The sequence below is a fragment of the Coregonus clupeaformis genome, chromosome 7, assembly GCF_020615455.1.
Source record: "Coregonus clupeaformis isolate EN_2021a chromosome 7, ASM2061545v1, whole genome shotgun sequence".
NCBI classification, from domain to species: domain Eukaryota; kingdom Metazoa; phylum Chordata; class Actinopteri; order Salmoniformes; family Salmonidae; genus Coregonus; species Coregonus clupeaformis.
Window position 1 is genome coordinate 67732807 of NC_059198.1, and position 72089 is coordinate 67804895.

Genomic DNA, 72089 nt, shown 5'->3' on the forward strand with positions numbered 1-72089 from the left:
TTTATCATTTCATTGAGGATACCATCAACACCACAGGACTTTTTGGGTTGGAGGGTTTGTATTTTGTCCTGTAGTTCATTCAATGTAATTGGAGAATCCAGTGGGTTCTGGTAGTCTTTAATAGTTGATTCTAAGATTTGCATTTGATCATGTATATTTTTTTGCTGTTTGTTCTCTGTTATAGGGCCAAAAAGATTGGAGAAGTGGTTTACCCATACATCTCCGTTTTGGATAGATAGCTCTTCATGTTGTTGTTTGTTTAGTGTTTTCCAATTTTCCCAGAAGTGGTTAGAGTCTATGGATTCTTCAATTACATTGAGCTGATTTCTGACATGCTGTTCCTTCTTTTTCCTTAGTGTATTTCTGTATTGTTTTAGTGATTCACCATAGTGAAGGCGTAGGCTCAGGTTTTCCGGGTCTCTATGTTTTTGGTTGGATAGGTTTCTCAATTTCTTTCTTAGGTTTTTGCATTCTTCATCAAACCATTTATCACTGTTATTACTTTTCTTTGGTTTTCTGTTAGAGATTTTTAGATTTGATAGGGAAGCTGAGAGGTCAAATATACTGTTTAGGTTTTCTACTGCCAAGTTTACACCTTCACTATTACAGTGGAACGTTTTGTCCAGGAAGTTGTCTAGAATGGATTGAATTTGTTGTTTCCTAATTGTTTTTTGGTAGGTTTCAACACTACTTTCCTTCCATCTATAGCATTTCTTAATATTATTCAGTTCTTTTGGCTTTGATGCCTCATGATTGAGTATTGCTCTGTTCAAGTAGACTGTGATTTTGCTGTGGTCTGATAGGGGTGTCAGTGGGCTGACTGTGAACGCTCTGAGAGACTCTGGGTTGAGGTCAGTGATAAAGTAGTCTACAGTACTACTGACTTTGAGATGAGCTATAGGTGTACCTACCATAGGAGTCCCCTCGAAGCCTACCATTGACTATGTACATACCCAGTGTGCGACAGAGCTGCAGGAGTCGTGACCCATTTTTGTTGGTTACGTTGTCGTAGTTGTGCCTAGGGGGGCATATGGGGGAGGGAATGCTGTCACCTCCAGGTAGGTGTTTGTCCCCCTGTGTGCTGAGGGTGTCAGGTTCTTGTCCAGTTCTGGCATTTAGGTCGCCACAGACTAGTACATGTCCCTGGGTCTGGAAATGATTGATTTCCCCCTCCAGGATGGAGAAACTGTCTTCATTAAAGTATGGGGATTCTAGTGGGGGGATATAGGTAGCACACAGGAGGACATTTTTCTCAGTTGAGATAATTTCCTTTTGAATTTCTAACCAAATGTAAAATGTTCCTGTTTTGATTAATTTAATAGAGTGAGTTAGGTCTGCTCTATACCAAATTAGCATACCCCCTGAGTCCCTTCCCTGTTTCACACCTGGTAGTTTGGTGGATGGGACTACCAGCTCTCTGTAACCTAGAGGGCAACCAGTGGGTCCGTCTCCTCTATACCATGTTTCTTGTAGGATGACAATGTCTGTATTTCCGATTTCTTTGGTGAAGTCCAGATTCCTGCTCTTTAGGCCAAAGGCAGATGACCTCAGGCCTTGGATATTCCAGGATGAAATAGTGAAGGCTTTGTGTTCCATAAAGTGTCTAATGTTGTTGGTTGTGTGGTTTGGCCTCAGGCCAGTAATTGTGAGCAGAGCCTGCTGAGCATCTGGTACATGCCATTGGCTTGGGCTAGTGTAAGAGTTGGTGTTGGGCCTGTTTGCCTGCTCACGGCCTGGGCGTATGTGTGACTTTCATGTTGAGGCCCTCTTTGTGGGAGTGGGGGGGCTTGGGGTGGGTAGGAGGGGCATAGGTCTGATCTGAGGGGGCCTAAATGGGGTGTGGGCATGGTTGACTTGGGGGGAGTTAATTGGTTGGGGTGGGGGGTGTAGATGTGGTTGATGGTGCTTTGGTCTGGATGTAGGTCCTCTCTGCGGGGTCCTCTATGTGTAGGTCCTGGGGGGGGTCCCGCAGGTCTGGGAGAGTGTCTCGCTGGTCTGGGCGGGGTGTCTGTTGATCTGTTGCTCCTGTGTGAGGTGTTGGGTCTGCGGTTGAGGGCGATATCCTTTAGGGTCCGGGCGAAGGTGGGCACTGCTGCCTTGTATAGGTGGACCTGGTCATAAAGGCTGTTCACGTCCAGGGTGGAGTGGTGGGCCAGGAAGACATTTGGTTTTGATGCACAGTCACGGGAAATACTTTTACCCGCTGTATGGTAGCAGGGTGGAAGTCTTTTCGTGGTAACAGGGTTGAGATAACCACTTGTGCGTTGGGGAAAGTAGAAGAAGCTTTTTCTATCACGCCCTTGAGTGATGTGGCCACCCTTTCCTGCTGTGTTCTCAGGTCGTTTGTGCCTGTGTGTATTATTATGTGGCTGGGTGATCCTAGTCGGTCCTTAGACAGAAGGTCTAGGGCGCGCTGGGTATTTGGACACCAGAGTTTAGACACTGTGTGTTTTGGAAAAAGTGTATTTTCTTGTATGTATTTCCCGTTTGAGTCCATAAGGAGTACAATCTGTGGCTTGTGTATGTCCTCAGTGGGTGTGGGGGGGTCGTCATGAGGGCTATCAGGGTGTCTGACGGGGGGTTGCTCAGAGGGGTTGGGGTCCCCAGGGCTTGGGGTTCTTCATTTGTTTGTCTGGGTGTGATGTCGAGGCTATGGTCAGGGTCTAGGGTGTACTGTTCTGCTGCGGTGTCGAGACTTTGGACAGGATCTGAGGTGGGCTGTTCTCTAATGGGTTGTTCAATGTCACCCGTCATCGTTCTCACCTTCTCCTCCAGCACTCTGATCCTCTCCTCTAGTGCTCTGTTCTTCTCCTGCTCCTGCTCTTTCTCCTGTTGATGTTGTCTCACCACAGTCCAGAGTGCAGACATGTCTCTCTCTACCTGCAGCTCTCCAGGTCTAGTTAAGGGGGTGTTGTTGTGCTGGACTGTTGTCTGGGTCTGTGCTGACTGGAGTGTGTTCACCTGCTGTTCCAGCTCCACCTGCCTTACCTCCAGCTGGGTGAATTTATCTTTCATTTCAATGAGGGAGTAGTACTCTGTGCTGGGAAGTTGAGTTTCTGCTTCTCTCTCTCTCTCTCTCTCTCTCTCTCTCTCTCTCTCTCTCTCTCTCTCTCTCTCTCTCTCTCTCTCTCTCTCTCTCTCTCTCTCTCTCTCTCTCTCTCTCTCTCTCTCTCTCTCTCTCTCTCTCTCTCTCTCTCTCTCTCTCTCTCTCTCTCTCTCTCCCACACACACACACACACCAGCCAGGGCACTCAAGATCCTCTGCGAAATTTGACGTCCGTCCAGGTAAGCAGGACGTCGGGAGATGAATGGCCGCTAGGGGCAACGGTGGGCACTATTACCATCAAGTAGGCTTGGGTATTGATAGAGTGTTGTGGACAGGGATGGCACATGGGCGTAAGCCATGAGCTTCATCTCCGAGGGTTGTGAGTTCAATCCCAGTCATTATTTATTATTTTGTTTTAACCATCCCAAACCTTAACCCTTACCTTAACCATTCGGAATTCATTCCTAAACCTTCGAAATGTGTTTATGGACAAACGTTGGATTCTGCAGTGAGACTGTTAGAGCTTGACACACACTCCCACTCCCACTCCCACTTCTGATGCCCCTCAATTATGTTGTCTTTAATAATAGATGAGTGTAGGGTGATTGTTTGGGCCTCTCACCAACACAGAGAGGGGGCAGAGATGTCACTGAAACCATATCCTACTGTACATGAAACAAAATGGTCTTCAAATTCACTCCACTTGTTTCATAGCTGAAAAGGTTTGCGGATGTTTGTGTGTCTGCTTGTGCACATGTCTGAATCCCGGTTCTCTTGGCAGGGTTTCAGACAGCAGACTGACTCTCCTGTGAAGCTCTGCTCCTCTTACCTGTCTCACACAGACACACACACAAACACACACATCCCCCCACACCCTCCTTCCCCACCAGTGAGTTTGAAGACCATTCTGTCTGGAGATGACAGGAAAGTCTGACGCACCTTCACATACGCCACGGCTGCCGTACCACGCTCACCACGCCATGTTGCAGACGCCAACACCTGTTAGCACTGTTTGTGTGTCTTCTAAGACTCACTCAGCCGGAGTGTGTGTGTCTTCCCAGACTCAGCGTGTGTGTTTTTAGGTTGAACACACTGTGCTTTCTGGTGAGTGTCTCATGTCACTGGTAGCTTGTGCCCTGTGACTGTAGGGAAAGCACTGATCTGTGAAACCTAGATGAATTTCACACGCTCAACTGACTCTGTAATTCAATCAGACAGACTGCTCAGACACAAGGGTGAACATCTGTGTGGGGCCATCACAGGCTTCACAGGCAGGGCACTCCGGCGTCATCATGGCCCTCACAGTATGTCTTAGACTGTTTACTCATACCTCTCACCTTTCACGCTTACGCTTAAACCCTTCCACTCCTTCCCTCTCACACATAGGCCTTGAGAGTGAAAGTAAGAGATATTGTGGACACTATCAAATTACCCCCTTCTCCAGTTTTTATCAGTCCCTACTGCACCTCCAAATTACATTTGTTTGGACTAGGCAGAGATGAGAGTAGAGGAGGCAAGGAGAGAGGAGTGGAGAGAAGGGGAGTGGCAGTGGCCATCTCCATCTCCCTCTCAGCGGGTGGGTGGAGAGGAGACGAATAGTCCACTGATAACAACCCTGATGCAATCAGTCATGAGAGGCTAGGCCTACAGGAGTGGAGACGCTGATAGGCCTTCTGTAGAGAGGAGACAGACTGGGGGATGGGCTCTTTTGGCCTCCCCTGGCCCCATAGTGAACTATGCTACATTTCCTCTTTCCTGGCTGTGGTGCTGATTGGCCAGTGTATGACTAGTATGTGATTGTATTGATTGAATCATATCCTCATCAGCACTGAGAACTTTTGAGTAAGTAGCAGGGCTCAGGAGTGGTCAGCTGATGGGGCTTTATCAATACAAGTAATCTTTGTCTGTCAATGGTTCTGGCCCATCAACAGCTCAATAAATAGAGGAAGGAGGGAACCGGATTGAGACAAAGGATAGAGGATGGAGACTGGTTATTACTAGATTGAGGATTCTCATCAGTAGAGTGACAAGTGATTGGCTTCAAAATCTTCAATAAGAACATTTGACCCTTGGACAAAAAAGTTAAAAGTATTGGACTCTATAGACTCAATGTGTACAAATAGGGCCTATATGTTTTCTCTTAACTTAAAGTATGTGTTAACTGTGAAGGGAAAGCTAGCTTAACCACTACAGAAATGTACTTGCTCCACTCTCCAGAGGTATATGGTCCCTGTGCAGTTTTAGGAGCCTTTGAACACACATGGCAGAGATGTTAAACAAGTACAGCCATGACGGGGTGTATGTGTGTGTGTTATGGTAGAAATATTTAACTCAAAAGTATCTAAAAAAAAACTGAGCTTGTGAATTAAAGCGTAACAAAGCTGAGCTGGTCCATGGAGCAACTGCTTGCCCTGACCCGGAGCTCTCCTTTTATACAGAAACAAATGCATAGTCATTCTTATACAACCTACACAGTTAATCCATTATATGTACATGATTAACATGCTTCGGTGTCACATGTTATTTACTTACAAGGGCTACGTGCGCTTCTCTAAATGGGGCCTCTGTCACTTATCTCATTATATTGGTGGCGTGATTCAAGAAATTATATACATATGTACGTTAAAGAACAATCATACTCTGTATTGACTATATTCACTATCCAGGCATGCATCTGGAGTACCAAGTATCAATCATGTTCATTCTGTTTTACCCTTATCATTTCATAACACATTATAAAACATATCAATTAATACTTAAACATGGTTTACACATGTCATGTCCATAACATACATTTAAGCCTTTCCCAACAGCCATCCTCCCAGGACCCTGAGCCACTATGGTTTTTCCTTGTGACTATGTGCATGGGGCTGTTACGGATACAGGTATCCTGTGTCTTTTTGTGTTTTTCCTCTCCTTCTGCCCTAATCACAGGTGTCCTGTATGTTCCTGATTTGTGGTCGTTGGGGTGTCTGCTGATTGCTAAGGTGGACCAATCAGTGAACATTCCTCTGCATTGCACCACCTGTTTCTGGTTTTTCAATCACACATCCCATTGTTTAAAAGCCGGTCAGTTGTGTTTGTTGTGAGAGACTATTTCCGTATGTGAGTATGGATACTGTGGTGTCCTGTGTTTTGTTTACTCACTAAGTTGCTGGTTCCTCTGTTTGGTAACTTTGTTAGACTACTTTTCGTATGTGACCATGGATACTGTGGTGTCCTGTGTTTTGTGTACTCACTCATTTGCTGGTTACTCTGTTTGGTAACTTTGTGTGTTTCTGGGAAAAGGGGAATTTAAGAAAGTTGCCCTTGGGCGTACATTACCCGTAGGAAGAAAACTGTCTAGAAACCCTAGTAAGACCTGAGCGGACCACCCACTGTACTTTTGTATGATTAGCAGTAGCTTAGCGGTTCTTGAGGCAGGCAAGATCAGTTTAGGGGTTTTTACACTATTGTTTCATTTCTTGGGTCCTGCTCAGCCCTTTTTCCCAAACCTTTACCGTGTGTTCAGCAATAAACCTTTTATGTTTGACGGTAGTTTATGGTTGTTGTGTAGTTTTTGTTCTCACTGTTCCATGTCACGCTTATAATTTGCATGAATTATGTTACGGGTCTCATGTCCATCCACCCTAGACGTTTAAAGCCACGGGGTTCGTAACAGTGGCTATGTGTGTCAGGTCATAAGCAAAAACAAGTGATAACACTAGTTCCATTGTTACTCCAATCTCCACACAGTCGCAACGAGAAGTTTTATCTCAGTCACGTCATTGACATACCCAGAGGGAACCATTCTTATCAGAAGCACAGCATTTGCACTAAAGAAATGTCTCTGTTCTGTTTTAACCCTTTAATTGGTTCTTAATCCATAAGCATTTAAGGCATATAGGCGTTTCATTCTACAACATATGTACTAGAAAATCATCCATAGTGGAAAGGACTTTGGTTCTCACCCTGTAAAATGGGCCTATGGAAAAGGTTAAGCACTGTAACTAAAACCTGAAGCAATACATGACCTGGTAATGTTGCTGATTCATGGGCTGTTTTAACAGAGTGTCACAAGGGCACCTGAACTCCCATGTTGCAGTCTGTCAGTAGCACATTTGAAGGGTCATCTGTAACCTGAGGGAGGGAGAGAGTGAGAGAGTAAAAGAGAGTTGGAGAGCGAGAGAGATACTGTGTGTGTTAGGGGAGCCCAAACCACATTAGTTATTACTGTCTAAGCCAAAGGTTTTTGAACTGTGGCTCATGGTCGAAGAGGCTATCATTTATTGTCTTGGCCTAACTCTCTCCCGACACTTACAGTAGACCTACTCTCAGGCAATTGTTGTTTGGTTCTATTCTTATTGTTTACTCAGACGTCTCATTGAAAAGGTCGCTCCCATTGGATATGCAACGAAAACATCCATCAACTGGTCCCTATAGTTTTTAAACTGGATCGTATCAGATGTCTATTAAACAGACAGACGGGTTGACCCCCACAATGTACCAATGTTCCAGCTTAACACGTCTGTAAGTTGTCACGTTCGTTCATCGACGGGTCAGACCAAGGCGCAGCGTGATATGCGTACATGTTTATTTGACTATTAAACACAACGACAAAACAAGAAACGAACGAAACGTGAAGTCCAAGGTAGAACACAAAACATACCTACACGGAACAAGATCCCACAACCCACTAGTGCCAATAGGCTGCCTAAGTATGGTCCCCAATCAGAGACAACGAGCGACAGGAACAGGCACGGGCCGTGCCGGACTGGACACACGCACCACTGGCTTGGTGCGGGGAGCAGGAACAGGCCGGGCCGGGCTGGCGACGCGCACCACTGGCTTGGTGCGAGGGGCAGGAACAGGCCGGACCGGGCTGGCGATGCGCACCACTGGCTTGGTGCGAGGGACAGGAACAGGCCGGATCGGGCTGGCGATGCGCACCACTGGCTTGGTGCGAGGGATAGGAACAGGCCGGAACGGGCTGGCGACGCGCACCACTGGCTTGGTACGAGGGACAAGAACAGGCCGGACCGGGCTGGCGACGCGCACCACTGGCTTAGTGCGGGGAGCAGGAACGGGCCGGACCGGACTGGCAACACGCACCACTTGATTGGTGCGAGGAGCGGGACTGGGTTCCTTTATTAACCCCCGCTCCTTCTGCTGCCTAGCCAGCTCCTCTCGCCGTGCCTCTACACTTTCCTTCTCCCTTTTAGCCTCCTGTAGCCTTGTCATCCACCCCGTGTGCCCGGTTGCCGTCGTTTCACCTCTCCTGCCTGAGCATCTACCTTCGCCCATGGCCCTTTCCCCGCAAATATCTCCTCCCATGACCACCATTTGCCCACCTGTGACATGTCTATTCGCTCTTCCTGGGCACGCTGCTTGGTCCTCGTTTGGTGGGATCTTCTGTCACGTTAGTTCATCGATGGGTCAGACCAAGGCGCAGCGTGATATGCGTACATGTTTATTTGACTATTAAACACAACGACAAAACAAGAAATGACCGAAACGTGAAGTCCAAGGTAGAACACAAAACATACCTACACGGAACAAGATCCCACAACCCACTAGTGCCAATAGGCTGCCTAAGTATGGTCCCCAATCAGAGACAACGAGCGACAGCTGCCTCTGATTGGGAACCACATCGGCCAACATAGATCTAGACATACTAGAACTACAACATAGAAATACACAACATAGAAACTACACACCCTGACTCAACATATACGAGTCCCCTGAGTCAGGGCGTGACAGTAAGTATACAGCGTCAGTTTGGCATAGAGGAAAGAGCGGAGTTGGGACATCCAGCTTTCTTAAGTCACTGCCTCAGCCGCTTGTTGCCATAGCATAAACATCCCCCGGACACAAAATAGTAGCTAACAAGATGGAGGTTATTTTTCATACATGCATTTCGCATTAGTGTCTAGTTTGCATCAACTACCTTCACTAAAACCACTGCAAAGGTTTTGCCTGATTTCAAATTATGTGTTCTGGCATGTGCCTTGTGATTTGTTGGAAGAGTTGTCTGTCTGAAGAGAACCTTCCCCGGAAGTTACCAAAATAATCAGTAATTAATCCCAGACCTAGTGTTGTTGCTGCCCTAGTTCTGGGATTACTAATTCAACACTGTCATCCTGCTGTCATCATTTGGACATATTGCTCTTAAGTTTATTTAAAAAAAGTAAAATAAAGACAAATAGTTATCCATCCCCTTTTGTTTCCCCACTTTTCATCTTTCATGTTGAGAAGACGTGGTGAAGATGCTCTGTCCAGTAAATTAGTTGTAATGATCCACATTCACAGCCAACACATTAACTACCACACACATAGATATTCTTGATCCTTTATCCTCACACACATGCTCTTTCCTCTCTCTCGCTCTGTCTCATTGACTATGCTGGGCCTGGCTGGGGTGATGGGTGATAGAGAGAGCCACACACAGCTCTGCCCTGCTCTACCCTGGCTGGCTGACTGATAGAGTCCATTGATTCTGGCCTGTAGATAGACACCCCTGGTATCTCCCATGTGACAATGGTTATTTTCACCGCTCTTAATCGTCAAGCCTTGACTAATTGAATTAATCAACCGGCTCTCTGCAGTCAGCTATTGTTGCCTCAGCTATTTACAGGTCTATTTAGAGAGCTACAACAGAGAGGGAAATGTCACATTAGTGTAAATGACATTATGCATTACTAATGTGTGTGTGCATGTGTGTGTGTGCGCGTGTGTTTGTGTGCGTAATGACATTATACAGTACAATACTAGAGTGTGTTGGTGTGTTTGTCTTTTAGGCTCGATCAGCCAGAGTGTGTGTGTGTCTTTTCAGACTCAGGGGGTGCTGTGTTTAATGCATACTTACAGCGTTGAATGATTACAGTTGGGACTATTTTGTCTGTGCTAATAGGACCAGAGGAAAAGGCCCAGAGCGAGCAGATTTTGCTTTATGGGTGGATGATGACAATTAAATTAATCATAGCATGCTTACGCTTTAGTGGGGGGTGTATGTGTGTGTGTGTGTGTGTGCGTATGTGTGTGTCTTCACACAGCCTGTAGGAGAAAACACCCTCAGGGAGATAGCTTTTGTTCCAATGAAAATGCAATCATACATCAACTTGGTTATTTCAAGCTCTCCCCATGGCCCACTTAAGAAAATATAAAGGCCCGGGACACCAGATACAGTGAGATTTTCAGTTCTGGGAATTAATTTTACTCCTTGTTATTCTAGTGACTAATAACTTTTTAACATGTCATACAATACGCTTTTCTTTCATTCTCATTAGCTAAACTGCTGAGTTCTTGAATTACATGCTGAAATTCAGTCTAATTAAATCTCCATCCAGACACACACACACACACACACACATCAAGTGTTCTGTGTTCCGTGGGGTTCTCTGACCCCTGTCAAAGCTCCCAGCTTAAATTAGACTACCATGATGCCATTGTGCCGGGGACCTCACCTGGCGACGCTTGGCATGGCAACAGTCCGGGGGTCTGGGGCGACGAGAGTGTGAAATAACCTAACCGCAGTTGACTGGTGTTTTCCTACACACCAAAAACAAAACCCTTCAACTGGGCCCCCAGGAGCCTCTCCAATAGCCTTGTATTAGAGAGAGGCTGCTGGCAGACGGTGTGTGTGTGTGTGTGTTGTGTGTGTGTGTGTGAGAGAGGCGGCTGATGGAGTTACAGTACTATTGACAAACTCTTACAGGCCGTTTTCCCTTACAGGCCTTTCAGTAAGACACTTCCTCAGAGTGGGACGGCAGGAAGGGATTTAAGGGGGCATTAAGGCCCAGGGTGTGGTCTGTGTGGGGTTCAGTAAAGTTCAAAAGTGCTTGTTGGAGGAGGGATGGTGCATGTTGTGCGTGTGGGCATCTGTGCATGTGTGTGAGGGGTGGAGGTAAAGGAACACCTCTCATTTGACTAGGGTGCTGAACCTCTGTGTGTGTGTGTCTCATGTCCGCTCTGTGCTATGCACCACTGAGTGGCCACAGAGGAAACAAATGCTTGTACCACTCAGGAGGAAGAAAGGGAGGGAAGAAAGGGAAGTGTGGAGGACATATGAGCCGCTTGTCAGGCTCAATTAGCAGTAAATATGTGGACTGTGGTCTTTGAAATATAGCCCAACTCTCACAAGGCCTGTCTGTGGAGAATGTAAGGAAGACGCTAAATGTATACTAATCATGTTTTTACAGGTTAGTCTAGCTCCCGTTACTGAATCACTATGCTGTGTCCCAATAACACAGTATCTCCTTCCTTCTGAAGTGTGAATTAGTTTGCTACTCTATTTCACTATCTAAAAACATTGGATTGGTGTAGGCATGTGCTGGAGGGAGTGTCCATATACTAGTAGTTTCCTTTCAAATCCATTAAGGAAGTGAACAAGTGCACACTTCGGGAGAAAGGAGAGATTATTGGGACGTAACCTGGCTGTACAGTGGTCCAAAGAACAAACAGTATTATACACTGAGTGTTCAAAACATTAGCAACACCTTCCTAATATTGAGTTGCACCCCTTTTGCCCTCAGAACAGCCTCAATTTGTCGGGGCATGGACTACAAGGTGTTGAAAGCGTTCAACAGGGATGCTGGCCCATGTTGACTCCAATGCTTCCCACAACTTTGTCAAGTTGGCTGGATGTCCTTTGGGTGGTGGACCATTCTTGATACAGATGGGAAACTGTTGAGCGTGAAAACCCAGCAGCGTTAAAAATCGTTCTTTATCCTGTCTCCTCCCTCTTCATCTACACTGATTGAAGTGGATTTAACAGGTGACATCAATAAGGGATCACAGCTTTCACCTGGATTCACCTGGTCAGTCTATGTCATGGAAAGAGCAGGTGTTCCTAATGTTTTTTTTACATTCAGTGTATATCCCTATCTGTTTAGTTGGATTTGGACAAGTATTATAGCATAGCTTTTCTCAGCTGTTATTATGATTAGTGGAACCCTATATTCTGCTGTTTAAGTCATGAATGTTGGAGTGATTATCATCTAACAACACAGGACATATAAAAGAGATTTGCCACTCAGCTAGCTTATTTTTTTTAAATCAAGATGAAATTCAGTAGATATTTTGCCTTTTAGTCAACATATTTTGTGGTGTGTGAGGTGTGTACTGAAGTAGAGAACCCAGCCCCTTATTAGCCACTTGCTTGGACCTCAGTGTGTGTATGTGTGTGTTTGTGTGAGCCCACTGAAACTAGCAACGCTTATTGAAGTTGTTACAAGGTTTTAAAAACAATTCTAATAAATGCAACAGTTGGACCATGGATAAAGATACTCCAAACTTTTTGAATTTTTATAATCCATCAGATATTGACTGAAATATAGCACATAAAACATTTTACTGGCACGGACAAATAATATATGGAATTCAGGGATTCTGGTGGGAATTCAGGTATTCAATGTATTGTAAATGTTCACCTTTTTTTTCTTAGAATGCACTCATATATACATTTTCTTATTGTATTAGGCATACTTTTATATATTTAGTCTTAAAAAAAGAAAATGATGTGCCTAATTTGCATAGTACACTGGGTGTATTTGTGTATATGAATAAATTAACACCAAGCACTTGCACTGTCTACCCTACCTGCGCTGTCTAGACTGCCTCATTAATTACTCTTGTTGTCTCTTTCTGTTGTGTCAATAGCAGGATACCCTCGGATAAAAAATCAACACGCTTGGCTCTAGATTAAATCTATCTAAACATACTTTACGTTGTTTGTGAGATCAGACATAATATCATTATAATCCGAGTGTTCATTAATACTTTTTTCAATTCCTCAAAAAATGAACACCCATCAAAATAAAGTTATTTCTTCTCTTTCCTTTGATGTAAGTGTCGAGACGGTGCATTAAATCCCAGAAAAAGCTTTAGCGTTCTTATAGATTCAACGGAAAGACTATGTATTCCATTGAGCCCAATTCAGCCATTACCGTGGTGTGTTTGACAGGTCATTACAAACATTTCCACGGTCGTAACGTTAACGGGAAAAACGACAGGTACAAGCAAGAGTATGAAAGAGTCGCAGGAGTAAAATGAAAGCAATCAATTCAGCGAGATTTAAGTGACAAGTGGATTTTGCACCCCTCAAACACAGGAAATAGATGGCTGAAAAAGGCAGATCCTCAGGTGGGCGGGGCATGCGCACTGCTAATGCAACTCAGTCATTGCCACTAAACCAGTGGCGTGGAGGGGTTGGGATGAAAGGAGGAGAGGTGGGGAAGTCATTTGTGAGAGAGAGAGAGAGAGAGAGAGAGAGAGAGTGTCTGGATGGATGGATGGAGATTAAATAAGACTGAACTGCAGCATGTAATTCAAGAACTCAGCAGTCTAACTAATGAGAATGAAAGAAAATTTTGATAAAAGTAATTGAATGTGTCATTGAACCAATTGCACTTTATGGCAGCAAAACAAGATTGCAGCCAATGGGACAAAACCCTACTGAAACCCTGCATGCAGAGGTCTGTAAGATTCTCCTACATTTCCAGAGGAACACTATGAACAATGCATGCAAGGCAGAATTAGGCCAGTATCCATTAATAATAAAAACCAAAAAAAGAGCAATTGAATTTTGGAAACATCCAAAATACATATCATTACCAAGCCCTGCAATACCAAGAGCTGAGCAAAGAAAAGAGTCCCCTCATCCAGCTGGCACAACAAAAGACAGACTGTGTATTCAGACTGTTTTAAATCTCTTCACTTAATAACACCAGTTTTTTTCAACATAGCCTCATCTATGATTTAGGCATTGTTCCTAATCTGTGTTTATGTAAATGAGTAGCGGTAGCATCTGAGCGATAGCTTTAGCTTGTTTACTCTAGTGATGAGAGAGCAGAGTTGTGTGTGTCTGTCTGGGTATTTGAGTCAATGTTCCTGTTATGAACCCTGTGGCTTTAAAAGTAGGGGGATGGAAAAGAGACCCGTAACATAATTCATGCAAATTAGAATCATGACATGGAAACAGTGAGAACAAAAAATACACCGACAACCGTAAACTACCGTCAAACATAAGATGTTTATTTTGAACACACGGTAAAGGTTTGGGAAAAAGGGCTGAGCAGGACCCAAGAAATGAAACAATGTAAAAAAAAACTAAACTGATCTTGCCTGCCTCAAGAACCGCTAAGCTACTGCTAATCATACAAAAAAATTACAGTGTGTGGTCCGCTCAGGTCTAAATAGTGTTTTTAGACAATTTTCTTCCTACGGGTAATGTATGCCCAAGGGCAACTTGCTTAAATCCCCCTTTTCCCAGAAACACACAACAAAGTTACCAAACAGAGTAACCAGCAAATGAGTGAGTACACAAAACACAGGACACCACAGTATCCATACTCACATACGGAAATAGTCTCTTCCAAAAAACACAACTGACTGGCTTTAAAAACAATGGGAGGTGTAAGTGAAAAACCAGAAACAGGTGGTGCAATACAGAGGAATGTCCACTGATTGGTCCACCTCAGCAATCAGCAGCCAAACGGATGTCGGACAGGTGGGACACCCCAACGACCACCAATCAGGAACATAAAGGACACCTGTGATTAGGGCAGAAGGAGAGGAAAAACACAAAAACACACACAGGATACCTGTATCCGTAACAGTTCCATTCATGCACATCAGCCCCCCTGTGCTGTGTGTGTGTGTGTGTGTATATATATATACACTGCTCAAAAAAATAAAGGGAACACTTAAACAACACAATGTAACTCCAAGTCAATCACACTTCTGTGAAATCAAACTGTCCACTTACGAAGCAACACTGATTGACAATAAATTTCACATGCTGTTGTGCAAATGGAATAGACAACAGGTGGAAATGATAGGCAATTAGCAAGACACCCCCAATAAAGGACTGGTTTTGCAGGTGGTGACCACAGACCACTTCTCAGTTCCTATGCTTCCTGGCTGATGTTTTGGTCACTTTTGAATGCTGCCGGTGCTTTCACTCTAGTGGTAGCATGAGACGGAGTCTACAATCCACACAAGTGGCTCAGGTAGTGCAGCTCATCCAGGATGGCACATCAATGCGTGCTGTGGCAAGAAGGTTTGCTGTGTCTGTCAGCGTAGTGTCCAGAGCATGGAGACAGGAGACAGGCCAGTACATCAGGAGACGTGGAGGAGGCCGTAGGAGGGCAACAAGCCAGCAGCAGGACTGCTACCTCCGCCTTTGTGCAAGGAGGAGCAGGAGGAGCACTGCCAGAGCCCTGCAATATGACCTCCAGCAGGCCACAAATGTGCATGTGTCTGCTCAAACGGAGACAGGCCAGTACATCAGGAGATGTGGAGGAGGCCGTAGGAGGGCAACAACCCAGCAGCAGGACTGCTACCTCCGCCTTTGTGCAAGGAGGAGCAGGAGGAGCACTGCCAGAGCCCTGCAATATGACCTCCAGCAGGCCACAAATGTGCATGTATCTGCTCAAACGGTCAGAAACAGACTCCATGAGGGTGGTATGAGGGCCCGACGTCCACAGGTGGGGGTTGTGCTTACAGCCCATCACCGTGCAGGACGTTTGGCATTTGCCAGAGAACACCAAGATTGGCAAATTCGCCACTGGCGCCCTGTGCTCTTCACAGATGAAAGCAGGTTCACGCTGAGCACATGTGACAGACGTGACAGAGTCTGGAGACGCCGTGGAGAACGTTCTGCTGCCTGCAACATCCTCCAGCATGACCGGTTTGGCGGTGGGTCAGTCATGGTGTGGTGTGGCATTTCTTTGGGGGGCTGCACAGCCCTCCATGTGCTCGCCAGAGGTAGCCTGACTGCCATTAGGTACCGAGATGAGATCCTCAGACCCCTTGTGAGACCATATGCTGGTGCGGTTGGCCCTGGGTTCCTCCTAATGCAAGACAATGCTAGACCTCATGTGGCTAAAGTGTGTCAGCAGTTCCTGCAAGAGGAAGGCATTGATGCTATGGACTGGCCCGCCCGTTCCCCAGACCTGAATCCAATTGAGCACATCTGGTACATCATGTCTCGCTCCATCCACCAACGCCACGTTGCACCACAGACTGTCCAGGAGTTGGCGGATGCTTTAGTCCAGGTCTGGGAGGAGATCCCTCAGGAGACCATCCGCCACCTCATCAGGAGCATGCCCAGGCGTTGTAGGGAGGTCATAGAGGCACGTGGAGGCCACACACACTACTGAGCCTCATTTTGACTTGTTTTAAGGACATTACATCAAAGTTGGATCAGCCTGTAGTTTGCTTTCCACTTTAATTTTGAGGGTGACTCCAAATCCAGACCTCCATGGGTTGATAAATTTGATTTCCATTGATAATTTTTGTGTGATTTTGTTGTCAGCACATTCAACTATGTAAAGAAAAAAGTATTTAATAAGATTATTTCATTCATTCAGATCTAGGATGTGTTATTTTAGTGTTCCCTTATTTTTTTTTGATCAGTGTATGTGTCTTTGTGTGTGTGTGTGTACATACTGTATGTGTGTATGTGTGCGTAATGCCTGGGCCCAGCTGGGTCCCCCCTGCTTGCTCCTCACCTGACAGATAGACAGACAGACAGACAGAAAAAAAGAACAGCATTGCTCTGCCTGCATTAACACCGCACCTTGAGCGTGTCCCCAGCTTTGTGTGTGTGTGTGTAAAATTAAGAACTGCCAAGATAGCCCCCTATTCCCCCCGCCCCCAAATCTAGTTGTCGTTGGCCTAGGAGGCCTTCATTTCAGAATGCACGCACAAACACACACACGCATGCAGGACACACACACACATAACACACACACAGGGAATATGGTGCCATTTTGGACACGATATCTCAGACACCACTGGCACGAGTTTTAAGACATTTTGGTGAATGATGCATCTTGCCATAGAGATCCGGCATTTACAAAATTACACTGATTTGCCCAAGGGGGGAGCTGCATCATTCGTGGGGGACAACATGTTTACTGTTGCCTTGTTTACCTTGTTATGGGGCGGCAGGTAGTCTAGCTCTGGGCCCGTAACCGAAAGGTTTCTGGTTCGAATCCCTGAGTCAACTAGATGAAAAACTATCTGTGCCCTTGAGCAAAAATCTGCCGATGTGCCCTTGAGCAAGGCACTTAACCCTAATTACTCCTATGTCGCTCTGGATAAGAGTGTCTGCTAAATGACTAAAATGTAAATGTAATGTACGCCATGTCCAGAACCAATCTCCATCTGGCAAATTGATGGATGGAGTGAAAAGAGAGACAGTGAAACTCTAACCGGAGGAAGGAGTTAACCTACAGTCCTTGCCACCCTCCACTACACATCAGGCCAAACTCTGGAGCACCTAGCCAGGCAGGCATCAGTCACTCAACCTGAGCTGGATCTCATTCACCTTCATGATTTATAATATAATAATATATGCCATTTAGCAGATGCTTTTATCCAAATTGACTTTCAGTCATGAGTATGGCTGGTCCCGGGAATCGAACCCACTACCCTGGCGTTACAAGCACCATGCTCTACCAACTGAGCTAAAAGGACCACATTTACTCACCACCAGACCAATTCTTCACCCTGAGTGGCTTTGTCACTGTAAAAATACCTAAACTAGGTTGTGCCTTGGGCATGTCTATTGTAGCTACAGTACCAGCCCCCTCCCTCCCTCTCTTCCAAACATATACTGTAACTGGAGGCAGAATCTGACCTCGGTTCTCCCCCTCCCGCATCCTTCAGTGGAGCGGTCCATCTGCCCCTCCCCTCTCCCTCTCATCTCCAGGTCTGTTGGTCTGTGCTGGCTGGTCGCTGAGAGGAAGTGGCTGATGGAAGTGACAGTGACGCTAGGCTTATTGCCTATTCAAACACACAATTCCTCTGCCTCACTCCCTGATCCCATAATGGGGGCCAATATCATATCCAGCTGGGCTTGCCAGCCACATGCAGCAATAGGAACACACACACAGACACACAGACACACACAGTTGTCTGTTATTATGGCTCTGTTAAACTATTTCTGGTTCCAGAGAACAATCTGTGCTTATGCTTTTTGTAACTGGTTCAAGACATGGAGTGATTCCACTAGCATTATACAAATCTACCTTTTCTCTCCCGAAGTCTAGCCTATCTCACTAGTCTAGCTTCTCTATGCCAAGGGGTGAAGGTAGGCATCATTCCAGTAGTGCAAACCTGGCCTACACCACTGAAAACGTTATTGGACTTCTGAGATGTGTGGCACTGCTAGTTGGTTGGATGGTTGGGTGATATAAAGACACTTTTCAGACCATAAAAGCATTGTGATTATTTTACGATATAATCATATTTTTTTCTAATAAGCAGTGAGGGGAGGAGAGGAGGAACATTATTTCAAAATGAGCTCTGCTCCTCTATGGAGGTTATACCACCTCACCATGGAACGCAAACCAGATAGGTCCCATTATAGCTGTAATGTATGTGTGTGTGTGAGTGTGTGTGTGTGTGTGTGTGTGTGTGTGTGTGTGTGTGTGTGTGTGTGTGTGTGTGAGTGTGTATGTGTGTGTGCACGTGCGTGCGTGCGTGTGTGTGTGTCATGATTGTGTCTGTCTATGGACTGCAGCCTGCCAAGGAGTGATGACGGCATGGCATTCTAGTGATCTGGTGCTTGGTAGTGTGTAAAAGGTGTGTTTGTGCGTTTAAACAAATTGTTTTGCTTGTCATACCTGTATTTGATGTCATAACACAATTGTTAATCATCTTAAATGATGACGTGATTGACAACGCTTACAACAGCGCTTACTGCTTGTGTCATCTTAAATTGTTGTGGTGAAGTATTTCCATTGTCATTTACATTACACTCTATTGTTGTAATTCAGTGCTGTGAAAGATTGAGCTGTCACGTGTTAGTTCGAAGATTGGCACCTTAATCCTTCTGCAAAGCAATGAAAGCATTGAAATGGCCTGAGGGGGAAACCAAGCAGTGTCACTTGCTTTTGGCACACTTTTGCACACTTCTACACACATGACTGACTGTTATAAATACATATGGGGTTTATATCCTGTATATTATGGCCCAGGAAGGCAAATAAAATATGTCTCTGTTCTGTTTACTCTCTTTTTAAGTTTCTTATTAACATCCTCACCATGGTAACTGTAAAATTATTGCCTCATCCTAAGTATACTGAAATCCGAACATAGGTCTCGCTCTCTTTCTCTGTTTTTTCGTTTTTGTTTTTGTCTGGAGGGGTTGGGTAAATGAACGTCGCGGGCATGGTGAAATGAAAACCGTCTTCTGTAGCTGGCACTATCTATTGTGCCGCTCTATCTTTCTCTCTCACACATGCAAATGCCTGAGCCCTCAAGACACATTCAAGCCCCATTACGTAATTAGCATAATTTCCAATTCTACATGTTAATTTGTTTTTGTTTTGAAATGTTTATCTGGAATTATACATCCACAGGAATATAGCAATTACAGCGTATGAAAGAAGAGGCATCTCCTTGCAGGATGTGAGGATCCTCTAGTACGTCTTACGCTTCTGGGCAAAACGTAGTTATTCTTAATTTTTTATGTTCTCTCAACTGAGTTTGCTTTGTAAACAAACCATATGTTCAGTTCAATCCACTTATTGAGAAGCGTAGAGGCTCATGCTTTATTGTATGATCACCTATGTCTGACCCTCTGTACTGTATTTGTGTTCTGTGTGCTATATAAATGGCCTACAAATACCCTTCCTCAAGTGGGGTTTTCAGTTTTCAGGCCACTTAACTACCACTCATCTGGCTACAGGAACATTTCCTCTTCCTCTCCATTCTGTTCTGTTTTGTTTCTCAGTTGTATGCTAAGTTCTATCACAATGCAGTTCCCACCTCTGATCCAGGGTTGCCTAGAAACACACATTTGTTCCCTTCTGGAAGGGTTGAAGGAGGGAAGGAGGGGTGGGGGAGAAGAAAAGAGAGGTAGGAATGAGAGGGGATTGCTGGAGCATTGTGTACATACCCCTCATCTCTTTGTGCTGAAGAGATCAAGTGAGAGAGAAGGAAAGCGAGATGGAGAGAAAATACATTAGTCATGTCTTTAATTGATTAGCAGCTCTCTGCAGTTCTGGGATCCCTCTCTCTTTCCCTATTCATTCTCCCCTCTCATCCCTCTCTCTCTCTCTCCCACTTCACCCTCTCTGTCCCACTGTTTTTGATGTCTCCCCTCCCTCCAACACAGCTCATTAGAATATTTCAAGGGCCTTTGACCTACTTATTTGCTGTAATTTAAATTATTGATGGAAGTATCAAGCATTTTTGTAGCAGTGCTAACCCCAACGGGGAGAGAGAGCAGCAAGCCCAGCTTAGCATCTGTGGATGGAGGGAGGTAGAAGGAGGAAGAGAGGTAGGGAGAGATGGAGAGAGAGAGACTGTCCATGACATCTCTCTGTTACTCTCTGTTACTAATCACAAACCTTTATTTTCCTTAATCTCTCTCTCTCTCTCTCTCTCTCTCTCTCTCTCTCTCTCTCTCTCTCTCTCTCTCTCTCTCTCTCTCTCTCTCTCTCTCTCTCTCTCTCTCTCTCTCTCTCTCTCTCTCTCTCTCTCTCTCTCTCTCTCTCTCTCTCTCTCTCTCTCTCTCTCTCTCAATTCAATTTAAGGGCTTTATTGGCATGGGAAACGTATGTTAACATTGCCAAAGCAAGTGAAGTAGATAGTACTCTCTCTATCTCTCTCTCTCTCTCTGGTCTTGGCTTACGGCCTCACTGCAGATGTTTGCATCAGACCCTTCACCCCCTTCACTCATTACAACCTGCACCTTACCTTGGAAATAATGGCCGACGCAGCGGGTCGAGGTGTAGCCAAGTCCCTTTGCGGAATTCATTTTTCCAAGGTAATGTAAAGAACGGAGGCGTTTATAAGCAAATTCATACTTATTCAGCTTTTGGTTGCTAGAGACGCGACCCAGTCATTTGTTCGATTAGTTCAATATTTTCGGACTCGACCCAGTCATTCATTCTTTATGTTCCACTGCCATGCTCAGTTCTTATCCCTTGCTTGCTGCTAGCTAGCCAACTAGCTATGGCTACACAGTTTATTCCGTTGCATTTGTCTAAGCTGTTTATCCCGCTTATACCACAGTTGCCAAAGAAAACAATACTAAGCTAACACAGTCACGACCTCTGCAGCCAGAACAATAGCAAAGTAGCTGTTTTCTATTTACATTCACTTGGATACATCCATAACAATGAGCTGATAATGCCCTATTTTGCCTGGCATAGCTAGAAAAGTTTGCCTTCTTATCAGGACACTCGTCAACACTGACTGTTAATTACGAGGAGATCGCATTGCATATCAAACAGGAGAAATTCATGTTCATCACTCACCACGTTACGTCATCAGATGCTCCCAAAAAATATGTCTCTGCAAAAAGAAATCAATGCTAGCTAGCTACGTTTTTTAAACTGTAGTGTTATCTCGGTCCCGCTTTAAATGACGTGCAGCTTATAAAGGCTTCATAAAGCCTTCATAAACATTACATAAATGTGTTACAAATCATCTATAACTGTATGTCATGCTTTATAAAGGGATCATAAATGTGGCATAACTGTGTGACATAACCACCAATGTCAAACGTGACCTAACCCACTATGTCAAATATGACATAAACCTGTGCTTTATAAAGGGTAGCATTAGCACCGCTTAATAAAGGCCTTATAAATCATATTAAATTGAGGCTTCACAAAGCATTTATAACCGTGTCATGCATCTTGGTAGAGCATTGCAACGCCAGGATATTGGGTTCGATTCCCGGGACCACCCGTACGTTAAAATGTATTAAAGCATGACTTTAAGTGGCTTTGGATAAAGTGTCTGCTAAATTTTGTATATTATATTTCACTAAAACATTTATAGGATGGCCCAACCTCTTTCCCTCTTGGGTGCATACACCGGGACATCCCAATGTGCATCATGCAGTGAGCCAGCAGAAGGTCATGTTGGATTCAGGCAGCCGCTTTGGACTAGCCATAAATCAAAGCTCACTTCTAAATGATAAAGAGGTAACTTAAAAGAGCCCAATCCCGGAGGCACAAGTTATACCACAGTGGGGTCAAGTTGTAGCACTAGGGAGAGGGTATCAGAGTCCAGGGTTGGATTCTCTTTTCTTTTGTTTGAGCCTCTGAGTTGCCTCATTGATCCTCAAAGAGGCTTGTGACTTGGAATACTTGGTGTTGCCATGCCAAGCAGTCTGCTGCCTTTTCTATATCCAGACAAATGTGTTAATTATGGTAGTCATATTAGATTCCCAACATAGTTGAATTGCACAAAAATAGTATTGATTACAGGTCATAATATCAGTACACAAATCTGAAAGACGTCTCTCATAAAATATTTATATATACAGGTGTGGGGGGTGGTAACGGTAATGTAATTACAAGAGTAGGGGCTGAACAAATAAAATCCACAGAGGAACTTTTGACTGAAAAAAATGACCGATTTCAGTGTCTGAGCCATCTCGTTTTCCTTAGAACCGATTAGATTACAATATCCACAACATCCTAAAAACATGTAAGTGTTTGTATTTCTGTTAGACAGCACCAAACAGCACTGAATGAGAGCACAGTTGACTTGGAAAGTTGTCTATTACCAAAAAAGTTAAGCTTACATTCATCATAAATATTCATAGTTGATATTTCCACCTATTGTATCTCTGTGTTTACATGTCTATATTTTCAAGATGCATTAAGATATCTTAATGCTGTTTGTTTGTGTATGTAGGGCAGACAACCGACTACTTGTATTTCACATTTTAGCAATATCAAAGCTTGCAATATTGGGTTACATGAGCTTATGTGGCCCATCCCCCCTCCAGCCAGTAATTATTCTGCACTTTTTTAGTTCAGGGGTTGGGTCACAATATCTGTCAATTTAACCACTTTTGCAGTGAAATATATTTATACAACCATCCATTTCATAAATTGGAGACATAATAGATGTAAAAAAAAACATGGTTGTTTTGTTCTACCTCAGGTAGGGGTATCTCAAAAACTAACGCCCTTTTTGAGGATTGGCCACTAGCCTACAACAAAAGGGGGCTGCCAGTTGCCCATCCATGTTCTAGATGTATGCATTTATGTTCTGACAGCCATGGTAATTGCCAGTGAATATTAACTTCTGTTTTTCTCTCTTTTTCTTTATCTTTCTTCTGCTCCCTTGCTGTGGCTGCCCGGTGCCTGCCCTTGCTGCTCTGATCATGCAGGTAAGTAATCAAATCAAATCAAATTGTATTGGCCACATGCGCCGAATACAACAGGTGCCGACATTACAGTGAAATGCTTACTTACAGCCCTTAACCAACAGTGCATTTATTTTTTTATAAAAAAGTAAAATAAAACAACAACAAAAAAGTGTTCAGAGAAAAAAAAAGCAGAAGTAAAATTAAATAACAGTAGGGAGGCTATATATACAGGGGGGTACCGGTGCAGAGTCAATGTGCGGGGGCACCGGCTAGTTGAGGTAGTTGAAGTAATATGTACATGTGGGTAGAATTAAAGTGACTATGCATAAATAATTAACAGAGTAGCAGCAGCGTAAAAAGATGGGGTGGGGGGGCAGTGCAAATAGTCCGGGTAGCCATGATTAGCTGTTCAGGAGTCTTATGGCTTGGGGGTAGAAGCTGTTGAGAAGTCTTTTGGACCTAGACTTGGCACTTCGGTACCGCTTGCTGTGCGGTAGCAGAGAGAACAATCTATGACTAGGGTGGCTGGAGTCTTTGACAATTTTGAGGGCCTTCCTCTGACACCGCCTGGTATAGAGGTCCTGGATGGCAGGAAGCTTGGCCCCAGTGATGTACTGGGCCGTACGCACTACCCTCTGTAGTGCCTTGCAGTCGGAGGCCGAGCAATTGCCATACCAGGCGGTGATGCAACCAGTCAGGATGCTCTCGATGGTGCAGCTGTATAATTTTTTGAGGATCTGAAGACCCATGCCAAATCTTTTCAGTCTCCTGAGGGGGAATAGGCTTTGTCGTGCCCTCTTCACAACTGCCTTGGTGTGTTTGGACCATGATAGTTCATTGGTGATGTGGACACCAAGGAACTTGAAGCTCTCAACCTGTTCCACTACAGCCCCGTCGATGAGAATGGGGGCGTACTCAGTCCTCATTTTTTTCCTGTAGTCCACAATCATCTCTTTTGTCTTGGTCACGTTGAGGGAGAGGTTGTTATCCTGGCACCACACGGCCAGGTCTCTGACCTCCTCGTTGTCGGTGATCAGGCCTACCACTGTTGTGTCGTCGGCAAACTTAATGATGGTGTTGGAGTCGTGCCTGGCCATGGGTGAACAGGGAGTACAGGAGGGGACTGAGCACGCACCCCTGAGGGGCCCCCGTATTGAGGATCAGTGTGGCATATGTGTTGTTACCTACCCTTACCACCTGGGGGCGGCCCATCAGGAAGTCCAGGATCCAGTTGCAGAGGGAGGTGTTTAGTCCCAGGATCCTTAGCTTAGTGATGAGCTTTGAGGGCACTATGGTGTTGAATGCTGAGCTGTAGTCAATTAATAGCATTCTCACGTAGGTGTTCCACTTGTCCATTTCATGCTCTTTTGTCACAGAAGACTCTTTCATCCGTGTGTTCTAACCATCTGTGGTTCTCTGAGCAACACAAAAAGCCTAGCAATGCTACAGCTAACATGTCTGTGACATTTCTTAATCACACACAACACACACCTCCAGATCAAGTTCACACACATAATGATACACACCAACGCATTCTCTATTCACTTCAAAAAGAAAGAAAAACACTTGATATTGAACCCTTTCCCTCAGCCAAACACTATACAGTAGTTATTTTCAGTTGGCACATACAAACACACACAAACCAGAGGAGGCTGGTGGGAGGAGCTATAGAAGGACGGGCTCATTGTAATGGCTGGAATGGAATAAATGGAATGGTATCAAACACATCAAACATAATGAAACCACATTTATTCAATTTATTCAATTCCGGCCATTAAAATGAGCCCATCTATCAGAACTCAGGAGAAATGGTCGGAACCGGGAGGACTAGAAAGCAGGGACTGGAAAAACAGGAGACGAGACGAACTGGCAACAGACAAACAGAGAACACAGGTATAAATACACAGGGTATAATGGGGAAGATGGGCGACACCTGGATGGGGGGTGGAGACTAGCACAAAGACGTGAAACAGATCAGGGTGTGACACCGTCCTCCTATAGCTCCTCCCACCAGCCTCCTCTGACACAGACAACAAACACACGTCCGTGCTCCATGCCAATATGATTCCATTCATTTCTCCTAGTGGAGTCTGTTTTTATTATAGTGGGATGTTGTTGAGTCCCTCTCCTCGCCCCCACAATAAAGAGCCGTCTGTCTAAGTCTGGACTGTGGATGGTCAGAGACAGACAGTGTTGATTAATGAGCATGTCAACCCCCAGCCATTCAGCCCAGATGAGATCCACCATTTTAATTTGATTTCATGAAGAGTGATCTCATGGGGGAATGGCCTGTTGGTTGAATTTGGGGAAGTTTAAATCCCATTCCGATTTGGAACAATCTGCTAAAATGGCTAAGGGGTGACTAGGGTTCTGTCCCAAATGGTCAAAATTAGTGAACCTGGGCCATTGTCAAAAGTGGTGCACTATATTGAGGATAGGGTGCCATTTGAGACACACACTAGGCTTACAGAAGGTCCCTTCTCTCTCTGCTGCTACAACTCAACCTCAACCTCCAGTTTGTGTGTTCTTCCCCTGTGTCCTAGCCAAGCAAAGCAGAGTGTAAATGTTTCCATTGAACAGTGGGTCGTCCTGTTAGATGGATCTCATAGCGGTATGTGTATGCCATATGTGGCCTTGCTCCTTTAGGAGGCTTGGGGTTCTGATGAAGATGTCTGCCTTATTTGATGGAAGGCAGGCCAACAATAAACCACCATGCTAGATTTGACACACATGCGCTTGATGGAGAGGAGTAGTCTGTCTTAAGGGAATGTGGTAGGTAGAGGAATTAACAGAGGCCCACACTAGTCACACTTATTCTTTAAGCTATTTTTACATACATTTACATATGCTCATTTTGATATTACAGCCAACAATTATTGCACACAACTGAATTAATAATTTAGTTAATTTGCATGACTAATGAGTATGGAATTGGGAGCCAATCAATCATGCAATGTGTCTGTCCTGCCAGGATCTGTGGGATTTGGTTTATGGACCTAATTGTATTTGATTTGCTAGTTAGATAGCTATCTGTCTTTGCATAACAGGACATTTTCCAAGTTCTACTACACATGATGCTGGCTGCCAAAGGGATGTAGTCTGTCAGTGGTGTAGTCTGTCAGTGTGTACAGTATGGTAACTGGACCTCACACAGGCTGTTAGCTTTGGCTCAGAATGAATGAATGAATGAGCACATTAGCAGTGAGCTAGCAGCACTTTCACAGCCCTAAGAGCTTAACCCTATCATTCCCGAGACCCCAGCAAAAATCTGCTTTTCACTTATCTTATTTTCATTTATCTGCGTGTCCAGCCCTTATATTTAGCCTCACAATGAAGTATGTTGCCATTTTATTTTGAGGACAACCAGGACTACAAGTAGAACACAAAACAATTTGACATAAACAGTTGCATTCATGAGGTTTATTGACAAATGTCAATAAAACAAATAAGGTCTTCCAAAAGATTTTTATGAATGCTGTAACTACAGGAATGTTTTGCTCAGTAGGAAATGAATATCCAACTAGTCAGTGACAACTGTGTGGAGTTTGGAGTTTGTAACGGCAACTATGCGAGCTTATTACCGTATTATAGACAGTATGTCCTTGGATATCCTATGATCTTCTATGTAGAAGAACCGCTTACCTTCTAATGCTCTTGTGTAGCTTGTGGGCGTCATAGATCAAAATATGTTACATATGCATGTTTTTGAGAATCTCAGCTTTTCATACAGTGAGGAAAAAAAGTATTTGATCCCCTGCTGATTTTGTACGTTTGCCCACTGACAAAGAAATGATCAGTCTATAATTTTAATGGTAGGTTTATTTGAACAGTGAGAGACAGAATAACAACAAAAAAATGCAGAAAAACGCATGTCCAAAATGTTATAAATTGATTTGCATTTTAATGAGGGAAATAAGTATTTGACCCCCTCTCAATCAGAAAGATTTCTGGCTCCCAGGTGTCTTTTATACAGGTAACGAGCTGAGATTAGGAGCACACTCTTAAAGGGAGTGCTCCTAATCTCAGCTTGTTACCTGTATAAAAGACACCTGTCCACAGAAGCAATCAATCAATCAGATTCCAAACTCTCCACCATGGCCAAGACCAAAGAGCTCTCCAAGGATGTCAGGGACAAGATTGTAGACCTACACAAGGCTGGAATGGGCTACAAGACCATCGGTAAGCAGCTTGGTGAGAAGGTGACAACAGCTGGTGCGATTATTCGCAAATGGAAGAAACACAAAATATATCCCTCGGCCTGGGGCTCCATGCAAGAACTCACCTTGTGGAGTTGCAATGATCATGAGAACGGTGAGGAATTAGCCCAGAACTACACGGGAGGATCTTGTCAATGATCTCAAGGCAGCTGTGACCATAGTCACCAAGAAAACAATTGGTAACACACGCAAGGTCCACCTGCTCAAGAAAGCACATATACAGGGCCGTCTCAAGATTGCCAATGAACATCTGAATGATTCAGAGAGAACTGGGTGAAAGTGTTGTAGTGAGATGAGACCAAAATCGAGCTCTTTGGCATCAACTCAACTCGCCGTGTTTGGAGGAGGAGGATGCTGCCTATGACCCCAAGAACACCATACCCACCGTCAAACATGGAGGTGGAAACATTATGCTTTGGGGGTATTTTTCTGCTTAGGGGACAGGACAACTTCACCGCATCAAAGGGACGATGAACGGGGCCATGACCCGTCAAATCTTGGGTGAGAACCTCCTTCCCTCAGCCAGGGCATTGAAAATGGGTCGTGGATGGGTATTCCAGCATGACAATGACCCAAAACACACGGCCAAGGCAACAAAGGTGTGGCTCAAGAAGAAGCACATTAAGGTCCTGGAGTGGCCTAGCCAGTCTCCAGACCTTAATCCCATAGAAAATCTGTGGAGGGAGCTGAAGGTTCGAGTTGCCAAACGTCTGCCTCGAAACCTTAATGACTTGGAGAAGATCTGCAAAGAACAGTGAACAAAATCCCTCCTGAGATGTGTGCAAACCTGGTGGCCAACTACAAGAAACGTCTGACCTCTGTGATTGCCAACAAGGGTTTTGCCACCAAGTACTAAGTCATGTTTTGCAGAGGGGTCAAATACTTATTTCCCTCATTAAAATGCAAATCAATTTATAACATTTTTGACATGCGTTTTTCTGGATTTTTTTCTTGTTATTCTGTCTCTCACTGTTCAAATAAACCTACCATTAAAAATATAGACTGATGATTTCTTTGTCAGTGGGCAAACATACAAAATCAGCAGGGGATCAAATACTTTTTTTCCCTCACTGTAGATAGCTTAATAGTTTGTAGCTCAAACCATTCAGACTTTACAGACGTTTTTCTAAAAAGACCCGGCCCCGGGCCCCTTCGGGATCCGCCCTTGCCTCAGAAACACCGCTCTAGCTCAGCCCCCCCTTAAGCACACCTACTAATGTACTTGGTTACAATGGATGCAGAAGAAATAGACGAATCCAATGGTTTCCTCAGATCTATATCTTATTAATATTTTGATTCCTTCTGTTTGACAAGAGATAGAGTGTAGTTTGGGGTTGCCTACTCTATTTGCTATGCCTTTACATTATTGGCAACCCGAACTCCCCACTATGGAGCTAGTGTAGCTTTCTTCTTCTCTTTCTCGTTATCTTTCACACTCACGTTCTCCCTCTTCTCTCCCTCTTCTTTCCCTCATTAACTGTTGGATGCTGTCTTCTTTCTTCCCCTCCTTTCCTCCTCTCTTCTTCCAAATGACCCTTCAGTGGGTCTATTGAAGCCCATTGTGTGTCTGTGTGTGTGTGCCTGCGTGCTTGCATGGTATGTGTCTGTGTCTGTGCATATGTGTGTGTGTGTTGTTGCTTCCAGAGACTGGTGCACAGCTGTTGAAGTGTGTTTAATAGGCTGGTCCTTCCTGCTGTTTGTGTCATATTGAGAGCGCTTTCCGCTGCACCGCACCAGTGCCTAATGGGTTCACTACAGAGACCGCCATCGTAGAGAGAAATAACACAGACAGCACTGTTGGTGCCAGCGAGAGACAGAGAGGGGATATAAAGGGTGTGTGTGTGTGTGTAAAGCAACAAATTCAATTAAGAACTGCCCCCCATTTCCCCTACCCCCAAATGTGTGTGTGTGTGTGAGAGAGAGGACAACAACAACAACAACACAACTAGACCCAACCAAATCATGAGAAAACAAAAAGAGAATTACTTGACACATTGGAAAGAATTAACAAAAAAACTGAGCAAACTAGAATGCTATTTGGCCCTAAACAGAGAGTACACAGTGGCAGAATACCTGACCACTGTGACTGACCCAAACTTAAGGAAAGCTTTGACTATGTACAGACTCAGTGAGCATAGCCTTGCTATTGAGAAAGGCCGCTGTAGGCAGACCTGGCTCTCAAGAGAAGACAGGCTATGTGCACACTGCCCACAAAATGAGGTGGAAACTGAGCTGCACTTCCTAACCTCCTGCCAAATGTGTGACCATATTAGAGACACATATTTCCCTCAGATTATACAGATCCACAAAGAATTCGATAACAAACCAATTTTGATAAATTCCCTTATCTACTGGGTGAAATACCACAGTGTGCCATCACAGCAGCAATATTTGTGACCTGTTGCCACAAGAAAAGGGCAACCAGTGAAGAACAAACACCATTGTAAATACAACCCATATTTATGTTTATTTATTTCATTTGTGCTTTAACTATTTGCACATTGTTACAACACTGTATATATACATAATATGACATTTGAAATGTCTTTATTGTTTTGGAACTTCTGAGTGTAATGTTTACTGTTAATATTTATTGTTTATTTCACTTTTGTTTACTATCTACTTCACTTTATTTGGCAATGTTAACACACGTTTCCCATGCCAATAAAGCCCTTAAATTGAAGTGAGAGAGAGAGAGAGAGAGAGAGAGAGAGAGAGAGAGAGAGAGAGAGAGAGAGAGAGAGAGAGAGAGAGAGAGAGAGAGAGAGAATAAAGACAATAAAGAAAATAAAGAAGCTGGGTTGGACCCATATTGTGCTGTCTGTGACAGGAAATTGGAGATACAGCTTTCTGTAAACACTTATACTCTGTTTTTGAGCACCTTTGTTTGCCACCAAACAAAGGTGGCGTGACCCTACTTCTTCAATGAGATGATCAAAAGAGGCAGAACCAATCGACCAATAGAGATGAATTGGTACAGCTGGGGAGATCGAAGAGAAAGCTTTATTAAAACTTTTCCTATATTACGTAGGCCTGGAGATGCTCCCTCAATATCACACAACTAATACCAGCTGCCCTTCATGTGCAAATATTTGAGAATGTCTGTTTGTCTGCTTCCAAATCCCATTTCGCACAGATCAATATGAGTGATATTACCGTTCTACAAAGCTCCGCACCAAACACTTGAATTTTCCAGAGATTTCCAGATATTTCCATACCTCAGGGGTATAATGGAATCAAAGGCGTTTAATATCTGAGAAATATTCCCTAGATTGAAGCATATTGGTTGACAGAGTCTTTCCCCAATATTTCATATATATTTCACACCAGTTTACTCTTCCAATAGACTTGCAAGAGTCCTAAAATACTTATTTGATCAAAACCACAGTTTCCAGATCACTCTATAGTTGTCAAATCCTCCCTAAAATGGCACCTCATAGTTGCGGGTAAAAAGGCCCAAAATATGCGTGTTGGCAGACCAGCTAGAAGCCTGCATGGCCTGGATAGCATCAGCACTAATTTGTGCGTAAAGCTATGCAGCTTGAGCTACAGTTGAAGTCGGAAGTTTACATACACTTAGGTTGGAGTCATTGAAACTCATTTTTCAACCACTCCACAAATTTCTTGTTAACAAACTATAGTTTTGGCAAATCGGTTAGGACATCTACTTTGTGCATGACACAAATAATAATAATAATAATTGTTTACAGACAGATTTCACTTATAATTCACTGTATCACAATTCCAGTGGGTCAGAAGTTGACATACACTAAGTTGACTGTGCCTTTAAATAGCTTGGAAAATTCCAGAAATGATGTCATGGCTTTAGAAGCTTCTGCTAGGCTAATTGACATCAATTGAGTCAATTGGAGGTGTACCTGTGGATGTATTTCAAGGCCTACCTTCAAACACAGTGCCTCTTTGCTTGACATCATGGGGAAATCAAAAGAAATCAGCCAAGACCTCAGAAAACAAATTGTAGACCTCCACAAGTCTGGTTCATCCTTGGGAGCAATTTCCAAACGCCTGAAGGTACCACGTTCATCTGTACAAACAATAGTACGCAAGTATAAACACCATGGGACCACGCAGCCGTCATACCGCTCAGGAAGGAGACGCGTTCTGTCTCCTAGAGATGAACGTACTTTGGTGCGAAAAGTGCAAATCAATCCCAGAACAACAGAAAGGACCTTGTGAAGATGCTGGAGGAAACATGTACAAAAGTATCTATATCCACAGTAAAACGAGTCCTATATCGACATAACCTGAAAGGCCGCTCAGCAAGGAAGAAGCAACTGCTCCAAAACTGCCATAAAAAAGCCAGACTACTGTTTGCAACTGCACATGGGGACAAAGATCGTACATTTTGGAGAAATGTCCTCTGGTCTGATGAAACAAAAATAGAACTGTTTGGCTATAATGACCATGGTTATGTTTTGAGGAAAAAGGGGGTACTTGCAAGCAGAAGAACCCCGTCCCAGCCGTGAAGCACGGGGGTAGCAGCATCATGCTGTGGGGGTGCTTTGCTGCAGGTGGGACTGGTGTACTTCACAAAATAGATGGCATCATGAAGAAGGAAAATTATGTGGATATATTGAAGCAACATCTCAAGACATCAGTCACGAAGTTAAAGCTTGGTCGCAAATGGCTCTTCCAAATGGACAATGACCCCAAGCATACTTCCAAAGTTGTGGCAAAATAGTTTAAGGACAATAAAGTAAAGGTATTGGAGTGGCCATCACAAAGCCCTGACCTCAATCCTATAGAAACTGTGTGGGCAGAACTGAAAAAGTGTGTGCGTGCAAGGAGGCCTACAAACCTGATTCAGTTACACCAGCTCTGTCAGGAGGAATGGGCCAAAATTCACCCAATTTATTGTGGGAAGCTTGTGGAAGGCTACCCAAAACGTTTGACCCAAGTTAAACAATTTAAAGGCAATGCTACCAAATACTAATTGAGTGTATGTAAACTTCTGACCCACTGGGAATGTGATGAAATAAATAATTATCTCTACTATTATTCTGACATTTCACATTCTTAAAATAAAGTGGTGATCCTAACTGAACTAAGACAGGGAATTTTTACAAGGATTAAATGCCAGGAATTGTGAAAAACTGAGTTTAAATGTATTTGTCTAAGGTGTATGTAAACTTCCAACTTCCACTGTACATACCAAATGGCACTCTATTCCCTGTAGTGCACTACTTTAAACAAGGGTGTCACGGATTCTGCCGAGGCTGCTCCTCCTCCTTGCTCGGGCAGGCTTCGGCGTTCGTCGTCCCCGGAGTATTAGCTGCCACCGCTGGATGTTTCGATAGTTGTTTGGTCTAGTCTTGTGTGTGCACCTGTTTCGTATTGTGTTTTGATTATGTCACCTATAAGTTTCCCTTTTGGTTTGTTTGCAGTTGTGTGTAATTGTCCGCTTGTCCGTTTGGTGTCTCGTGTATGTTTAGTGTTTACGCGTGTGTGCGTAATCGTTCGCCTCCTTTGTTTTTGAGGCCTTTGTTTCCCTGTGCTTTATTTAGTAAAGACATTTTGGATTAAACCTCCTTGTCCTGCGCTTGACTCCACCACTGCATCCACATCCGAACTCTGACAGAATTACACACCATCCATGGAGTCAGCAGGAGCAGCGGCGGCGCCCGAGTCGCTGGAGGATCGGCTCAGCAGCCAGGACGCCAGGATCCAGCAACTATATCCACAGTAAAACGAGTCCTATATCGACATAACCTGAAAGGCCGCTCAGCAAGGAAGAAGCAACTGCTCCAAAACTGCCATAAAAAAGCCAGACTACTGTTTGCAACTGCACATGGGGACAAAGATCGTACATTTTGGAGAAATGTCCTCTGGTCTGATGAAACAAAAATAGAACTGTTTGGCTATAATGACCATGGTTATGTTTTGAGGAAAAAGGGGGTACTTGCAAGCAGAAGAACCCCGTCCCAACCGTGAAGCACGGGGGTAGCAGCATCATGCTGTGGGGGTGCTTTGCTGCAGGTGGGACTGGTGCACTTCCCAAAATAGATGGCATCATGAAGAAGGAAAATTATGAGGATATATTGAAGCAACATCTCAAGACATCAGTCAGGAAGTTAAAGCTTGGTCGCAAATGGCTCTTCCAAATGGACAATGACCCCAAGCATACTTCCAAAGTTGTGGCAAAATAGCTTAAGGACAATAAAGTCAAGGTATTGGAGTGGCCATCACAATACGAAACAGACGCCAGGATCAAGCAACTCGGGTCAGCCATGCAAGAGTTGATGAAAACCCTGCACCGATGGGAGAGAGGAGGAGTGCCCACACCTCCTCCTACCGTACCACCACCATCGGCCAGTCCTCCCATACCAGCACCGGAATCCAGTGGGATTCGGCTCTCGCTCCCGAGGGCGTATGATGGCACCGCAGCCGGGTGCCAGGGGTTCCTCCTGCAGGTAGAACTCTACCTGGTTACCATACACCCGGCGCCCTCGGGATACGAGAGCGTTTCCGCCCTCATCTCCTGTCTCTCCGGCAAGGCGTTGGAGTGGGCCAACGCCGAATGGAGGGGAATAGACGCCGCCACCATCACCTACGCGGAGTTCTCCCGCCGCTTCAGGGCAGTTTTCGATCATCCACCTGAGGGTAAAGCGGCGGGGGAGCGTCTGTTCCACCTCCGACAGGGAAGAGGAGCGCACAGGAGTTCGCCCTGGATTTCCGGACTCTAGCGGCGGATGCGGGGTGGAATGAGAGGGCCCTCATCGACCACTATCGGTGTAGCCTGCGTGAGGACGTTCGTCGAGAGCTGGCCTGCAGGGACACCAATCTATCCTTCAACCAGTTGGTGGACATGTCCATCCGTCTAGATACCCTGCTGGCCACCCGCGGACGTCCCGAGTTGGGGCCGTCCATTCCATCCTCCAGCGCCTCCGAGCCGATCCCTATGGAGCTCGGAGGTGCTGGCGCTAGAGGGAGGAGGAGAGAGAGCCCGAGAGAGGCCGTCCCCTGCACCAACTGTGGTCATAGAGGACACACTGCGGCTCGGTGCTGGGGAGGGTCTCCAAGGAGTCGGGGCGACAGGTCACGCGCTGGGGAGCCATTCCAGGTGAGTAGGTGCCCCACTTACCCAGAGCTCTCTGTTGTTCACTTATGTATACCTGTAATGTTTCCCCAGGTTGCATCTCATTCCCAGCATAAGGCGCTAGTCGATTCAGGCGCAGCTGGGAATTTTATAGATCGGAAATTTTGTGTTAAGTTAGGGATTCCCCTCCTGCCCGTTGATGCTCCCTTTCCTGTCCATGCCCTAGATAGTCGTCCGTTGGGATCTGGGTTGATTAGAGAGGTCACAGCACCACTTAAGATGAAGACGCAAGATGAAGACTCTCCTGCGTATCCCGTGGTGTTGAGGCTTCCTTGGTTAGTCGCCCATGATCCCACCATTTCGTGGCAACAGAGGGCTCTCAAGGAGTGGTCTGCCCAGTGCGTTGGGCGATGTCTAGGTGTTTCCGTAGGGGCGACCACAGTGGAGAGTCCGAACCAAGTGCCTGCAATGCACATTCCCCCTGCGTATGAAGATTTGGCACTCGTGTTCAGCAAGACTAGGGCGACGTGGCTGCCACCTCATAGACAGGGAGATTGTGCGATAGACCTCCAGACAGGGGCAGCACTCCCGCGGAGCCATGTGTATCCTCTGTCTCAAGAGGAGACGGCGGCTATGGAGACATAGCCGAGTCCCTGAGACAGGGATACATACGGCCCTCCACTTCCCCTGCGTCCTCTAGTTTCTTTTTTGTGAAGAAGAGAGATAATAATATAATAATAATATGCCATTTAGCAGACGCTTTTATCCAAAGCGACTTACAGTCATGCGTGCATACATTTTTTTGTGTATGGGTGGTCCCGGGGTTCGAACCCACTACCTTGGCGTTACAAGCACCGTGCTCTACCAGCTGAGCTACAGAGGACCACAGATGGAGGGTTGCGCCCGTGTATTGATTACCGTAGTCTCAATCAGATCACTGTCAAATACAGTTACCCTCTTCCACTGATTGCGAGTATGACTGAATCATTACGCGGAGCGCGTTTCTTCACAAAACTGGATCTCAGGAGCGCCTACAACTTGGTGCGCATTAGGGAGGGAGATGATTGGAAGACAGCATTTAGTACCACCTCGGGTCATTATGAGTATCTCGTCATGCCATACGGGTTAATGAATGCTCCTTCGGTCTTTTAATCCTTTGTGGACGAGATCTTCCGGGACATGCATGGGCAGGGTGTAGTAGTGTACATTGACGACATCCTAGTGTATTCTGCTACACGGGCCGAGCATGTGGCACTGGTGCGCCGAGTATTGGGTAGGCTGTTGGAGCATGACTTGTATGTCAAGGCAGAGAAATGTCTGTTTTTCCAGGAGTCCATCTCCTTCTTGGGTCATCGGTTGTCCGCGTCAGGGGTAAAGATGGAGGTTGACCGTGTGTCAGCCGTGCGTAATTGGCAAACCCCAACCACTGTTAAAGAGGTGTAGCAGTTTTTGGGTTTTGCCAATTACTACCGGAGGTTTATCCGGGGTTTTGGACAGGTGGCAGCTCCCATTATATCTCTACTGAAGGGGGGCCCGGTACGTTTGCAGTGGTCGGCAGAGGCGGACAGGGCATTTGGTAAACTGAAGGACCTGTTCACTTCGGCTCCGGTGCTGGCGCACCCGGACCCCGCTTTACCGTTCCAGGTAGAGGTGGACGCGTCAGAGGCCGGTATTGGGGCAGTGCTATCGCAACGGTCAGGTACGCCACCTAAACTCCGCCCCTGTGCTTTCTATTCTAAGAAGCTCAGTCCGGCGGAGCGAAATTATGACGTAGGGGACAGGGAGCTGCTAGCCGTAGTTCAAGCCCTAAAGGTGTGGAGGCATTGGCTTGAGGGGGCTCAACACCCTTTTCTCATTCTGACTGACCACCGTAACCTGGAGTACATCCGGGCAGCCAGGAGATTGAACCCTCGTCAGGCTAGGTGGAACATGTTTCTGACCCGGTTCGTGTTTAAGATAACGTACATCCCAGGGTCCCAGAACGGTAAGGCAGACGCCCTGTCCTGGCGGTATGACACAGAGGAGAGGTCCATTGAGCCCACTCCCATACTGCCAGAATCTTGTCTGGTGGCACCGGTGGTGTGGGAGGTCGATGCGGAAATTGAGCGGGCGTTACGTACCGACCCTACTCCCCCAGAGTGTCCAATGGGTCGGACGTACGTGCCGCTCGAGGTCCGTGATCGTCTTATTTATTGGGCTCATACGTCACCCTCCTCTGGACATCCAGGTATTGGCCGGACAGTGCACTGCCTTAGCGCTAAGTACTGGTGGCCAACTTTAGCTAAGGATGTGAGGGTTTATGTCTCCTCCTGCTCGGTGTGCGCCCAGTGTAAGGCGCCTAGACACCTGCCCAGGGGGAAGTTACAACCCCTGCCCGTTCCACAACGGCCGTGGTCTCACCTCTCGGTGGACTTTATCACGGACCTTCCCCCCTCTCAGGGGAATACCACTATTCTGGTCGTTGTGGATCAGTTCTCTAAGGCCTGTCGTCTCATTCCAATGCCGGGCCTCCCTACTGCCCTACAGACCGCTGAGGCATTGTTTACCCACGTCTTCCGGCACTACGGGGTGCCCGAGGATATAGTGTCTGACCGGGGTCCCCAGTTCACCTCTAGAGTCTGGAGGGCGTTCATGGAACGCATGGGGGTCTCGGTGAGCCTTACCTCGGGTTACCACCCAGAGAGTAATGGGCAGGTGGAAAGAGTGAACCAGGATGTGGGTAGGTTTCTGAGATCCTATTGCCAGGACCGGCAGGAGGAGTGGTCGGGGTATATCCCCTGGGCAGAGATGGCCCAGAACTCGCTTCGCCACTCCTCTACTAACCTAACCCCTTTTCAGTGTGTGTTGGGGTATCAGCCGGTTCTGGCACCATGGCATCAGAGCCAGATCGAGGCTCCTGCGGTGGATGAGTGGTTTCGGCGCTCGGAGGAGACGTGGAACGCTGCACACGTCCATCTGCAGCGGGCCATCCGTCGACAGAAGGCGAGCGCCGATCTCTCCTCAGGCCGGTGGTAGCTGGTCCACTCCAGGACAGTGAGATAAGAGAGACTCCTCCACTGGACATCGAGGGGGCTCCGGCGTACTCAGGTTGGTCCATCGTGGATTCAAGACGTCGGATGGGGGGTCTACAATATCTCGTGGAGTGGGAGGGGTACGTCCCGGAGGAACGGTCCTGGGTGCCTAGGAGGGACATTCTAGATCCATCCCTCCTGACTGAGTTCCACCGAAGTCATCCTACGCGCCCTGCTCCGCGTCCTCCAGGTCGTCCCCGAGGCCGGGGTCGGCGCACGGCTGGAGCCGCGCGTCAAGGGGGGGGTACTGTCACGGATTCTGCCGAGGCTGCTCCTCCTCCTTGCTCGGGCAGGCTTCGGCGTTCGTCATCCCCGGAGTACTAGCTGCCACCGCTGGATGTTTCGATAGTTGTTTGGTCTAGTCTTGTGTGTGCACCTGTTTCGTATTGAGTTTTGATTATGTCACCTATAAGTTTCCCTTTTGGTTTGTTTGCAGTTGTGTGTAATTGTCCGCTTGTCCGTTTGGTGTCTCGTGTATGTTTAGTGTTTACGCGTGTGTGCGTAATCGTTCGCCTCCTTTGTTTTTGAGGCCTTTGTTTCCCTGTGCTTTATTTAGTAAAGACATTTTGGATTAAACCTCCTTGTCCTGCGCTTGACTCCACCACTGCATCCACATCCGAACTCTGACACAGGGCCCATAGTGCTCTTGTCAAAATTAATGCACTATGTAGGGGATAGTGTGCCATTTGTGATGCAATTCTATGAGCTCGTTTCCTTCTCTGTCTGCTCTACATGGCAGGATCAACCAGCCACTTCTAATGGCCACATAAATTCTAATTTATTGGTCATAATCCGTCATCAATTTACCCAGACCCCAATCAGGACCCAATTATACCCCAGTCCCATGCCTCTCTGGGGAATTACAACTCTGGGCACTGCCACTCTCAGACCCCCATTAAAACACAACTCGGGGCCTTACCATTCTGAGACCACCATTAGTAAATTGACTGACCTGTTGACCAGTGAGAACCAGGGATCTGGATCGTAAATGTCATGCAGGACTCATCAGGAACAGTTCCAGATGCTTGTTGTCACAGACCATGTCCGTTTGTTTGTCTGTCAGTCTGTCTGTCTGTGTCTCTCCGACTGATGGACGGCATACTGTGGAATGGGCATGGGGGGCATGGGGCTTTAGCCAGTCTGGACTTTTAGAAAGGGGAGGTGGTAATGGCTTTTGTGTTCATTAACTAGATGCCATATTGTGACAATTATTTGTTTTTTAACCTTCGGACAGGGGAGGAAGTCGTACGTCTTTAATTAACCAACTCACTAACTCACGGGAGTATCCCAGCCAAGTCTGCATGGGAACAAGCCACATTGTGTCTCACAGGTTGTTGCATTTTTCATAGCCCCACCCACCACCCACACACTTACAGCTCTACCGTTAAAACCACATAGCCATTTGTGTAGCTCAAATACAAGACATGAGACTAGAGAGAGAGAGAGTGTAGCAGTGTCACTGATGTGAGATTGATGTCATCCTCTTCCGCTTCTTTGAATTCTGGAATTCGGGTATTGGTCCAATCAGAACTAGATAACACACACGTCTTCCCATTGAAGAGATGCTGAGTGAGGTCATGAAGGGTTCATTCATCCCTGAAAGTGTCTGGAGTCAAATAAGTAGCTAATACTAGTATTATAATTTTAGAGCATCTTTAACAGTCATCACTGCATGGATGCCCTGTGGGGAGCTCCCCAGGTTTATTTGGCTAATGTGGCTCTGTGTTTTCAAATGAGTTAATGTGATGGAAATATTTTTTTACATGCCAGAAATACATAACCTTTCACAAATGGGTTGTGAAAGTTGAAGTCATTGGTTGTAGGTGTGAGGAAATGCATAGATAGAAATATGTTTGACCTATGCCAGAAATAAGTAATCACTATAATTACATTGGGTTATGAAAGATGAAGTCATAGGGTGTAGGTGTGAAGAAATTGTGAGTGTTAGACTGACCTTAATTCACTCTAGCCTTGGCTAGGTTTATGATTTTTTCAAACAGGAACATTAAAGTTGACACAGTCTCAGGCTTTTCCTCAAAGCCAATTATTAATGGTTTGCTGTACACTTGGGATAACTTCACTCCCGCTCTCCCTCACAGTAATAATTGAAGGTCACATTTTGGAACTCTTTAATAGTACCTCTGTCCTAGGACCTCAGGAGGGCCTCAGAGAGCTTTCAGGGGTCCTTCATTGTTCAAGTCATCTCTACTATGTTTTTACACAGCTAGACAGAAAGTGAAGCCAGTCTAGAGTTGAGTCAGTGGAAGCTGAAGGGAGTGTACAGAGGTCAGAGCTGACCATAGAAATGTAGTTACTTGGAGGTGACATACCCAAAGTGAGTTGACCTTTGCAAGTTTGCCCCCCATTGGCCCATTCCCATAGCCTTCTCTGTTCCTTTTCCAGGACGTCGATCTGGATGCATTCAGGCTGGCTGCTTCACTTTGGACAGTTACTGTCACGATCGTCAGGGAGAGACCAAGGCGCAGCGTGATGAACGAACATACTTTAATTAGTTAAAGTGTAAACACAATACAAAACAAGAAACGACTCGTGACGTCCACGGTATCAATGACCGAACATGGAACAAAAACCCACAAACACAAAGGGAAAACAGACAGTTTAAATATGGCTCCCAATCAGAGACAACCAGCCAACAGCTGACACTCGTTGCCTCTGATTGGGAGTCACTCAGGCAAACATAGAAATCAACAAACTAGAACCCCCAACATAGAAATACACACATAGAATGAACACACCCTGGCTCAACATAATGAGTCCCAGAGCCAGGGTGTGACAGTACCCCCTCCTAAAGGCGCGGACTGCGACCGCGCCTCAACTAAACAAAACAGGGGAGGGCTGGGCGGGCATACCTCCTCGGCGGCGGTTCTGGCTCCGGCCTTGACCACCACCCTCCAATACACCCCCCATAGCGCCCCTGGTCCAGTCTGGCCCCGCCGGCTGGAGCCGAACTGGACTTAGAAGGAGCGGTTAGCTTCATCTCCATAGTGGAGCAGTTGACCGGTACCTTACCAGGCACCGGTGACCCAGGCACGGGTTGTGCTGGACTGACGACGCGCACCCCTGCCTTGGTGCGTGGAGGAGGAACGGGCCTTACCAGGCTGACGACGCGCACCCCTGGCTTGGTGCGTGGAGGAGGGACGGGCCTTACCAGGCTGACGACTCGCACCCCTGGCTTGGTGCGTGGAGGAGGAACGGGCCGGACCAGGCTGACGACTCGCACCCCTGGCTTGTGCGAGTGGCAGGAACAGGCCGGGCCGGGCTGGCGATGCGCACCGTAGATTTGGTGCGAGTGGCAGGAACAGGCCGGGCCGGGCTGACGATGCGCACCGTAGACTTGGTGCGAGTGGCAGGAACAGGCCGGGCCGGGCTGGCGACGCGCACCGTATACTTGGTGCGAGTGGCAGGAACAGGCCGGGCCGGGCTGGCGACGCGCACCGTAGACTTGGTGCGTGGAGCAGGGACAGGCCGGACTGGGCTGGCGACGCACACCGTAGGCTTGGTGCGTGGAGCAGGGACAGGCCGGACCGGGCTGGCGACGCACACCGTAGGCTTGGTGCGTAGAGTAGGGACAGGCCGGGCTGGGCTGTCGACGCACACCGTAGGCTTGGTGCGTGGAGCAGGGACTGGCCGGACTGGGCTGGCGACGCACACCGTAGGCTTGGTGCGTGGAGCAGGGACAGGCCGGACCGGGCTGGCGACGCACACCGTAGGCTTGGTGCGTGGAGCAGGGACTGGCCGGACTGGGCTGGCGACGCACACCGTAGGCTTGGTGCGTGGAGCAGGGACAGGCCGAACCGGGCTGTGGAGACGGATAGGAGCCCTGGAGTGAAGAGCGGCCACAACCCGTCCTGGCTGAATGCCTACCCTCACACACTCTGTGTGAGGCATCCGCACAGGACGTACAGGGCGGTGTATCCGTAACCTGGTGTCCTCCAGAATCCGCCCCTCTTTTGCCTCCGTCAGCCCCGTCGTCCATGCCGTGTGCCCCCCCCTAAAAATGTTCTGGGGTTGCCTCTCGCCTGTCCGACGTTGACCCGTTTGGCGCCGCTGCTCCTCTCTACAGCGCGCCTCCACCGTCTCTTCTCCCGTCACTTCCTCCCATGTCCAGCCCAAGAGCTGCCCCTGGACACGCTGCTTGGTCGTTGCATGGTGGGTTTTTCTGTCACGATCGTCAGGGAGAGACCAAGGCGCAGCGTGATGAACGAACATACTTTAATTAGTTAAAGTGTAAACACAATATAAAACAAGAAACGACTCGTGACGTCCACGGTATCAATGACCGAACACGGAACAAAAACCCACAAACACAAAGGGAAAACAGACAGTTTAAATATGGCTCCCAATCAGAGACAACCAGCCAACAGCTGACACTCGTTGCCTCTGATTGGGAGTCACTCAGGCAAACATAGAAATCAACAAACTAGAACCCCCAACATAGAAATACACACATAGAATGAACACACCCTGGCTCAACATAATGAGTCCCAGAGCCAGGGTGTGACAGTTACTCTATTCTCAGTAGAGTGTCATCATGACCATCGCTTACTCTCTCTCTCACTCTCTCTCTCTCACACTCTCTCTCTGTCTATCTATTTCACTCTCTCTCTGCTCTCTCTCTGAATCTCCCCTCTCACACTCTCACTCTCTCTCTATATATCTCTCACTATCTCTCTCTCTCCCTCACTCTCTCTCTTTTATTTCTCTGTCTCACTCTCTCTCTCTGTATATTTCACTCTTTCTCTATCCTCTCTCTCTTATATAAAGTGATCCCCAGAGATGGCTCAGAGAAGGAGTCTAAATAGAAGAAGAATTGAGGGCATCCTTCATCCTCCATCTCTGTGAAACGGTCAATGACCTTTGTTTACTTTGGAAGCTCCATCGTCTGATAGAGCATCCGAGAACCGTTATACCAAACAACCTAATTTCTGTGGTTGCTCCCCTTCTCTTGTTCCAATGTAATCAGTGAATTTACGGTAAAAGAGCATTCCCACTGCAACACCAAGGTTTTGTTTCTGAAAACATCTCTTGTTGGAAAGATGTTAAGCACAATAGATCCATCCAAGGCGACTAAAGCTTGCCAACTACAGTGTGTTGCAACTCAAACTCCCACAGATGGACAGAGCCAGAAAGAAAGGCATAGCGGGTCAGTGAGAGTGTGGGTGTCTGCTAATCTTTTACATTATAGTGACATTTATCTGTGTAATGTTCTCAGGGCTAGGTTAGTTTCACAAGCCAAGCCCTTGTAAGGAAAGTCAGGTTATTGTTTAACTCCATCTCTATAGGGAGAACAGTGAGTAAATGTTATTTGTGTGATGCATCTCCAAGAAATATAGCACATAACAAACACTGCTCTCTCTTATTGGACAATGCAAATAGTCCGGGTAGCCATTTGATTAGCTGTTCAGGAGTCTTATGGCTTGGGGGTAAAAGCTGTTAAGAAGACTTTTGGACCTAGACTTGGCGCTCCAGTACCACTTGCTGTGCGGTAGCAGAGAGAACAATCTATGACTAGGGTGGCTGGAGTCTTTGACAATGTTTAGGGCCTTCCTCTGACACCGCCTGGTATAGAGGTCCTGGATGGCAGGAAGCTTGTCCCCAGTGATATACTGGGCCGTACGCACTACCCTCTGTAGTGCCTTGCGGTCGGAGGCCAAGCAGTTGCCATACCAGGCAGTAATGCAACCAGTCAGGATGCTCTCGATGGTGCAGCTGTAGAACTTATTGAGGATCTGAGGACCCATGCCAAATATTTTCAGTCTCCTGAGGGGGAAAAGGCTTTGTTGTGTCCTCTTCACGACTGTCTTGGTGTGTTTGGACCATGATAGTTTGTTGGGGATGTGGACAACAAGGAACTTGAAGCTCTCAACCTGCTCCACTACAGCCACGTCGATGAGAATGGGGGCGTGCTCAGTCACCTTCTTTTTCCTGTAGTCCACAATTATCTACTTTGTCTTGATCACGTTGAGGGAGAGGTTGTTACCCTGGCACCACACGGCCAGGTCTCTGCTGTCTCATCATTGTCTGAGATCAGGCCTATCACTGTTGTGTAGTCGGCAAACTCAATGATGGTGTTAGGGTTGTGCCTGGCCATGCAGTCATTTACATTTTAGTCATTTAGCAGAAGCTCTTATCCAGAGCGAATTACAGTTAGTGAGTGCATACATATATTTTTTTTTCATACTGGTCCCCGGTGGAAAACGAACCCACAACCCTAGCGTTGCAAACACCATGCTCTACCAACTGAGCTACACGGGACTACAGTCATGGGTGAACAGGGCGTAAAGGAGGGGACTGAGCACGCACCCCTGAGGGGCCCCCGTGTTGAGGATCAGTGTGGTAGATGTGTTGTTACCTACCCTTACCACCTGGGGGCAGCCCGTCAGGAGGTCCAGGATCCAATTGCAGAGGGAGGTGTTTAGTCCCAGGGTCCTTAGCTTAGTGATGAGCTTTGAGGGCACTATGGTGTTGAACGCTGAGCTGTAGTCAATGAATAGCATTCTCACGTAGGTGTTCCTTTTGTCCAGGTGGGAAAGGGCAGTGTGGAGTGCAATAGAGATTGCATCATCTGTGGATCTGTTGGGGCAGTATGCAAATTGGAGTGGGTCTAGTGTTTCTGGGATAATGGTGTTGATGTGAGCCATGACCAGACTTTCAATGCAGTTCATGGCCACAGACGTGAGTGCTACGGGTCGGTAGTCATTTTGGCACGTTACCTTGGTGTTCTTGCGCACAGGGACTATGGTGGTCTGCTTGAAACATGTTGGTATTACAGACTCAGTCAGGGACAGGTTGAAAATGTCAGTGAAGACACTTGCCAGTTGGTCAGCGCATGCTCGGAGTACACGTCCTGGTAATCTGTCTGGCCCTGCGACCTTGTGAATGTCGACCTGTTTAAAGGTCTTACTCACATCGGTTACGGAGAGTGTGATCACACAGTCGTCCGGAACAGCTGATGCTCTCATGCATGCTTCAGTGTTGCTTGCCTCGAAGCGAGCATAGAAGTAAGTTAGCTCATCTGGTAGGCTTGTGTCCCTGGGCAGCTTGTGGCTGTGCTTCCCTTTGTAGTCTGTAATAGTTTGCAGGCCCTGCCACATCCGACGAGCGTCAAAGCTGGTGTAGTACGATTCAATCTTAGTTCTGTATTGACTCTTTGCCTGTTTGATGGTTCGTCGGAGGGCATAGCGGGATTTCTTATAAGCTTTCCGGGTTAGAGTCCCTCTCCTTGAAAGAGGCAGCTCAACACTTTAGCTCAGTGCAGATGTTGCCTGTAATCCATGGCTTCTGTTTGGGGTATGTACGTACGGTCACTGTGGGGATGATGTCATCGTTGCACTTGTTGATGAAGCCAGTAACTGGTGTGGTGTACTCCTCAATGCCATCGAAAGAATCCAGGAACATACTCCAGTCTGTGCTAGCATAACAGTCCTCTAGCTTAGCATCTGCGTCATCTGACCACTTCTTTATTGACCGAGTCACTGGTGCTTCCTGCTTTAGTTTTTGCTTGTAAGCAGGAATCAGGAGTTATGGTCAGATTTTCTAAATGGAGGGCGAGGGAGAGCTTTGTACGATTCTCTGTGTGTGGAGTAAAGGTGGTCTAGATTTATTTTCCTCTGGTTGCACATTTAAACATGCTGGTAGAAATGAGGTAAAACGGATTTAAGTTTCCCTGCATTAAAGTCCCCGGCCACTAGGAACGCCACCTCTGGATGAGCGTTTTCCTGTTTGCTTATGGCCTTATACAGTTTGTTGAGTGCGGTCTTAGTGCCAGCATCGGTTTGTGGTGGTAAATAGACAGCCACGAAAACTATAGATGAAAACTCTCTTGGTAAATAGTGTGGTCTACAGCTTATCATGAGATACTCTACCTCAGGCGAGCAAAACCTTGAGACTTCCTTAACATTAGATTTGTGCACCAGCTGTTGTTTACAAATATACACAGACCGCCACCCCTTGTCTTTCCGGAGGCAGCTGTTCTATCTTGCCAATGTAGCATATATCCTGCCAGCTGTATGTTATCCATGTTGTCGTTCAGTCACGACTCTGTGAAACATAAGATATTACAGTTTTTAATGTCCCGTTGGTAGGATATCTGTGATCTTAGTTAGTCTATTTTGTTATCCAATGATTGTATGTTGGCTAATAGGACTGATGGTAGAGGCAGATTACCCACTCGCCGTCGGATCCTTACAAGGCACCCCGACCTACGTCCCCGATATCTCCGTCTCTTTCTCATGCGAATGACGGGGATTTGGGCCTTGTCGGGTGTCTGAAGAAAATCCTTTGTGTCCGACTCGTTAAAGAAAAAATCTTCATCCAGTACGAGGTGAGTAATCGCTGTCCTAAAGCTATTTTCGGTCATACGAGATGGTGGCAGAATCTTTATGTACAAAATAAGTTACAAATAACGCAAAAAAACACACACAATAGCACAATTGGTTAGGAGCCCGTAAAACGGCAGCCATCTCCTTAAGCGCCATTCTTCCTCCTTATTGCCTATGTTGACCGATACTTCTGGGATGCATGGATCTATACTACTGGTAAAGTATATGAATAATGCATACTAAATAAGAGCTCCCCAAATGGCTCACCAGTTGGCTAGTCAGTTAGTCTGTGCAGAAATCAATTAATTACTGGATCAATACTGCTCATCATAACATCATATAGTTAAGCACTATGTAGACATGGGGAGGTCGGAGGTGTGTGTCGGCCCCTTACAGCCCTTCACGTCGAGTGATGCGTTTGTCTGTGTGTGCGTGCATGCACGTGTGCGTGACGTGTGTGTGTGCGCGTGTGTGTGTGTGCACTGATCTATAAGGTGTGGTCTCTGACCACAAGGATCTAAACATTGTCAGTCCATCTGTTATAGTTACTAAAGGAGTGTCAGTCAGTGTCAGTCCATGGCATAGGTCACTGTTTACAGATTGTGGCCTGTTAGGGCACTATAGGCTCTTTATTTTTATTAATTTTTTATTGAATATTTAAAACATACAATCTACTTTCAGTGAAGCCGCTCAACATCTACATCACATTCAGTCATCTAATAGACTCCCATCCAGAGCGACCCACAGAAGCACTATAGGCTCTTACAATGCTACTGTAATTCATGTGTTCCTTTTCGGCACGACTTTAGAGATTGCTTTGTCTGGGAATTTCATGACACAATGAAAACCATGCAACAATACCATAAAGTAGAATGTTTTCGGTCATCTAGCCTTTGTTCCACACGTGCGAGAGATCGAGAACCTCATCTTGAAAGCAGACTTGTGCTGTTCGGAACAATCCGAAAGTTCCCCCTGCAACGGTTAGCTACATAACAGCAGTGGTTGGCTTTATAGTTTCACTAATGAGCGACGCGGCACACGCCAAACACCTCTACGCTGAAGGGGGCGATGGTGGGAACCGGCGAGGAACCAGAGAACCAGAACCCGGGCCAAACAACTGGCGCCGGCCTCACAGGGTGACAATCTGGTTGATGCGGGGGTGATGGTGGATCAGAGCAAAGCAAGAGTTACCGCCGCCACTTTTCCCTTTCCCATGGGACCCTTACACCTGAAAAACAAGCTAATCACCAAACAGGCGACCAGCACAAAGTAAACAGCCACCACTAAGCACTTCTTAAAAATGAGAATGATAGTTACCAAGGTTTTTTCAGCGTTTTTTGCTACGTTGATCCAACTAATGGAGATGTTTGACATTACATCCTCCCTTAGGTTAACACATCCTCTAAGGAAGACTTCAGCTGTTTGCTGACATTCCCTCACAGACGTATCTTAGCTCATGAATATTTGCCTCAAATTCACCTATTTTCCCTTAATTCCCATTCATTAGGGTTAGTTAGCCATTGGGTATGGTGACTGTTCCACTGTCATAAAGCTCTTCCTGCCATAAGTACCCATCTTTCCTCCCATTAATTGCAAACACACATTGTGAATCAATCCTGAATGGCTGCTTCGGTGTTAATTGGTTTGAGAGACTGCTAATAGGAGAGGAACAGGAGAGAGCTGCATTAGGCTGGTGCATGTGGCCCATAAATAAGGTGTGTCTCCGGTGTGCCCTGTCAGGGCTCGTTTAGGGGTGTTCTGGGTAACGTTGTCCATTAGGGGGATGTACGCACGCACGCACACACACCCACATACACACACACCATCGTTTAGGGGTGTTCTGTCTAACGTTCTCCATTAGGTGACCACAAGGTTGTGTAAGTGCCACGTGGACACACTGAGTTTAAACAGGGACCCTCAGGTTAGGATCCAGACCAGTGTTGGTCATGATGACATCACCTTCAAAGTTACTGTAATTTGATCCAGTTAGACTATGTGATGCAGACCATCTTCAAAGACCTGACTTTCCTCCTCCTCCTCCTCCTCCTCCTCCTCCTCCTCCTCCTCCTCCTCCTCCTCCTCCTCCTCAAGAGCAGCTTTAGCATCTCAGATTAGAAGTGCTGTCCATATAATCTTGTTCATTAATCTAAAAAGCAAAACTGATCCTAGATCAGCACTCCTACGCTGAGATGCTTTATGAATACAGACACTTTCCTCTCCGACTGCCTACACTTGACCTTACGACTGCACTATTACAAAATGTTTAGTCTTCATTTTTTGTTAGGTATGTTTGAAATACCAGTAACTAAGACTTAAAAACTAAAACACAGGAGAAGTGTACATTGGCCCTCAACAAAACAATATTTGAAAAAACAATTCACCCCGACAGGCGCCAACAGATTTATTTTCCAGAAGCCTTGTCCTCTTTGGCCTTTAAGGTTGTGTGTGTGTCCAGGGCCAGGTTTTCTTTCACTCTGTATTTCCACTCTGATATTACTTATTTAACAAGACGTGTTACACATACAGTATCTGTCCACTACCTATTAGGACATGACAGGGCCTTGTTTTACTATGGAGAAATCCTCTGATGATGTTTCCTGAGAGTAGAGGCTTGCATCCTACACACCTTCTGAAGGAGATTAGGCCTCTCGGGAGGCTTTGTGTTGCACCTCGTGGTTATGGCTGCCTCACACACACACACATACACACACACACACACACACACACCGCCTTGCACACCGATGCCTGCCAAGGTCTGTTTTCTATGCAGATCAGCTGTCCTGTGGGGAGCTGACATTTTGGCTCCTGTGGCGCACTCCAGTTTCCCAGTTTCCAGCGGGATCCATTGAGAGAACGGCTGGGGGGATTTGCAGCTGTGTAGGCTGAGGGGTGCCCACGCCTGGGTCCCCGCTGGTCTTGGCACGGCCTGGCGTGGATCAGGTTGACTGTTTGGCCAACACAGAGACAGGCCTCTATGGTATAGAGAGTTAGTGTGTGCGATGCCTCTCATCTCTTTACTCTCGTTCTCTCGCTCTCTCTCTATTTATGTCCTCTCTCTCTCTCCGTCTTTCTCTCATTGCTCTACTCTCTCTTTCTCTTTCCCTCTCTCTCACTCTCATCTCTCCCACCCCCCTCTCTTTCTCCCACTCATCTATCCCCCTTCTCTCTCTCCCACCCTCTCTCACTACTTTCATTTCATACACCCCTGCTCGCTACCCCATGCCAGCTTAATAGCATAGGAAATGAACTGTAAGGCTTCAATGGAGAACCTCATTAAACCTTGATATTCATAAAATGAACTCCGCTAAGTCTAGCTGCAAAGTTGCTCTCCCGCTGAGATCAAGATTCAGACAGAGTTCCAGAGGTAGGTACCCAGGGGACAGGGCTGAGCAGTAGACCTGTACAGAGAGCTAAGGAAAGAGAGAGAGAGTGTGCCCGTGTGTGTGTGTGAAAGCCAAGGAGAGGAGGACGGATGTGTAAACGATCAGTTTCACTCCTCATTGCCGGATTATGGAAGTAGATACAGCACCTCTCTCTCTGTGTTGAGGAATGAAGTGTGCCCTCCTCTCCAACACACATTGGGCTGAGAGTGTAATCCACAAGCTGCTTTATATTCATGCTACTTACTGACTGTGTGATGGCTTTTAGCCTTTTGAGATCCTTTGTGTGAAGCGCCGCAGAGCAAATCTTTTCTGTTTTATTTATTTATCTATTCCAGGATGAGTTCTGTGGGAACAACGAACAATGAGAATGTGGAATGGATGTTTTTTTGAAGTTGAGTCAAAGCGGGGTCTGCTCTGCCAAAGTTACGTGTCAAAGATCATAAGGAATGTCACTTCAAGGTTTTTACAAAACTTTTGAATAGGCCTATAATTCAGACCAGTATTAATTAAATGTATCCGAATGACCTTACTGACATCCTGTTGAAATGTTACTGTAATTAATATACATACTTTTGATATGCTGCGTTGACACAAAACCAGTGAAATTCCCACTGTTGATTCATGATGGGACAATGCCAACCTATTGCTACATAATCTTTCACTCTGGAAAGCACAGGAACACACTCACAGACAAGCACAAGCACACACACACACACACACCTTGCTCTGGGGACTGGGAAGGGGGTAGTGCAGCGAGTGCTCCTGTAGTGGAGGAGACAGCAGTAAACTCTCTCTGTGGTCGGCTCAGACCCAAGCCTGTCATCGCAACTGCCAATTAGTGCTGATTAGGAGGCGTAGTGGAGCTGCAAACAGCTGCACACTGCCAAGCCCTTTTAGCCCTCTCCCTTCAGCCCTCTCCTTGCCCTTTCCCTCCAGCCCTCCCAAGCCCTCCCCAGCCCCCGTCCTGCCATGGGCTGGGGCCTCGCTTGCCTGCCTGCTCCTTGCTCCCTCACCCCAACAGAAGAAAATCTCCTCAAGAGCACAGGTGGTAGAAGTGTTCTTTCTTACTGTAGTTGTCTCCTTGGGCCAACCTTGCCTGTCAGGCTGAGCATCTGAAAAAAAACATATCATAACATTGAAATGTGTTATCATTGATGTTGATATTATTATTATTATTATTATTAAGTAGAATGATAAAGCAGGCTTTTGCTGAGTGAATGTATTGTTCTTTCACACAGCAGATGTAAAGAAAACAACCAGCATGCCTGTTTACTTTTTCCAAAGTTTTTGTTTTGCTGAGGTCAGCATTGGCAAGGGGGTGGCATGCACTCAGAATGTCCTCCCCTCTGAGAACCTAGCCCCCCTCCCCCTCTCCCAACCCTTTCCCCCGAACCTAAACATTAATAACCCATATCCTCAAGCAATTAGTCTCATTGCCTACATACACATCTCTGACAGCCTCAGTGTTTTTCATTCACAAACACAAATATTATTACTCCTTTTTTAACGTGACATTGTCGTGGGAACCCTTCAGCCCCTAAACGGCATGTCACTGAGCCCCCTCCAACCCCCTGACCCCTTCCCAAGGTCTTTAGGGAAACCTAAGACCACACTAGTACATGCTAGGGCTGCGTCAGAACTAGCAGCCTAGTCCCTATGTAGTGCAATACTTTTCACCAAAGCCCTAAAAGTAGTGCACCATATACATTGAGGGAAAAAAATATTTGATCCCCTGCTGATTTTGTACTTTTGCCCACTGACAAAGACATGATCTGTCTATAATTTTAATGGTAGGTTTATTTGAACAGTGAGAGACAGAATAACAACAAAAAAATCCAGAAAAACGCATGTAAAAAATGTTTGAAATTGATTTGCATTTTAATGAGGGAAATAAGTATTTGACCCCTCTGCAAAACATGACTTAGTACTTGGTGGCAAAACCCTTGTTGGCAATCACAGAGGTCAGATGTTTCTTGTAGTTGGCCACCAGGTTTGCACACATCTCAGGAGGGATTTTGTTCCACTCCTCTTTGCAGATCTTCTCCTAGTCATTAAGGTTTCGAGGCTGACATTTGGCAACTCGAACCTTCAGCTCCCTCCACAGATTTTATGTGGGATTAAGGTCTGGAGACTGGCTAGGCCACTCCAGGACCTTAATGTGCTTCTTCTTGAGCCACTCCTTTGTTGCCTTGGCCGTGTGTTTTGGGTCGTTGTCATGCTGGAAAACCCATCCACGACCCATTTTCAATGTCCTGGCTGAGGGAAGGAGGTTCTCACCCAAGATTTGACGGTACATGGCCCCGTCCATTGTCCCTTTGATGCGGTGAAGTTGTCCTGTCCCCTTAGCAGAAAAACACCCCCAAAGCATAATGTTTCCACCTCCATGTTTGACGGTGGGGATGGTGTTCTTGGGGTCATAGGCAGCATTCCTCCTCCTCCAAACACGGCGAGTTGAGTTGATGCCAAAGAGCTCGATTTTGGTCTCATCTGACCACAACACTTTCACCCAGTTCTCCTCTGAATCATTCAGATGTTTATTGGAAAACTTCAGACGGCCCTGTATATGTGCTTTCTTGAGCAGGGGGACCTTGCGGGCGCTGCATGATTTCAGTCCTTCACGGCGTAGTGTGTTACCAATTGTTTTCTTTGTGACTATGGTCCCAGCTGCCTTGAGATCATTGACAAGATCCTCCCGTGTAGTTCTGGGCTGATTCCTCACCATTCTCATGATCATTGCAACTCCACAAGGTAAGATCTTGCATGGAGCCCCAGGCCGAGGGAGATTGACAGTTATTTTGTGAATAATCGCACCAACTGTTGTCACCTTCTCACCAAGCTGCTTGGCGATGGTCTTGTAGCCCATTCCAGCCGTATGTAGGTCTACAATCTTGTCCCTGACATCCTTGGAGAGCTCTTTGGTCTTGGCCATGGTGGAGAGTTTGGAATCTGATTGATTGATTGCTTCTGTGGACAGGTGTCTTTTATACAGGTAACAAGCTGAGATTAGGAGCACTCCCTTTAAGAGTGTGCTCCTAATCTCAGCTCGTTACCTGTATAAAAGACACCTGGGAGCCAGAAATATTTCTGATTGAGAGGGGGTCAAATACTTATTTCCCTCATTAAAATGCATATCAATTTATAACATTTTTGAAATGCGTTTTTCTTGATTTTTTTGTTGTTATTCTGTCTCTCACTGTTCAAATAAACCTACCATTAAAATTATAGACTGATCATGTCTTTGTCAGTGGGGAAACGTACAAAATCAGCAGGGGATCAAATACCTTTTTCCCTCACTGTATGGAATATGGTGCTATTTCCAACTAACCCTAGCTGGGCTCAGTCGTCTTCATTTATCACTCCGATGGTTGAAAAGGCCTATCTTAATTAGGCATGTATCTCCTCCAAGGGATCCATATTCTTTCTCTTACAGACTTCCATTCCTCCCTGTCTTTCCCCCTGTAAAACATCACAAAGACAGAGCAAAGAGAAAGCAAAGCAGTAGACTACAATGCCAACAGCCACCCTCAGTCCCCATGTTCCAGGAGCAGCGACTCAGTAAGTCGATAAAACAGTAAATCAATACAGGTCTAATACTGAATAATTGAGGTTATGGGAGTGCAGATAGCCACATTCCCTAGTAGGACCCCTATACAACACTGGGCTGAGTTGTCCTTATTCACCCTCCTCACACTTTTATATATTTATTTATCTTTTTTAACAGATAGGTTGACTGAGAACATATTCCCATTTGCAGCAATGACCTGAGGAATAAAGGGGATATATTTGGGTAGTAATTACAGTTTTTCTCGATTGCTAAGACACATTTCTTGAAAGCTGCTCTCCTTTTCTCTTAACTGTGAACACAAAACCCAATTTTCAAGCTACATTCACAAAACCTCAGACTCTTCTTGCAAAACCAAACTTTCACCTCAAAACAGTTCAATCTGTGCTCAAAACTGAACTATGTTGTCAAATCGTGATTAAAATCAAAATTAAAAACACTACTGAACAGTCACTAAACACTACGTAGAAAAATAGAAAACACAATGCTCAGGACATGAAGCTGGAGAAATAAATGTTTATTGTTCACTGTAGGCTAAATGCATGTTGCAAAACAAAAAAAAAACTGTGCATTTAGCACTTGTACAAAAAGACAAAACAGAAATCTTGTGCATTTACATGTAGCACTTGTAAAAACAAACAGAAATCTTATGCGTTTGCCACTTGTGTACAGTAAGCCCATGTAAAAATAAAGTACAAAAATATACAAATAAGTGCATTACTCAGCCACAGCATCATGTCTCCGTACTGGGTCAGGCCACAGAACTTCATCCACATCACAGGCCACATTTTGTCTGGCAAGGCAACGGGGGAAAAAACCCATGCCTCCACACCTATGTCACCACAGGCAAGTCCCATGGCTTGCAGGAGATTTACCCTGGTGTAAGGTTGGCGTTCATATACCTTCCACCGCCATGAGGAGAATAATTCCTCAATGGGGTTTAGGAAAGGGGAGTACGGTGGAAGGCAAAGATTGATAAAACCTTGGTTCATATTGTACCACTCTCTAACCTGGAGGGCTCTGTGAAAACTCACATTGTCCCAAACAACAACATAGATGGGATGCTCATCCTGCTGCCCTAACAAAGCATCTCGCATGTGATTGAGGGAAAATGAGGAGCTGGTGATTGTTGTAGGGCCCCAGGTTGGCATGATGGTGGACAACCCCATGATTGCTGATGGCAGCACATAATGTGACATTGCCACCACGCTGCCCAGGAACACCAACAATGGCCCGATGGCCAATCACATTACGGCCTCTCTTTCTCCTTTTGGTGAGATTAAACCCAGCTTCATCCATGTAGATGTATTGATGGGGGTCTTTCCATTGCATCCAGTTGAAAAACCCTCTGAAATAGATATAGTTTTGTAAGTGATACGGAAAAAGTGATTTAGGCCACTACAGTAAATCACTACTTAGAGTAATCAACATTGAATGTATCTGGATATATGCCAACCTGTACATACTGGAATCTTTGCTCTTTGACTCTGTCTGAGTTGCGATCAAAGGGCACTCTGTATAGCTGTTTCATGCGCAGTCTGTTGCGCTTGAGGACACGATCAACAGTAGAGAGGCTGACACTGTTGATACCCTCAAAATTTAAATGGTCCTCAATGATCTTCTGCTGAATTTCGCTCAGTTTAATGGCATTGTTCTCACGGACCATATCAACAATTAGGGTCTCTTGGTGTGGGGAGAACATACCTGTCCTCCCACCCCCATGTGGCAGTCTTTCAATTCTACAAAAAGAGAACATGGAGTTACAAAAAATATACATGGAATACTAGGCCTACAAACAGTTAGACCAACCCTCCATTACAATACTACAGTACATTGGTACAGTGATGTACTGAAACATATATTTACTTACAGTATACTGTGGTACAGTATATAGTACTACATAGTACTACATAGTACTACATGCTGAATTCTCAATGTGCATCACCAGGGCCATGATGATCTGGACGAAACTACCGAATCGAGGTAAGAATCTCTGGATTAACTATCTAATGTTAGTTAAATGTAGTAATTAATAAATTGGCTAACTTTGTTTAAATTGACAATTCTGTGAACTGGGCTTTGTCGAGTAAGGCTTAATTATGTATTTAGATTGTAGTTAGGTATTGTAGATAGGCCCGCAGCACGAAGCTAGCTAGCTAGCCGTTTTTCAAACAAAGTCAACACAGTAGCCATTGCTAGCTAGCCAACACGACCAGCTAACTGTACTGCAGTAGCTAAATACAATATATTTGTGCTAGCTAGCCAACGTTTAATTTTTGCTGCGTTATGAAAGGAACTAGACACGGACACGAATTATCTGTTTAGTGTGTTAACACACTATTGGTAGTTTGTTGTAACCAAGTATTGGTGCTAAACTGTGTTTTATTGGATGCTAGCATGCTAGTTAGCTATGGCGTCATAGTTAGGCATCGTGAGCTGTTGTGGGTAGTTATTGTAGGTTAGCATTGTTTTCGGCGGTGCCGGGTGTAGCACGAAGCTAGCTAGCTAGCCGTTTTTCAAACAAAGTCAACACAGTAGCCATTGCTAGCTAGCCAACACGACCAGCTAACTGTACTGTAGTAGCTAAATACAATATACTTGTGCTAGCTAGCCAACGTTTAATTATTGCTGCGTTATGAAAGGAACTAGACACGGACACGAATTATCTGTTTAGTGTGTTAACACACTATTGGTAGTTTGTTGTAACCAAGTATTGGTGCTAAACTGTGTGTTATTGGATGCTAGCATGCTAGTTAGCTATGGTGTCATAGTTAGGCATCGTGGGCTGTTGTGGGTAGTTATTGTAGGTTAGCATTGTTTTCGGCGGTGCCGGGTGTAGCACGAAGCTAGCTAGCTAGCCGTTTTTTCGAACAGAGTCAACACAGTAGCCATTGTGTGCTGTACTGTGGCAGCTAAATACAATATATTTGTGCTAGCTAGCCAACGTTTAATTATTGCTGCGTTATGAAAGGAACTAGACACGGACACGAATTATCTGTTTAGTGTGTTAACACACTATTGGTGGTTTGTTGTGACCAAGTGTTGGTGCTAAACTGTGTGTTATTGGATGCTAGCATGCTAGTTAGCTATGGTGTCATAGTTAGCTAGCTGAATAAAGTGGGTTGAGTCTATTCCTTGAAACATTGAACCGCTGTGGTTCACAACAATTCTGATTTCTAAAGGTGGAAGTTGGGAGAGTTTTTGTTCGGGTGGTTCAGTGAAACAATTATAGTTTCTGAGGTGGAAGTTTTTGGTGAGGTAGGCCCTGCTCTCTCCTCTCCCAGATGTTTAGTTCATTTCATTTCGATCTCCTCTGCATTATTGTAGCCATTTGCTACAGCCTGTCAACTATGCCTCTGCCTATCCCTGTTCTCTCCTCTCTGCACAGGCTACACAAACGCCTCACACCACGTGGCTGCTGCCTCTCTAACCTGGTGGTCCCTGCACGCACCCCACACCTGGAGTTCCAGGTCTCAGGCAGCCTCTGGAACTGCCGTTCTGCTGCCAACAAAGCTGACTTCATCCCAGCCTATGCTAACCTCCAGTCCCTCGACTTCCTGGCGCTGACGGAAACATGGATTACCACTGAAAACACTGCTACTCTTACTGCTCTCTCCTCGTCTGACCATGTGTTCTCGCATACCCCGAGAGCATCTGGTCAGAGGGGGTGGTGGCACAGGAATCCTCATCTCTCCCAAGTGGACATTCTCAATTTTTCCCCTAACCCATCTGTCTATCTCCTCATTTGAATTCCATGCTGTCACAGTCACTAGCCCATTTAAGCTTAATATCCTTGTCATCTATCGCCCTCCAGGTTCCCTTGGAGAGTTCATCAATGAGCTTGACGCCTTGATAAGTTCATTTCCTGAGGATGGCTCACCCCTCACAGTTTTGGGGGATTTCAACCTCCCTACGTCCACATTTGACTCATTTCTCTCTGCCTCCTTCTTTCCACTCCTCTCCTCTTTTGACCTCACCCTCTCACCGTCCCCCTACTCACAAGGCAGGCAATACGCTTGACCTCATCTTTACTAGATGCTGCTCTTCTACTAATCTCACTGCAACTCCCCTCCATGTCTCCGACCACTACTTTGTTTCCCTTTTCTCTCTCGCTCTCCTCCAACACTACTCACTCTGCCCCTACACAGATGGTAATGCGCCGCCGCAACCTTCGCTCTCTCTCTCCCACTACTCTCTCCTCTTCCATCCTATCATCTCTTCCCTCTGCTCAATCCTTCTCCCTCCAATCTCCTGATTCTGCCTCCTCAACCCTCCTCTCCTCCCTTTCTGCATCCTTTGACTCTCTGTGTCCCCTATCCTCCCGGCCGGCTCGGTCCTCCCCCTCCAGCTCCGTGGCTTGATGACTCATTGCGAGCTCACAGAACAGAGCTCCGGGCAGCGGAGCGGAAATGGAAGAAAACTAAACTCCCTGCCGACCTGGCATCTTTTCACTCCCTCCTCTCTACATTTTCTTCATCTGTTTCTGCTGCTAAGGCCACTTTCTACCACTCTAAATTCCAAGCATCTGCCTCTAACCCTAGGAAGCTCTTTGCCACATTTTCCTCCCTGCTGAATCCTCCCCCCCTCCTCTCTCTCTGTGGATGACTTCGTCAACCACTTTGAAAAGAAGGTTGACGACATCCGATCCTCGTTTGTTAAGTCTAATGACACTGCTGGTCCTACTCACACTGCCCTACCCTATGCTCTGACTTCTTTCTCCCCTCTCTCTCCAGATAAAATCCTGCGACTTGTGACTGCAGGCCGCCCAACAACCTGCCCGCTTGACCCCATCCCCTCCTCTCTTCTCCAGACCATCTCCGGTGACCTTCTCCCCTACCTCACCTCGCTGATCAACTCATCCTTGACCGCTGGCCATGTCCCTTCCGTCTTCAAGAGAGCGAGAGTTGCACCCCCTTCTCAAAAAAACCAACATTCGATCCCACTGATGTCAACAACTACAGACCAGTATCCCTTCTTTCTTTTCTTTCCAAAACTATTGAGCGTGCCGTCTTTAGCCAACTCTCTTGCTATCTCTCTCAGAATGACCTTCTTGATCCAAACCAGTCAGGTTTCAGGACTGGTCATTCAACTGAGACAGCTCTTCTCTGTGTCACGGAGGCTCTCCGCACTGCTAAAGCTAACTCTCTCTCCTCTGCTCTTGTCCTTCTAGACCTGTCTGCTGCCTTTGATACTGTGAACCATCAGATCCTCCTCTCCACCCTCTCCGAGCTGGGCATCTCCGGCGCGGCTCACTCCTGGATTGCGTCCTACCTGACCGGTCGCTCCTACCAAGTGGCGTGGCGAGAAGCTGTCTCCGCACCACGTGCTCTCACCACTGGTGTCCCCCAGGGCTCAGTTCTAGGCCCTCTCCTATTCTCCCTATACACCAAGTCACTTGGCTCTGTCATATCCTCACATGGCCTCTCCTATCATTGCTACGCTGACGATACACAACTAATCTTCTCCTTTCCCCCTTCTGATAACCAGGTGGCGAATCGCATCTCTGCATGTCTGGCAGACATATCAGTATGGATGACGGATCACCACCTCAAGCTGAACTCCTGGCAAGACGGAGCTGCTCTTCCTCCCGGGGAAGGACTGCCCGTTCCATGATCTCGCCATCACGGTTGACAACTCCGTTGTGTCCTCCTCCCAGAGTGCGAAGAGCCTTGGCGTGACCCTGGACAACACCCTTTCGTTTCTCCGCTAACATCAAGGCGGTGACCCGATCCTGCAGGTTCATGCTCTACAACATTCGGAGAGTACGACCCTGCCTTACACAGGAAGCGGCACAGGTCCTAATCCAGGCACTTGTCATCTCCCGTCTGGATTACTGCAACTCGCTGTTGGCTGGCCTCCCTGCCTGTGCCATTAAAACCCCTACAACTCATCCAGAATGCCGCAGCCCGTCTGGTGTTCAACCTTCCCAAGTTCTCTCACGTCACCCCCCTCCTCCGCACACTCCACTGGCTTCCAGTTGAAGCTCGCATCCGTTACAAGACCATGGTGCTTGCCTATGGAGCAGTGAGGGGAACGGCACCTCCGTACCTTCGGGCTCTGATCAGTCCCTACACCCAAACGAGGGCATTGCGTTCATCCACCTCTGGCCTGCTGGCTCCCCTTCCTCTGCGGAAGCATAGTTCCCGCTCAGCCCAGTCAAAACTGTTCGCTGCTCTGGCACCCCAATGGTGGAACAAGCTCCCTCACGACGCCAGGACAGCGGAGTCACTCACCACCTTCCGGAGACATTTGAAACCCCACCTCTTTAAAGAATACCTGGGATAGGATAAAGTAATCCTTCAGCCTCCACCACCCCCCAAAAAAAAAAGTGTAAAGTGGTTATCCCACTGGCTATAGGGTGAATGCACCAATTTGTAAGTCGCTCTGGATAAGAGCGTCTGCTAAATGACGTAAATGTGCCCTTGAGCAAGGCACTTAACCCTAATTGCTCCTGTAAGTCGCTCTGGATAAGAGCGTCTGCTAAATGACTAAAATGTAAATGTAAATGTAGTATGTCATACAGTAATTGCTGTCAACATTTACATACTGTACTATAATGTCAAAAAAAGGTAATTACCTGTTCTCTTCTCTAAATCTTCGGATTATGGTGGACACAGTGAATCTACTGATGTTTGGTTGTACCCTTTGTCCAGCCTTCCTCATGCTCATACCATGGACAAGAACATGGTCAATCACAGTAGCTCTGATTTCATCAGATATTACTGTTCTTTGTCTTCGCTGACCACCTCAACCACCTCGACCTCCTCTCACACGAACTCTTCCTCTCAGATTTCTATCCATTGTAGGGCCTCACAAACCAGTGCTCTCTGAACTGGCTTACTGTATATGTTCCCTCACATCATTAGCCACAAGTGTGATCAATTTTGAGTTGTTGTGTTCAAGTGGTGACACCTGTGCTCTAATTGTGTTTGACTTTTGTCACCTGTGCTCACCATTATGCAGCACGGGTGCATCACAATGAAAATGTGTTGGCAAGTTATGTCTAAACAGGTGAAAAGTGCTTATGGTTTTGCCAAAAGAGTGATTGATTCAATCAGTGGGTTCAGGCAACTGAGCATTTGGTTCAGACAATAGGGTTTAGTGTTTTAGCAATTGAGAAAAACTGTAATGTTTGAAAACCGTATCACTGAGTGATTGCAGATGGATCTTTATATGTTTTGTATCTGGAGGATTTATACTGTTTTCCCAGGATGTTTAACTGAAGTATCTTATCATCTACATTTTAGCAGACACTCTTATTCAGAGCAATTAGGGTTCGAACCAGCAACCTTTTGTTTACTGGCCCAACCCGCCTAACAGCTTGGCTACTAGCACGCAGAGAGAGAGAGAGAGAGAGAGAGAGAGAGAGAGAGAGAGAGAGAGAGAGAGAGAGAGAGAGAGAGAGAGAGAGAGAGAGAGAGAGAGAGAGAGAGAGAGAGAGAGAGAGAGAGAGAGAGAGAGAGAGAGAGAGAGAGAGAGAGAGAGAGAGAGAGAGAGAGAGAGAGAGAGAGAGAGAGAGAGAGAGAGAGAGAGAGAGAGAGAGAGAGAGAGAGAGAGAGAGAGAGAGAGAGAGAGAGAGAGAGAGGGATGACAGAATCGCAAAACCAATTACGAAGCCTATTGGTAAGAAAGCATGAAATGTGATATGCATCATAATGGTTGTCTTGGTAACAGAGACTGGCATAAGTTGTAATAAGTGAAGGGGGTGAAGGCTATGAGAGAGAGAGAGAGAGAGAGAGAGAGAGAGAGAGAGAGAGAGAGAGAGAGAGAGAGAGAGAGAGAGAGAGAGAGAGATTTTGTGTGTGAGATGCACTAGAGGGCACACGCTGCATGTCTTAGACTCCAAGTTCCATTTGCAGTGTGCTGGGAAACTGGAACAGAACACTGGATCTAGTCTCATACTGTACCTCATATTGAGAGTAAACAGACTAACACAGGGAAAGGTAGAGCTAGGTAGGCCTTCTTGGTCCTTTCTTTTCACTTTCGGACAAATCATAACTTCTGAGATGTGGGCACAAAACTATGCAATGATGTAATTGGAATTTGTGTGAACATTTTGTGTGAACTAATAAAACACAATGTGATGGAAAAGCTTGTAGCGTTTTGTGTTATGAGACAGGAGCTACCATCAGAGATAGACAGACAGGCAGACAGACAAGCACTTCTACAAGGCTTGGTGGTCTTTGAATTTGGCCCCATAGAGTGTGTCCGTTAGTCCTTGGCGATCTCAATCCAGGTAAGTAGTGCATAGCACATGGATGACTGACATGACGACTGACGGCCAGTCTGTAAGCCGGAAAAGGGTCAACTGCAGCCATGCAGATCAACCGAATGTCAAAGGGCTGATATTACAGTTTTTTTTGATTGCTTAAGCACGATTTTCAAAACAGGGCCCGTGTTTTCAAAACACTACACACAATTAGCACAACCACACACCCAATTAGCAAAACACTACAGATCCTTTGCAAAATTAAACACTCTTGTAAAAACTATACACTTCTTTTTAAAAACCACACTTTGTTACCATATGAAACACACACGTTTCACATTACTATACTCTGTTTGCACGAGTTACACTCTGCTGTGATAAACCTAAAACACTTTTAGCACTTCTACTTCCCTATGATTAGAGTAGGCTACTCTCAACAAAGTACAAATATAATGTAAATTCACCAAACACTACACAAGACCAATGTTGCAGACTGAAGAAACTCATTTATTTCTCAACACGCCCAAAATGTTGACATGGAGATTCATAATACTGTAACCAAACGTCACTTTACATATTGTAAGTTCAAAATTTTTTTTTTAAAATAACTAGACATTGTCTCTTCGCCTAGCTGGATCTGGCCAGAGAATTTCATCAACATCGCAGGCAATGTTGTCATTAGCAAGACACCTTGGAAAGAAACGTCTTGAATGACGAATCCATCCTTGCATTGCTGCTACCTCCATCTGGTCACAGGCCTCCTCCATGGCTTGGATGAGGGGTACCTCAGCCTGGAGACGGAGATCATATACCTTCCACCGCCATGCCGAGAAAACTCTTCTATAGGGTTGAGGAATGGAGAGTATGGTGGAAGATATAGGACGGTGAAATGTGGATGTTGCTGAAACCAGTTCTGAACCAGAGCAGAGCGGTGGAAGACACATTGTCCCAGACAACAATGTATTGCATATGATCGATTTGATTTGCTGCTGTTATGTTGTGCAATTGGTCCAAGAATGTAAGTATGAGTGCTGTGTTGTAAGGGCCCATATGGGCATGGCGGTGGAGGACCCCATTCTGTGTAATGGCTGCACAGAGTGTTATATTACCCCCACGTTGCCCTGGGACATTGACTATAGCCCTGTGGCCAATGATGTTTCTTCCCCTCCTTCGTGTTCTCGTCAGGTTGAACCCAGCCTCATCTACGTAAATGAACTCATGCTGGATCTCCTCTCCATCCATTCGTAAAACTCTCTGAAAAACAGTGTCAGGCAAAATTGTGTAGTTCAGTGTAGATCTAGTATACATATTACAGTACAGTAAAATATTATGAGACAGTATGCAAGATCACACTGCTAAAGTGAATACATACCTCTGCATAATCATGCCGCAGTCGTTTCACCCTTTTTCGAATTGCGCGCGAAAGGCACTCGATAAATTTGCTTCATTTAAATATGTTTTTTTTTTAGGATGCGTGCCAGTGTTGATGTTGAGACCTGATGGATATCGTTGAAAATGGCGTGGTTATTGACAATGTTAGCTTGGAGCTGCTTGAGTGTTATAGCATTGTTGGCCAAAACCATGTTTACTATCTCCCTCTCTTGCTGTTCTGTGAACATAGGAGGCCTTCCCCCTTGTCGTCCCTGACCCTCAATCCTATGTAGAAAAAAAAACAGTATGCAATAGTACAGTAATTTCACAGGAAAAGGTAACAGAAGTGCTGATAGTGCATAGAATATAGTACTGTAAGCAGTTACTGAAACCGTGCAGATGTTTTTGATATGATGATATTTTTACAATACCTATTTTCCAGTCGAAATGTTCTCATCACACTTGCCACTGTATATCGGCTTAGATTTGGCTGTACTCGCAGTCCAGCCTCCCTCAGCGTCAGGCCGTGGTTGACAATGTGGTCAACCAGTGTTGCCCGGATCTCATTTGTCAGATTCGGTCCTCTTTGAGCACCTTCTTGTCTTCCTCTTCCTCTTCCTCCCCTTCCTCCTCCTCCTCCTCCTCCTCCTCCTCGTTCTCCTCCTCGTCCTCCTCGTTCTCCTCGTCCTCCTCGTCCTCCTCGTCCTCCTCGTCCTCCTCGTCCTCCTCGTTCTCCTCGTTCTCCTCGTCCTCCTCCTCGTTCTCCTCGTCCTCCTCGTCCTCCTCGTTCTCCTCGTCCTCCTCCTCGTTCTCCTCGTTCTCCTCGTCGTCCTCCTCCTCCTCCTCCTCCTCCTCCTCCTCCTCCTCGTCTTACTCTTTCTCTGACTCTTTCCATTGTGCTTGAAGACCGATGAACTCACCTGCTGCTTTTTATAGTGCTTATACACCTGATTGGTGTGTCTACAATTAAGCAAACGAGTGTTTGCACACCTGATGACTGTGTTGAACCAATTGGTTGGACGGTGTGGTAATTTGACAGTCAGTGCTTTGGTATTGCAAGGACGTGACTTCATGATAGATTTTTGTGTGTAATGTATGTTAAGTGTGTTTAGTGTTTTGCAAATCACTGTGTGTAGAGTTTTGCAACAAGTGTAAGGTTGACAATGTGCTTATAGTTGTGCAAATATGGGCTGATGTTTTGCTTCTTGAGTGTAAGGTTTTGCTAATAGTGTACTACTTTTAATTTTAGTGTGTAAGCAATCCAAAAAAACTGTAAAAGGAGACGAGCCCCGCTTGGCCGTGTGTGTGTACCCGTGATTTTGCATCTGTTTGTATGAGTGGTACAGGGTGAGTGGTCTGCAGTACCTTTATGTCGCTGGCTGCTAGATTAGAAATCAGCCATGATTCTCCAGGGTTGCTGTCACCCACTACAGGGTGCTCCTTCATACTCTCAGAAAGTGTGTGTAAATGTGTGTCTGGAAAACCATGGTGCTGGTTCAGACAGGCAGAAGTACACAGCGGAAGTCCCTCTGCCTATGGGATGTGTAGTAGTGCTGTTGAGCTGCATTGGGCTTTCTGCTTCACTACTGAAGATTTGGACAAGCCTGTGTGTGTGTATGTGTGCGTGTGTGTTAGGACCACAGGTGATGTTAAAGTGTCCTCTCAATGGGGGTTGTGTGTGTGAGAGCTGCAGACAGACGAATGCAAAGTCGCTGACACTGTTTGCATGCGAAGCAGGTCTTGGCAGGATACCAGAGGAAAAGAGGAAAGGGAAGCAACAAACAAATAAACAGTGTGCTACTGTGTTGTTGCCTCACCTGTTTCTCTGTATCCTCCTAGCAAGGTGTGTTTGGCTGTTCTGCTGTTCTACACAAAGCTCTGCCTGTGTGTGTTCATGCCGTTTCACGCCCCAACAATGCTTTAGACAAAGTTTCCATCCTTACAGTCCTCAGCTCCTCGCAAACAACTGATAATGTAAATTGGTACCCAACCTGGATTTTGTTTACAAAAGTTAGAATTAGACTTCAGAAAACTTTTACATGCTGTGTAGTTATCTGCAGTTGGTGATTTGTGTGTTTGTTTGTGTGTTTGTGTGTGTGTGTGTGTGTGTGTGTGTGTGTGTATGTGTGTGTGTGTGTGTGTGTGTGTGTGTGTGTGTGTGTGTGTGTGTGTGTGTGTGTGTGTGTGTGTGCGCGCATGTCCCCCTAATGGACAACGTTACCCAGAACACCCCTCAACGAGCCCTGACAGGAAACACCGGAGACACACCCTATTTATGGGCCACATGCACCAGCCTAATGCAGCCCTCTCCTGCCTGTGTGCATGTTCCTTTCCTGGGAGTGTGTGTGTTTGGTGTCCTGAGGTCAAGCTCTGTTAATTGTTCTGCTACACAGTACATGTTGTTGGAAAGCCCTCCAGAGTTCTACCGACAGACACATACACTTTAGCCCCAGTGTTTAGCTAATCTTCCCTGTCTTTCTTTCTGCACTGTAGAAATACTTTGTTTATTTTCCCACATACTTCATATCGGCCGTAATGTCATTATGAAAGTTATTATATTTAGGATTTTTGCAATTTTCTGGGATGGTTGTTAAATATTTTTTTCATTTTTTGGAATGCTCAGGATTGACAATGTTTATACCTAGACAAGCACCCAGTTCCTATAGAAACGTTTGGCACACCTAGATACAGTGCCTTCAGAAAGTATTTACACCCCTTGACTTTTTCTACATTTTGTTGTTACAGACTGAATTTTTATTTATTTATTTATTTTTTATTAAACCTTTATTTAACCAGGTAAGCCAGTTGAGAACAAGTTCTCATTTACAACTGCGACCTGGCCAAGATAAAGCATAGCAGTGCGATAAAAACAACAACACAGAGTTACATATGGGGTAAAAAAACATAAAGTAAAAAAAAAAATATATATATATATATATACAGTGTGTGCAAATGTAGCAAGTTATGGAGGTAAGGCAATAAATAGGCTATAGTGCAAAATAATTACAATTAGTATTAACACTGGAATGCTAGATGTGCAAGAGATTATGTGCAAATAGAGATACTGGTGTGCAAAAGAGCAAAATAAATAACAATATAGGGATGAGGTAGTTGGGTGGGCTAATTTCAGATGGGCTGTGTACAGGTGCAGTGATCCGTAAGGTGCTCTGACAACTGATGCTTAAAGTTAGTGAGGGAGATAAGAGTCTCCAGCTTCAGAGATTTTTGCAATTCGTTCCAGTCATTGGCAGCAGAGAACTGGAAGGAATGGCGGCCAAAGGAGGTGTTGGCTTTGGGAATGACCAGTGAGATATACCTGCTGGAGCGCAGACTACGGGTGGGTGCTGCTATGGTGACCAATGAGCTAAGATAAGGCGGGGATTTGCCTAGCAGTGATTTATAGATGGCCTGGAGCCAGTGGGTTTGACGACGAATATGTAGTGAGGACCAGCCAACAAGAGCGTACAGGTCACAGTGGTGGGTAGTGTATGGGGCTTTGGAGACAAAACGGATGGCACTGTGATAGACTACATCCAATTTGCTGAGTAGAGTGTTGGAGGCTATTTTGTAAATGACATCGCGAAGTCAAGGATCGGTAGGATAGTCAGTTTTACGAGGGCATGTTTGGCAGCATGAGTGAAGGAGGCTTTGTTGCGAAATAGGAAGCCGATTCTAGATTTAACTTTGGATTGGAGATTCTTAATGTGAGTCTGGAAGGAGAGTTTACAGTCTAACCAGACACCTAGGTATTTGTAGTTGTCCACATACTCTAGGTCAGAACCGTCGAGAGTGGTGATTCTAGTCGGGTGGGCGGGTGCCAGCAGCGTTCGATTGAAGAGCATGCATTTAGTTTTACTAGTGTTTAAGAGCAGTTGGAGGCTACTGAAGGAGTGTTGTATGGCATTGAAGCTCGTTTGGAGGTTTGTTAACACAGTGTCCAATGAAGGGCCCGATGTATACAAAATGGTGTCGTCTGCGTAGAGGTGGATCTGAGAGTCACCAGCAGCAAGAGCGACATCATTGATATACACGGAGAAAAGAGTCGGCCCAAGAATTGAACCCTGTGGCACCCCCATAGAGACTGCCATAGGTCCAGAAAACAGAACCTCCGATTTGACACATTGAACTCTATCTGAGAAGTAGTTGGTGAACCAGGCGAGGCAGTCATTTGAGAAACCAAGGCTATTTAGTCTGCCAATAAGAATGCGGTGGTTGACAGAGTCGAAAGCCTTGGCCAGGTCGATGAAGACGGCTGCACAGTACTGTCTATTATTGATCGCGGTTAAAATATCGTTTAGGACTTTGAGCGTGGCTGAAGTGCACCCTTGACCAGCTCGGAAACCGGATTGCATAGCGGAGAAGGTACGGTGGGATTCAAAATGGTCGGTGATCTGTTTGTTAACTTGGCTCTCAAATACTTTCGAAAGGCAGGGCAGGATGGATATAGGTATGTAACAGTTTGGATCTAGAGTGTCACCCCTTTTGAAGAGGGGGATGACCGCGGCAGCTTTCCAATCTCTGGGGATCTCAGACGTTACGAAAGAGAGGTTGAACAGACTAGTAATAGGGGTTGCGACAATTTCGGCGGCTAGTTTTAGAAAGAAAGGGTCCAGATTGTCTAGCCCAGCTGATTTGTAGGGGTCCAGATTTTGCAGCTCTTTCAGAACATCAGCTGTCTGTATTTGTGTGAAGGAGAAGCGGGGGGGGCATGGGCAAGTTGCAGCGGAGGGTGCAGAGTTGGTGGCCGGGGTAGTGGTAGCCAGGTGGAAAGCATGGCCAGCCGTAGCAAAATGCTTGTTGAAATTCTCGATTATTGTAGATTTATCGGTGGTGATAGTGTTTCCTAGCCTCAGTGCAGTGGGCAGCTGGGAGGAAGTGCTCTTATTCTCCATGGACTTTACAGTGTCCCAAAACTTTTTGGAGTTAGTGCTACAGGATGCAACTTTCTGTTTGAAAAAGTTAGCCTTTGCTTTCCTGACTGCTTGTGTATATTGGTTCCTAACTTCCCTGAAAAGTTGCATATCGCGGGGGCTATTTGATGCTAATGCAGTACGCCACAAGATGTTTTTGTGCTGGTCAAGGGCAGTCAAGTCTGAGGAGAACCAGGGGCTATATCTGTTCTCAGTTCTGTATTTTTTGAATGGGGCATGTTTATTTAAGATTGAGAGGAAATTACTTTTAAAGAACAACCAGGCATCCTCTACTGACGGAATGAGATCTATATCCATCCAGGATACCTGGGCCAGGTCAATTAGGAAGGCCTGCTCGCTAAAGTGTTTTAGGGAGCGTTTGACAGTGATGAGGGGTGGTCGTTTGACCGCGGACCCGTTACGGACGCAGGCAATAAGGCAGTGATCGCTGAGATCCTGGTTGAAGACAGCGGAGGTGTATTTAGAGGGTAAGTTAGTCAGGATGATATCTATGAGGGTACCCATGTTTACGGATTTAGGGTTGTACCTGGTAGGTTCGTTGATAATTTGCGTGAGATTGAGGGCATCTAGTTTGGATTGTAGAATGGGCGGGGTATTAAGCATATCCCAATTTAGGTCACCAAGCAGTACGAACTCTGAGGATAAATGGGGGGCAATCAATTCACATTTGGTGTCCAGGGCACAGCTGGGGGCTGAGGGGGGTCTGTAGCAAGCAGCAACAGTGAGAGACTTATTTCTGGAAAGGTGGATTTTTAGAAGTAGAAGCTCAAACTGTTTGGGCACAGACCTGGATAGTATGATAGAGCTCTGCAGGCTATCTCTACAGTAGATTGCAACTCCACCCCCTTTGGCAGTTCTATCTAGACGGAAAATGTTATAGTTGAGGATGGAAATTTCAGAATTTTTGGTGGCCTTCCTAAGCCAGGATTCAGACACTGCTAGAACATCAATTTAAAATTGATTAAATTAATATTTTTTCTGAAGGCACTGTATTATTCTAACACAGCTGAAACTGATTGTGTGTCTAGCCTGCACTATAATATCTAGATCTACTTTGAGCTTGTGGTCGTCTTCTTGATGGCAGTTAGTCGTGCCAGCGACAGTGTCTATTTTAGTAGAGAAATGGAAATCAGTAGATTAAGGGAACATGTTTGGTTATTTGTGAAGGCTGGTATGGAAGACTGTTCAGACAGGTAGCCGTGATAAGAGTCGATGAGGGAGGCAGTGTGCACTCTCCAGTCCTCTCCCTTCCTCCCTCCATCCCTGTATCCTCCATCCTCCATCTCCACTCTCCAGTCCTTTCCATCCATCCCTCCATCCTCCATCTCTCTCCCTCCAGGCAAGGGCCACTCACGTCTGCAGATGGCAGATAATGACAGTATTTTCCCCTGTGGCTGTCTCTCTAGTGTCTGCGTGTGTGTGAGTGTGTGTGTGTGTCCCGCTGGCCTGCCAGCGCTGTGTGTTTACTGCTGTTTCCTCGTTTCCCACCTCTCTGAGTGGACTTGCTCTGGCTTTTATTCCCCATTGACCACTGAGGCAGAGTGGACAGTGGCCCAGACTAGTAGCTACCGAGCTGAAGATTTGGACAAGCCTGTGAGTGTGTATGTGTGCGTGTGTGTTAGGACCACAGGTGATGTTAAAGTGTCCTCTCAATGGGGGTTGTGTGTGTGAGAGCTGCAGACAGACGAATGCAAAGTCGCTGACACTGTTTGCATGCGAAGCAGGTCTGGAGGAAAAGCATGATTAAATTGGTGTGTATGGGGGCCGTCCTGATGGAAATGACACCTCAAGGTGCTTTCTGAACTATATTTAGAGTAGAAGATGAATTGACAGAGGACTTGAGGAGATCAATAGAGGATATCATAAACTATAGATTAAATAACAGAAACAGCTAGCACTTGTGTTGTTACTTTGAGTGCATTGGATCCAAACTCTTGCATGGCTCTGATACACATTTAGAACCACAGTGCAGTATAAGGAGCCAGTAACTTTAGCAGTGCGGTAAAGCAAGTACTGTTAGACAGAGAGGAGACGATATATATTGACTGAAATGTTCAATAGACTCCTACAAAACTTGTCTTCACTTATCCATATAAAATGGAATGATAAATGCAATGATCAGACTGCAGGCTTATGGGCCGGATGCAGTGATTGAACAAGATTGTGCGTGTGTGTTAACTCTATCCTCCTGATTCCTGCTTATAAGCAAAAACTGAAGCAGGAAGCACCAGTGATTCGGTTAATAAAAAAGTGGTCAGATGACGCAGATGCTAAGCTACAGGACTGTTTTGCTAGCACAGACTGGAACATGTTCCGGGATTCTTCAGACAGCATTGAGGAGTACACCACATCAGTCACTGGCTTCATCAATAAGTGCATTGATGATGTCGTCCCCACAGTGACCGTACGTACATGCCCCCAACCAGAAGCCATGGATTACAGGAAACATCCGCACTGAGCTAAAGGGTAGAGCTGCCGCTTTCAAGGAACGGGACTCTAACCCGGACGCTTATAAGAAATCCCGCTATGACCTCCGACGAACCATCAAACAGGCAAAGAGTCAATACAGGTCTAAGATTGAATCATACTACACTGGCTCTGACGCTCGTCGGATGTGGCAGGGCTTGAAAACTATTACAGACTACAAAGGGAAGCACAGCCGCGAGCTGCCCAGTGACACAAGCCTACCAGACGAGCTAAACCACTTCTATGCTCGCTTCGAGGTAAGCAACACTGAAGCATGCATGAGAGCACCAGCTGTTCCGGATGACTATGTGATCACGCTCTCCGTAGCCGATGTGAGTAAGACTTTTAAGCAGGTCAACATTCACAAGGCCGCAGGGCCAGACGGATTACCAGGACGTGTACTCCGAGCATGTGCTGACCAACTGGCAAGTGTCTTCACTGACATTTTCAACATGTCCCTGACTGAGTCTGTAATACCAACATGTTTCAAGCAGACCACCATAGTCCCCGTGCCCAAGAACTCTAAGATAACCTGCCTAAATGACTACCGACCCGTAGCACTGACGTCTGTAGCCATGAAGTGCTTTGAAAGACTGGTCATGGCTCACATCAACAGCATAATCCCAGAAACCCTAGACCCACTCCAATTTGCATACCGCCCCAACAGATCCACAGATGATGCAATCTCTATCGCACTCCACACTGCCCTTTCCCACCTGGACAAGAGGAACACCTACGTGAGAATGCTATTCATTGACTACAGCTCAGCATTCAACACCATAGTGCCCTCTAAGCTCATCACTAAGCTAAGGATCCTGGGACTAAACACCTCCCTCTGCAACTGGATCCTGGACTTCCTGACGGGCCGCCCCAGGTGGTAAGGGTAGGTAACAACACATCTGCCACACTGATCCTCAACACGGGGGCCCCTCAGGGGTGCGTGCTCAGTCCCCTCCTGTACTCTCTGTTCACCCATGACTGCATGGCCAGGCACGACTCCAACACCATCATTAAGTTTGCCGACGACACAACAGTGGTAGGCCTGATCACCGACAACGATGAGACAGCCTATAGGGAGGAGGTCAGAGATCTGGCCGTGTGGTGCCAGGACAACAACCTCTCCCTCAACGTGACCAAGACAAAGGAGATGATTGTGGACTACAGGAAAAAAAAGAGGACTGAGCACGCCCCCATTCTCATCGACGGGGCTGTAGTGGAACAGGTTGAGAGCTTCAAGTTCCTTGGTGTCCACATCACCAACGAACTATCATGGTGCAAACACACCAAGACAGTCGTGAAGAGGGCACGACAAAGCCTATTCCCCCTCAGGAGACTAAAAAGATTTGGCATGGGTCCTCAGATCCTCAAAAAATTCTACAGCTGCACCATCGAGAGCATCCTGACTGGTTGCATCACCGCCTGGTATGGCAACTGCTTGGCCTCTGACCGCAAGGCACTACAGAGGGTAGTGCGTACGGCCCAGTACATCACTGGGGCAAAGCTCCCTGCCATTCAGGACCTCTATACCAGGCGGTGTCAGAGGAAGGCCCTCAAAATTGTCAAAGACTCCATCCACCCTAGTCATAGACTGTTCTCTCTGCTACCGCACGGCAAGCGGTACCAAAGTCTAGGTCCAAAAGACTTCTCAACAGCTTCTACCCCCAAGCCATAAGACTCCTGAACAGCTAATCATGGCTACCCGGACTATTTGCACTGCCTCCCCACCCCATCCTTTTCACGCTGCTGCTACTCTGTTAAGTATTTATGCATAGTCACTTTAACTCTACCCACATGTACATATTACCTCAACTACCTCAACTAGCCGGTGCCCCCGCACATTGACTCTGCAACGGTACCCCCCTGTATATATAGCCTCCCTACTGTCACTTTATTTTACTGTATATATAGCCTCCCTACTGTCACTTTATTTTACTTCTGCTCTTTTTTTCTCAACACTTTTTTTGTTGTTGTTTTATTCTTACTTTTTTTGTTTAAAATAAATGCACTGTTGGTTAAGGGCTGTAAGTAAGCATTTCACTGCAATGTCTGCACCTGTTGTATTCGGCGCATGTGACCAATAAAATTTGATTTGATTTTATTTTATTTGAGATTGGTGTAAAAATAGCTGGTACTTCTCCAGGGTCCTGCCTATAGTTTTAATTAGTGCCATAGTATAGGATTTGTCCTAGATGGCACCCTATTCCCTATATAGTGCACTACTTTTGACCCTGATCAAAAGTAGTGCACTGTATAGGGAATAGGGTGCTGTTTGGGATAGATGCACACTGACGTTAATGTAGCCATTTTCAATATAGCAGAATGAGGGG